This window comes from Diorhabda carinulata, chromosome 2, assembly GCF_026250575.1.
Source record: "Diorhabda carinulata isolate Delta chromosome 2, icDioCari1.1, whole genome shotgun sequence".
NCBI classification, from domain to species: Eukaryota; Metazoa; Arthropoda; class Insecta; order Coleoptera; family Chrysomelidae; genus Diorhabda; species Diorhabda carinulata.
The window spans coordinates 33772367-33840705 of NC_079461.1; the positions used below are offsets into that span (position 1 = coordinate 33772367).

Consider the following 68339-nt stretch of genomic DNA (forward strand, 5'->3'; position numbering starts at 1 on the left):
GTTCAGCCTTTGAGTTTTTAGATCATGCCAGATCAGAGCTCCATGGTGAGTGTTCAAATTCTGTGAAGCCACATTCGTGTTCAGTGGTCTTGGAAAGTGAAGCAGTGTGGAAAAGAGTATTGTCAAGAATCAAGTACACCCCTCGGTTGATTTTATCGCTTTTTTTCGATAATTTTTTGTCGCAATTACCTCACTTCGTGTTTGTGATTGTATTTGGTCCATTAATCAAAAGTACACCTTTGAATTTCCAATATATTGTACTTCATACTTTTTTAGGGCTTTTGTGATCTTTTTGGAGCTCTAAAAATCGTTAACAACACTTTTCTCTTTCATTCAATCGAAACATCCATCTTGCATTAAGTTTTGTTATATTTAAATGCTCATTCAGGACCTTAGAACACTTGTTTTGGAAATGCCGGTTTGTGCTGAAAATCTTTTTGTTCTTTTTGTGTGAAATGACTATTTATGGGCACGACATGGCAAAAAACTAAGTGAGATCAATATTGAAGAGGTCAATAAAAACTTTGTTTATTGTTAAACTTTTTCTGTGTGTACGAACTTTCCTATATTTTTCCTTTGTATCTGCACAACATCCAAGTGGTTTTTTATAGTGCAAAGATCTAGCGATGCCTCTCCATCGGCCCTGAAAATAATTTCCTTCGAGTTATATATCTAAAGCACCGTAGGACGCTGTTGAGGGCTCTAAAATACATAATGTATGAGTGGGTGTGGGGTGCAAAAAGAGTGAGTTCGTAATAACTGAGATGTCCAGATCGTTTGGTCATGGCATAAAGTATAATTTTTAGCTGGAATCCGGTAGGGTGGAAAAGAGAAAATATGTAACAATCTTTAGATGACAGCCTCGACAATCTGTAATATATCCTAGAAATATTTCCGGGATAGACAGCAGCGAAAATTTCTTAAATTGGGTTTGCCTCAAATAATTTTCAATAGATTTGAAAATATGTATATATAATAATACTAATAATAATCATACATCGTGGATACGAGGATAAAATTCAGTATCAACAAGTGCAAAATGCTCCACATCCAAATTCCTGATAATAGAAAACACCAAAACGCTCAACTACGAATTATTAGAAAACCTAACACCTGAACAAGCATACAAATACCTGGGTTATCATTAAAACTCAATAAACAGAAGTATACAAAGCTTAGAACTAAAACTTTTTAATCCTTTTCCTCGGGACGTGACATAAAACGTGATATAACAAAACGCAACAAACAGAAACACGAAAAATTTATCTGTCGAAACATCAATCTAGCCCATAGAAACAGTAATTCTCGACTGTCAATTTTAAAAAGATCTAAGTTAAGCTGATTTAAGGTAAAGTTCCATCGTTACTTTCTTCATATCTCATTCTAATATTGGAACACGAATTTTATTGAAAACTCAGTCTAATATTACGTTCTCTATGGCCTAGGCGTTCATTTGATAAAAATGATACAACAAAACGCTACTAACACGGAATAACAACAAGTAAATGACAGCTGAACGCAATATTAACCACGGTTTCGAAATCACGAGTTACTGATTTAAATCGAATAAAAAATTGGATTTAATAAAACTGAAAATCTGCTTATTCACTGCTTCTAAGGCGGAAAGATTTAAGGTAAAGCTCTCCACCTTTACTTTCTTTGTATCTTATGCTAATATTGGGAAACGTATGTTATTAAAAGCGCAGTCTAGTATTACTTTCTCTATGGTCTAGGCGTTCATTTGATAAAAATGATACAGCAGGACGCTACTGACACGGAATAACAAAAAGCAAATGACAGCTGAACGCAATATTATCCACGGTTAAATATTAAATATATTAAATAACTTCGCCTTATCAATCCTTACATACTCATTTGGAGTTTGAAGTGATAGCTCGAACACAGATTTGGACCAAATTCTTTGCTAACTTAAATACTGGTACAAGATCAACCATTTTTCGAAGAAAACATACATGGGGCGCGTTCCTACTAGTTGTGAAAAAATAAGCTAATTTTGGAATATATGGTAGGAATGTAAAGACATTTTCCAGAAAGCTTTTGTATTAAAATTTCAAATAGAACTAGTTCTAACTCCGAATGTCAGTTTAAACTCAAATATTTAGAGATATTGTGTATTAAAAAAATATATTTATTCCCCCTAATGAGCCTCTTATCAAATTAATAATAACTACGGAAGAATCCCCGCGAGACTAACGCGTTTTCTTTAGATTTCAATGATATTTTCCATCATAGTTTTATTTTCGAACCACTTCAAAATGAAAATTCTGATATAACGCAATAAATTCAGAACAAGGCTCCTAGTAAGTTAATAATATTTTTATGGGGTTCGTATGGGGCTACTTCCCATTTTATTTGTATATAAAAAAGCTTGCTTGTAACTACTTCTCCGCGATAGTGGTCATTCGAAAAGAGCCCTTTCAATAAAAAATTGTACCTTGGAGAAATTCTAACCAAATATGAATTTAATAAAATTTCTCTATAGGGATGGACGCCAGTCTGGATCCTTTATATTCACAAAGAATACACTTTTACGCAAACATGTCTTAGACCCCAAAAAAACGGTTAAAGCTTTAATAACACGAAACTATTCCAGTGACAGATCATACAGAAAAATGATAAATCGGAAATATACGGTTTTTAAAATGATAAATAAATTTTTACATATCGATTTTAATAGAAACAAAAAGAATCATATTAAAACATTAAAAGCAGCAAGTACAGGTGCAATTTGAATCATTACTACCCATTTTATATTCAATAGTAGGGTCTTAAACTATAATTATCCATTTTTTTTATCGCGAGCTTGGAAAAAAAGTTTAATTAATAATCAAATTTCTTAAAGACAAAACTGTTTTAAACAATATTTAAAACAATCAACCCTAGCATCCTCAAACACAGATTATATTACAATTATTTAAAATAAGATCGTTCATTAAAAATAGAAGTATTTAGTTACTGCTGTTATCACCTTGGCGCTGATAGCTGGAATATACCCAGTTAGAAATATAACCTAAAAGAATTATTGATGGAAAACGTGCATCCAAAAAGATTTTATTTCGTATTTTTTCACTAATTGTTGTGACTGTCATGGTGAAAGCAGTGTCATCGTGAAATTAGAACAGTAATATGATGATACCGCGCCTGCGTAGCTTGTAGTGACTTTTTCATTACTTCAAGTTATCTAACCTTGCGCCAGATGTAAAAAACTACTGTCAATAGAATCAGTGTTCATCCAATTTTACTGTTGTGTTCGTCTATATCTTAATACTAATAATATTTGTCGACGAACACTTCTATTTACCATAAGTTGGTCTATTTAACCAATTCTGTCAAACTGTCTTCTAACGTCAAAAATGTCACAAGATTATTTCACTTTACAGTGAAATGTAAACAAAGTTTGAAAAGTAATTATAAGCACAAAATGAGAAACGGACTTAAAAAATTAGAGCACAGCAATATATCATCTCAAAAGATTGAATAAATATAAAATGGACTCAACAATAAAATACTGAAGATATCAAAAGCGAAGCAGTAGCGCTTAGTTGACACTTGTCAAAATATAGAAGGGTGACATATGACATGACATTTCGAAGATCTCATTCTATCCCAGCTTATCTAGCAGTAAAACACGGTAGCCTTCAATCCTACTAATTCATATTTTTTGCTTTTGTTTGTAAATTATAAATTGACATATATGTAACCAAAATTTGATCATGTATCAATTTTTTTATTGAAATATGTCATAAATAGACATTTCTCAACTGAATTATACGATCGAAAAGAATAGCTTTCAAGTAGGTTTTCTTGTTTGTCACTGAAACCGACAAGTTGACGTTTCTGAGTACCGTCACATTGTCCGTACGTATGTACATGCAAATTAGAATATCTAAACTGACAAATTTGGAAGTAACTGTTATTCTCAAAATAATTATTTTGCTGCGAATGACAAATTCGTTTGGAAGTGTTGCTGTATAACGTGTTGCCTAATTGATCCAATATAACCTCTAAAAATACGTGACTGAACGCGACTAAACTGATGTGTGATAATTGTTTCTGTCTGGTGTGGTGAGATGTTATTTCAACTGGTATTTTAGAAGTACATCAAAGTATTTAAATGCGGAAAAAGGCTTTTTCAATCAACAAAATTCGACTCAATTGATATTATTTTAATGTTTTTGCACATCAGATTTTATAATTTCTATGGTGGTATTATAGTGAAATTACTCATTGAATCATGGTTTAAATTTTGATTTTATATTTTGTTTGTTTAAAAAAGTACGCCACTGGAATAGATGCGCGAATAGCCGGTATCGTTGAGGAGCGGTCAGTGTTATAACACTAATAAAATTGAATTTTTATATAGTATTTTTGCATTTTATAGCACCTGCTATTGAGAAAACTCTTGAGAATTGAAAACTTAGGTATACACTACGAATACAATTATTCAAATTTTTCAACAATCGAAAAATGGGAATGCGTTATAACGTATGAATATATACGAAACTTGGGTATACAACGTGAAGATTATGTTTTGTTTTCAAAAATTCCATTATATAAATGAAGCTTAACAGTCTGCCATTCGTATACAGGGTCAATTTGAACTGATTATTTATGGAAGTTACGACATTTAGGAAATAAAAACAGCTGCGTGTAGAAATATCTTACTCCATGGCTTTAATGTTGGTGTGAAACACATTATGGAAGTTTTAGGACATCTCTACCATTTTAGATAACGTTCATTAATCTCTGGTAACGAATTTAGAGTTTCATTGGTTAAAGTATTGTCGAATATGGCCAAAAAAGTGGCAAAACATTTTCAAGGACTAAGGTCAAAACGATCTTTCACGACTATGCACGATTCCTTGACTACTTTTAACGATTACATAAGAAACAAAAACCGTTTTCAATTTTGGTTGTTCGTAAATGATTGTCCATCGAAAACAATTCTCATTGTTTGAGGAGAATTTGTCTATCGTAAAGAACTGGCGCTACCATATTATATTATCTTAACCCGACTTTTTCCTTCCATCGTCAAACGACTATATTTTGCATGTTTCCAAAACAAGAACTTGTCAAACATGGGTATACGAAAGTATATAAAGGGTATATGATATATGACATTCTGATATAAAAATGTCAACTTTAAGCTATGAGCGCCATCTATACAAATATTAGATAGAAAGCGGTTTTTTCTAATAAAACGTTTTAACATCGCCCGTAACGAATGTTTATGTAAAATAAAGCCGAAATAATTTTCATTGCAGATTCCCTTCCACATCCTTCTTGCTACACTATCTTCACATCTAATTTAAACGGGCAGTTTTCAAGCAATAAAAATGCACGCCTTCTGGCCTCGTGAAAAACCGTCTTTTTATTTATGGCCACTTCCAGTTCGTTTCCATATTTTTATCAAGCGGCACATCAAAGCGTTTTTATATCAAAATTTTTATTCAATATACATAAGAAAAAACAACTTCAAATGATCCAATAGTTTTGTTTTGCGTTTTAATCATTAATTCAAAAACAAATTTTCCTTCAATAATCATTTGGTTAGGCTAGGCTACGTTGATAACACTACCAAATCAATAAAAAAGAAGATCTATAGATTAAAACCATCGAATTAGATAAATAGAATTACGGATGGCAAAAAACCGTCTACCGTAGATTCAAATAGAACTGCATCCACTGTTACGGATTTGCAACACACGCGACGAAACAGACTATTGAATTGATCACAAGGCAGATTTTGTTAATGGATTATTAAGTAGCAGAATTTAAACATTGGGCAATATAATCAAATGATTATACATAATTCAGCAAACAGAAGATGGAACTTTTTCTTAGCCGCTATACTGATATAATGAATCGTATAAACCGGAAAGATAAGTTTTTCTTCCTACCGAGAAATTTGTTACAATTCGTATAGCATTTATACACATTAACATTGGGGGTTATTTATTTCGTCTAGCCCTTTTTAAGTCTGACCCGTTCTTTATGACCCCATTCACTCTACTCTATTGAAACAATTCAAGAAAAGGCATATATTTAGATATTGTGTAATTAAGTGTTCTATTTTGAATTTAGGATTTAATTCCTATGATCTAGAAAGATCAAGGGAGTATCTTTATTACTAATTGTGATGAATCTTCTTGACGGTTTGATTTTGATCTTCGAAAGATTTACACTTTTTTGACGTCTGTGAAAAATAACTAAATTTGTAACAATGACAACTGACAACTGACAATGACACTGCCAGAAATAACAAGAACCACAGGCACCACGTTAGCCCAAATACAGAACAAAGAAGGTTAATTGAACTCATTTCCTACTGGTTTCCCTTTCACCCTTTATATTTGAAGTTAGTGTCTTCAGTTTAACCATGAATATCAAAACTGAAAAGAATGCCGATGGGGCAATAATTTATTATAATTTTTTCGTTTACCTAACCTAACTACATCCTGATACTATTATGAAGGAAGTAGTATTAGTTGGGTATCCGCAAGGAAATGCTTCTGGTTCTGAGGTTGTCTTAAAACTGCCAGGTATTAGAGCTCAAAACTACAATGTTATGAAATCCAAACTGGTTTAGGAATGCTTGGACGAAATGAAACATTACGGAACTTTAAAGTACTACACCTAGAAGACGATGTTTGGCAGCTAGAGTCATCCCACATCCCCCTAAACTCGACTAATCTGTCAAACTCTCTAATAAAAGAGATTTGTAACGAAGAGAATTTTGGGGGGATAGTACACAACTATTCCACGTCCCTTCCAAGTTTCCCGCAGTTGTTTAATCCTGCGATTGTCGATAAGTACTTCTTCTTCTCCTATATCCTTATAGTTTCACCGTTATCCTCGCTGTTGATTCCAACAGAAAGTGATCACTACCAATTTCAGCTCTGCTTTTGACTCTACCGTCAATTATGCCTATTCTGTTTATTTTCTCCACTGTAACGTAGTCAATGGATGGATTTTTGGAATTGATGTTAGGGAAAGGAAGGGCAAGACAAGGCACTTAAAGTTTGAAGTTCAATGAAACTAAAAAAATCGCGTTTATATTTTTTATTTTAATAATCATCTTTGGTTATCAGTATTTCAAAATTCAGTCTAATTAGGAACACACTTGTAAAGTAGAAAAAGTCTTACCCCCTTGCTCGGCTTAGATGGGGTACTCTTAAGTGCAAGATGGGGTAGTCTAAAAGGTAAGATGGGGTTTTGCAAAAGCATTCAATTATTTTTGCTGACAAAATTCACACGTTAACGTCACATCTTCATCTTCGAAATCTATCCCAGCACAGCTACGGGAGCCCCCATTTGCCGAATGCGGAACATGCAGCCCTTCATTTGACTCCAAATAACAACTTTCACAATACAAACACGGAGTATTTTCAACTTCATTATCGCTACTCTCATTTGACGAGTTAACCTTCGATAGTGTTTTCTTTTTGGTCACTTTTCTTCGTTAACCGTTGATTTTTTTCAATTTTCTAAAGTTCTTCTTTCTTTATCGTATCTTCCTCTGATAGTTTCTTTCTTTTAATCGTCTCTTCTTTATATAGCGATGAAGTAATGATTGCGGTTCTAACAACGTCGGAAGCTTTGCGTGTTACTGGAAAGAGCATCATTTGCAAGGAACTGGCTACAAGAAATATGTTATCAGACCAACTGGAACAACCAGGTTTAGTTATAAGTGACTTATTAACAACAAAGTGGTCAGCTGAAGTCTTGAAATCGGCTCTTCTTCCACCTCAGCAAGTGGTAAGTTATAGGCAAATACAGTATGTTACCCAGCTGTACTCTAGACCGAGTAGGTGAGGTTATTGTAGAATGGGTTTCAGATATTGTTTCAGTGGAGATCGCAAGAGGAACATCTCTCGTAAACGAAGCAACAGTCACTTCTTGATCTATTATATAGTACCTCCTCTCGAATAGTATCATAAGTCAAAAAAACAAACCATCGAATAATCGAAATTAATCCTAGCTTTATTTGGAATAATGGAAACTATTTACATGACTTAATTATAGCACCAATAGTACAATAAAAGAGTTTTCGAGTTATGACATTATTTGTATTATGTATCTGAGATTACAACTGACCAAGGGTACCTCATCTTGCCCTCTAATGCCCGATTGAATTAAAAACTTGACCTCTAAAAATAATATTCTTGCACAAAAATAAACAAGTGCTTACCTGCAAGCGTAATCCTTGATCAATATGAATAAATTTAGTTATAATTCAAAATGTTGTTATTTCCAGAGCTAACACGTTCCAAATAAAGAAAAAAATACCAATAATACCGCCAAATATACTTTATTTCACTTTACAACTAATAAAACGTGGTGGTATCGTGACTTTGCTTACTAATAACTGTCATGGTGGCTCTGTGTGAGGTACAAAAACGATTGTGATTGGTCAACTGGTTTTTTAGTTAAAACAAGTCCACCGTCTAATCCCCCCGCCCCATCCCCCTATTATATTATCAGGTTGTGAAACGGTAAAAGTCAAGCAGCCGTTTCCCATTATCGTTTCCGTTTCCTCTCCATATTTACCAATCATTCATCCTTTATATATTTGATCTTGCTTTCCTAATGTTCCGTTTGCATTTTCTACTGTTTCTGTCAGGTTATTCCAGAATTTATCCTTGTTTTTATCATCTTCCCCATACAAAATTCCAAATGGCCACTTGTTCGTTTTCCTTTCAACAGTTGTTAAAACACTGTGTTATAATGATCTTATTTTGAATTTAATAAAACCTCCAAATAACTTTAGAAGAGTATATTTCAAATAAAATATATAATACTAGCTTTAACACAATAAATAAAAAAAAAACAAATGAAAAAGTTAGTGCCGCAAAGAACATCCGAACTAAACTCGGAGGAACTACTTGAAATAGGCTCACACAGCACCTCGCCTATGCGGATAATGTTCACATTATGGCACGAACCATTTCGGCTCTTTCGGGAACGGTTGGGAAGTTCGAGCGAGCACCTGAAGCAAGAGGACTCAAAACCATGTACACGAGAACCTCAAGGAGAACCCCGACCTCCCAAACCAAATTCCAAGTCAGAGAACATCGCTTCCCTGTGTACCACCGATTCAAATATCTTGCGGCCTTGATAACTGAAGATAATGAAGTATCAACAAGAGTTGCTGTGGGAATAGATGCTTCTGGGCAGTCCAGAGAGCGCTGAAGTTTAGACGACTCTCGCGAAGGTCAAAGCTCACAAATTACAAGACAATAATCCGTCCTGTAGTCACATACGGACATGGACTATGACGACAAGTGAGCGGATTTTGAACTGCCGGGAGCGTAAAATCCTACAAAATATTTTTGGCCCTGTTTGCGAGAACGGCGCGTGGAGGATCCAAAGGAATGCTGAGCTAAGACAGCTCCTTCGTTAGAGACGGACCTAATTCAACTATGAATTCAACGTTGGAAACACCATGCTCAGGATTGTTCAGAAGGCCCTAGTTCTCAAAGGACCGTAGCGCCGGTTAAAGAAGAAAGAAAAAGTTAGTTATTTGGCATTTCTGTGTGATTCTTACAAACTATGACTAAAAAAAAAACAAATAGCACCCGTAGTTACTGCTAATATCACGGTTACACACCCAAATTATTACTATTCATACATCCTAACGTTAAAGTCTGAAAATTGCCGCAACCTGAAGCGATTGTAAGCATCTGCTTCAATTGATCGATAGTCTTTAGACAAACAACCACGCAACATTGATCCCCTTTTTCGGCGCAATTGTGATTCGAATTTTGTTTCGACTTACAACCGGCCAATTGACGTTGGGTTTGACTCAAAATATTATCGACGGGATTTGTTACTGATTGCTGACCACAATTACCTCCGTTTCCGCAACAAGTATAATTGACAACGTTATTACAACAATTCGTTCTAGTGGGAGGTAAATAAGTCATTATAGGAGTACTAGACACGTGATCACTTTGATTACAGTCGTTGTTAGAATTTGTAGGGTATTCGGAGAAATTATTCGTTTGGGAATTGCAACATTTTGAAGTTGTATTATTGTTAATCCAATTTGTATCTGTATTCTGGAGATTATCTTTTTGTAATACTGCAGTTGCAGTAGTTTGTGGCAAACTGATGTCATCTAGCATATAATAGGAATCTAAATCATTAGTGCTGGTAGTGGTGGTTTGTTTATCGAGTACAAGTTGTGAAGCGCCAGTTACTAAATCGATCCAATCTGTTTGGTCAAGTAAATCTACGTTGTTGTTAGTTGTTGTACTAATTTGTTTATCAGATATCTTCGTCGAATCCGCTTCTTTGTCGGTATTTAAATCAAAAGTGAAATTTTTCTCCACATTTGCTGTTAAATCGTCTAAATTCTGGAATTCCGATATAATTGAATTATTTTCTAATTCGTCTCTAGTGTTAATTAGTGCCTCGTTTTCTTTAACGTTTTCTATATTTTCAGTTCCGATGTTGAATAATAATTGAAGCGGTATATTTTCTGTGGTGACTGTAGCGTAATCTTTAAGTCTGTTGGCCATTTCGAATTCCTCTTCTATGACAGCTGCGTGCTTTTCTGGTATCGCTTCGTTCAATATGTAATTGTCATTTATTAAACTATCCGATGGCACTGTTGTTACATTGTAATAAATATTTTCAAAGTTAATATTTGGACAGTTTGTAGTATCTATTATGGTCGGTTGTGTGATTGGTTCCAAATTTTGTTGTTGAATTTCCACATAATCTACAAAATTAAAGAAAAAATAATTATATATATATAATATACAATCAATAAATAATTTCACGAACATCATTTTCTAAAATTCGTTTATTTATAATTATCGAAAACATTTTTTTAATTATTTTACTTGATTTTAACTCCCAAAACCAGCCCATTTCACATTGTTTTTCCCTAAATTTGGGGGGGAAACCCCTAGTTGAGAGACCTGATGATATATATCCAAAAACTATTACAACCTTCTAAATAATGGTTAAAAAAATTTTTACCATTTTGGTTATTTTCCCCTTCCACTGGTGTGGATATGTGTATCTTGGCAGCCACTTCTTTTCCTTCATCAGATTTAACGGCAGTTTCAGGATTAAAGTACTTTTCATGTCGTTGATGCGTTTTTATATGACTTTTTAAACTATGTTGGGTCGAAAAGGCTCTTGTACATTCTACATTTTCTTTACAGGCATAAGGTTTCTCGCCGGTGTGTATCCGAATGTGTGTTTTTAGATGATGACTAGCAGCAAAGGCTTTACCGCAATCAGTAACGTTACATCTGAAAAGAAAAACTCAAAACCTGTTTAACAATAATTTTTAAATAGGATATAAATATTTAGGTAAGCCATTCATACAGTCCATCTGCATCTTTAAACTCAACTCTAGTTCTACAGGAAATTGCTAACTTTGAAAGGCTTCATCTCGGAAATTATTCGGTCTACAGAGACATTAATGATAAATATTTAAACGTCAATGCTCAAAAAGACTATCTACCAATGCTGGATACCACCAAATGCTAAATATAAACTGATTAGATTAGATTTTCAACGTCTTCAAAAAAGTTGCAGGTTAGGTTAGGTAATCTTAAAACTAGTCATTCAATTCCGAAGATTTCGTTGATCATTGATTCTTTTACATTGTCTATTTTATAATCTATTCTAATAAGCAAGCCAAAGTTAAAGCAAACCAAATGATGAAGCGATTGAAAGCCCAACATGTAAGCAAAATAAAAAGAAAATTTGGAAAAATGTCTAATCCAGCAAATATAAATTGCTTCGCAAAGTTTTGTTCCTATTGAATAATAATAAATTTCAATATCAAATATTCATGCGATAATTTACAATATATAAACTTTCGAAAGACCCTCTACCAATGATAGTGCAAGAGGGAGGAGAGTAGTTGAGGTGGTTTTGCACCAAAACTTCTTTTTGTCTTCCTGGATGAGTTTTTCATTTGTGGAATCAAGACTTAATCTTAAGTTATAACTTAAAATACATCTCTCCACCCTCAATCATCAATCAATTATAACAATAACAATAAAGACCAGCCGGGAAGAAGAATATTTAAATAAAAAATTGTAGCAAACAAAAAGTGAAGGAATCGTAAGAAAATCTAATATTTAACTTCCAATATGTAACTATGTACAAACAATTCCATTTACCTGTATCGGAATTCCAAATTGTTCTAGAAGTTGTATAATAATTTCAAATTTGTTCACATGTTTTTAAATTTTCCTTAAATATAATTTAATAACGTTGCAAAAAAATAAAAATGAGCCTAAAAAAGAGGTAATGTTCTTTTTATAACAACATGCAAACCTCCCTACATATCATTATTTCAAACAGTTTTTTTGACAAGGATGTAAAAAATATTTTCTTACTTTGCAAAGACATTTTTCTTTCATCTCCTTAAACACACCTTAAAATTAAAGTTAAATTTATGACAAGTATTTCAATGTTATGACTCAACACAATATTAACTTTCACTATATTAACACTTAAAACTTCATTGTCTGGTCCTTCTATCGGTCCGTATCCAGCTCAAAGGACCTAACAATGAAAATGTGAGTGTTGGTGTAGTGATATCAGTATAAATATCTCCATCAGTTCCAGAAATTAAAACTCAGTTCTTGTTATGAAACGATTAGGTTAGTGAAACTTTATACAGTACAGACAGAAAAATATGTCATTAGACATCTTCGACAAAAATTATTTGATTACACAAAGAAGATAAAAAGAAAATACTGAAATTATAAGTGAGTTGTGTCTGCAAAAGTGAAAAACAGAATGAAAAAAATATCATTGAAAGAAATAATTTTTTGTTCTCTATTTCTGTGCATTTCATTTTCTGTTTGAATGTACACAGAGAGAATTCAACAACAAAGCACCAAAAATAAACCTGAAAGATCTATTGTGCCCTCTACTCAACTCAGTTTTAGAGTTTTAGAGGTGTCTATGAAACTAGAGACTTTTTTTATTCCTGATCATTTAATAATTTTTTAAGCATTCTTGGTTTTCAGTTTAAATAAATCTAATCAGTATCCCAGAGACTCCATAGTACCTTACAATCAGCAAGAAATGGATGGATGTTTCCTCTTGTAATCTATATAATTGGTAGTCTCCCTTTTTGACAATATCTTCCAATCTCTTCTGGTCATAGTGATAATAGTATCTGTCTTAGATCTACTAAATTGTCCTAGTAGTTTAATTCCTCATTTGTTCATTTTTTTCCTAGTCATAATTATATTTTTGGGGCACTTTTGGGGTATTTATATAGGATGATGATTCACTAAAATGCCCTATCCTTTACTACCTTTCCAAAAACTGTCTCTGAAACTAGTAACTGTAATTCCTGATTTTTCAATAAATTTTTAGAGACTCTTCAGTTTCAGTTTAAGTCTAATCAGTATCCCAAAGAGTCTGTGGTGCCACACAATCAGCAATTAAATAGATGGATGTTTCAGTCATCTCTTACCACCAATTTGAGTTTCTTTAGAATGTCTTCAAATCTTTTCTGGTCATAGTAGTAGCAGTATCTTCGTTTCTCTTTGAATTCAATCTCTCCTTAATTTATATTTTCCTATTTCTTTCAATAGTATCAGTGTTGATTCCATAAAAGGGTGCTGATCCCCAGAAAGATTTTGAGCCTTTTAGTTAGCTATTTATACCCTTTCAACAGTGCTAATCTTATCTAAACATTCCTAAAACATTTTTGAACTGAATACAAAGAAGTTCAATGCTTTAAGGGATGCTGATTCTCAAATAAATCAGCAAAGTTTCAATTGAAATTAGCAGATTATTCCCCCTTTATAATTAATAGATAATTTGTTCAAAGTTTCACTAACGAATTAGATTAATGAATAAGCGCTTTTCGAATTATTAGTAAAAATGACATCAACTGTTTTTTTTAATAGGAAAAGCACTTACTTATATGGTTTTTCTCGTGTATGGATTCTAATGTGTTTTTTGAGATCACTGAGAGTTGTAAAAAATTTATTACATCCATTTGATTCACAATTGAAAGTTTTACCATTATGTAGGCGTTCGTGAGCCCTCAATCTGTATCTTGTGTTGAAAGCTTTTTCGCATCCTGTTTCTCTACACTGAAACGGTTTCACTTTTGTATGCACTCTTATGTGGATCTTTAGACTGTAAGAAGTTAAAAAGGCCTTCCCGCAATCTGGTTCGGAGCATTTGAATCTGTATTCACCTGAAAATAATATTAATAATTAATATCTATTTATTGAAATATAAATTTCACACAGACAATTACCAGTTATACCACATGTTTCCAAATAATCATTATAAACTCATATTATGGTATGAAACTATATTTTCTTTTTTTAAATGATTCTCTGATCAGGATTTTGGACATGTTCTAACCTTTGTGTGTTTTCATATGTGTCCTCAAGTTTCCAACAGTACTATAAGTCCTTTGACAGCCCTCATAGTCGCAATGAAACCTATTGACTATTGTTTCTTTGGTATCTGGATTAGTTGAAGTTATTGTCAATGTGGCATGCGAAGGTTCATGTGGCATTTTATTTGATGATCCAGGATTGATCTGCATACATATCTCATCGAGTGATACTGTATGTTGAACAAAACTGAAAAGTAATCTTCAGTTAAGGTTTTAATTTCAAAGCGAAAAAGTTGTTTGTGTCATTTTTATGAAGTGTTTCATTTTTTATACCATGACTGTTCTATTAATAAGAAAATTAACATTTATTAGAATTTAAACAAACATTAGGTGTAACATAAAGTTTATATAAACATTAGTAACGTTCTTTACACAATTGGATTCAGGACCAGAGACTGTAGAGAAAAAATATACATAAAATCTATCAACATTAATGGAATGTACATTGCTAGCCAAACTTGTGGTTTCTGCTGTGGAAACATCTTAAAATGGGAAAAGCAGGTGAAATTAGCAGTGTAGTGAAATGGAAATCGATCATTTTCCAATAGGACAATGATGATCCCAAGCAAAGTTCCAAATTATGAAGGGGACATTTGAAAGAAAAAGGGTCATAAGGGGTGTTAGTAAACATGGTTTGGCCTCCTCAGAGCACGCATCTCAATCCCATTGAATTTTTGTGGGAAGAGCTTCATAGAAATGTCTGTAATTGTGATCCATCCTCACAAAAATTTGGAGCAATATATTACAAGACAATATCAACAAATTGATTGTCCATATGCTTAGACTAGTGACAAATGTCATAGAATGTAAAGGAGGATTTTTTTGGTGAAAAATCAGTTAAGCTAACTATAGCCTTTTCTAGCATGATCTCTTTACACTTTTATATATATATATATATATAAACAAAAAGTGTTTTATTGGATAATTTAACAGTTTAACTAAACACTTAATATTTTATTGCAGTTTTATCTAATTTTCCTGCATTGTATAATAATAATTTATAAAACTGTTTACAACATCAAAATAATCTAAATAATTTGTTATCTATAGCTACAACCTTATCATACTATTATAATAAATGAAAATGTCCTATTTTTCAACTTAATTAATATTATAAAGTCACCAAACATCAATGTCTTTAAAAGTCTGATAATTCTAAATATTTTATTACTGTTAACTACAACATTATCATGTTGATTACCAGAAAATAAAAACATTTACACTGCATTGTAATTATTTCATAGTTATATAAAAATATTTAATACCATGAAACTTTTGCAAATGTAGCATAATTTGAAGCTACTTATCTTCAATAAATGTTTTAAGAAGAATCATTTACTTACAGTTATTATAATATTAGTTTTTTTTATTTGTATATCTTGATTTAATTTCTATCTCATAAAAAAATATCACAATGTTTTCAAGAGTTTCAAAAGTTATCAGATACAATCGGAATCCCTGACTAATTTAAACCTTTGATACTTTCGGCTCTTTATTGATATTTATAAATCAATGTGTTTAATGACATTTGGAAAAACGTTATGGAAACTTACCCATTTTGATTATTATTGCTTTCTTTGTCTTGAGTAATATCAGAAATATTTTCGGTATTTGAATAGAGATCATTAAATTTGATATCTACACTATCGTCGAGACAATCCTGTAAGTCATGTGTAAGTACAATATTATTAATTTGTTCATTTTTAAATTGGTTTTGCACTTTCCCTATCCAAGATGCCATTATGTATGGAGGAACAGTTATTTACCGAACAATCTATCTTCATTTCGATGTCACAAAAATCTTTAAAAAGAAATATGAACTAAGAAAATTAAGGTAAACAACAAAAGCCCATTTTTAGACATTCTAAATATAAAATATGAGGTTTGTTCGTGGTAGCCAGCTCGGTAATACAACAGAACTCAACGAGTACAAAGTGCAAAGAAGAAATAAATTATACAAAGTAGCTTTCGTTGATTTTATTGTATCTAATCTAACTAAGTAAATCCGTAATTTGGAACTGAAATGTATTTTAAAAACAAACTTATATTTAAAAAATGAAATTCCGTTAGATACGTTTATTTTTCTACTAAAAAGTAGTTTCTTCTTTGTCTACCTTATAAGACCATAAATTTATTGAGTTCTATGATTACAACGTCATTTCCGTTATCGTTGATTCATTTGTTATCCTGTGACGTTTCTCTTTGTTAGTTTATTTGTGAATTGAAGTGGAGACGCTTGCATTTAAAGGTGAATATATTTTTATTCTATTCAATTTAATGTTACAATTTAATCAAGAAAATAGAGAATTTTCTAGATATCAACATGAGCGACACAGAAGATAATAAAGAACACCTCAGAGATCGTACACGCCGTGATAGAAGTAACCGAAGCGGCGGCGGCGGTGTTGGTTTTAGAGATCGAAGTCGAGACCGTGGTAGCAACCGAGACCCCAGAAGCTTGAAACCATCACAAACTAGAGTGTACGTATCAAACATTCCTTATGAGTTTCGTTGGCAAGACGTGAAAGATCTATTTCGAGAGCAAGTAGGCGACGTTCAATTTGTAGAATTATTCTTCGACGATTTTGATAAGCCTAAGGGGTCTGGTATTGTCGAATTTCCTGATAAAGCTTCTGTTGACAAATGCATGGAAATAATGCAACGCTATGAGGTTAAAGGACGCAAACTGGTGATCAAAGAGGATTTTGGTGTCACTAGAGATAGACACGGGGCTATTGTGTCGGGCAATTCAAGAAGAGGTGATAGGTCTTTTGATCGTGGAGGCAGTAGCAATATGTCGATGAGAAATGACGAGGGAAGATGGGGTAATACTTACGGTTTGAGTCCTCAATTCCTCGAATCTCTAAAAATTGATCCTCCACTTGGTAATAAAATTTTTGTTGCTAATGTAAGTATAATTTTGTTTTGTTCCAACTACTGGTGGTGCTTGTTAGGTTCTACTTTCATCAGATACAATTTTTTGTTAATCTTTAAACTTGGGTTGTGCGTCATTTACAACTGAATACGTATTGGAAACATTGATTTGTGGAAGTTGAAACAGAACTGTGTTATATATCGTCTCATCCTTAAGAGTAGAACTTAATAAACATTCCTATTGTAGCCAGTTTTATATATAAACATATTTTTGGTGAAAATGTCTTGGTTTTTAAAGCAGGGGCATCATTAGGTATCCAAAAAAGTGTTGAAATACTTGGGAAGATTGATTCAGAATTGGTTAGAATATTTAGTTTGTTGTGTTTAAAAATGGGTATTTGAAATGTTTGTTTATGAATTTGTAGAGATATGAATGCAGTGTTTTCAATTATAGGTAGTCAAAAATTAACATCAACAAATTCAATGACTCCTGTATAACATTGCATAACTACAAAAAATGTTGATATATTTATGATTTCTATTTAATTCAATGTTTATTGAGAATAAATTAATAGTTTTGAAGTTTCTTTGATTTCATCTGATAAAAATTCATCTAATCAACAATAGAACAATTTTATACTGATGAAAATGATACTTTTTATGAACCATCCACATTGTTTTGTAAATGTCAGTATTGTCTTACACCTCGTAATTACAATATTTAAGTGCTTTTAATCAATAGATACAACATGTGTGGAAATTTATGTGAACCAAACTTTTAATTCAGGAAATTGTCAGGGTATGATGAATATGATATTTGTAGTACCAGAATTTTATGCATGGAACTCTTAATCAGCGTGGATTGCTTCAAAATTGGTCTAGTTAACTTTGGGTTGAAGATATTGGAATATATAAGCTTCAGCGGATACTATTTTTTTTTATTACGAAATTTAGAGGCTTTTGGTTCCACTTACGGGTCTTTTTTGTTATACGAAGAGTAGTCTATGTCATTTTTTTGTAATAAAGAAAGCCAATCATATTATAATCCATTGATGGGACTGGGGAAATTTTCTAATATTGTTTTAAAAGGTTGTTGTAAATAACATCATCACTTCAAATTCAAAAAATCTGATTTAATGGCAATTATATTGTGCAATGAATAAAATCAAGGTGTTTTCGTTAGTTGAGTTTATCCATTAAAAAATACATCTTTACACAGAGAATGCTGAATTCTTAAGGTTTTTGCAAAGATATTGAGATGGTCGCATGCTGCGTTTTGATAATAATAAGCTGCGGTAGGTTTTTTGGAATTATTTTCTGTTCTGAGCCAAGTTAATATACTTTTATACCATTTTCATTATTTTTTTAATATACTTATTAAAATCCATTTTTGTCCATAAAATGTGCTACTTCACTCATCGGAGTTTGCATTCGGAATATTACACAAATTACTGGAAACTTGTTTTCTTTATTGAAATACAAAATTGCAAAACCATTACTTCATTTAATGAGGTTCACATAATAAATTGATTCAATTCAAAGTTATCCCAGAACAAAATTTGGTCTACAAATGATGGACTTGTTTCTTTGTATGGATTGTATAATGCAGCATGCTCGGTGTATACAATTATATTTTTTAAAGGTTAAATCAATGGTAGCTTTTGAAATACCAAAAAATATATCTTTTTAAATATTTTGAGATACTCGTGGTAGCAGTATACTAATTATATTGTGTTGAATGGAGGAGCCTAGACATTCTCGTAAGCCCATTATTTTTTCCAGAAAAATACCTTCTATCTGAAAGTGACGAAAAATCTAAGGTGTGTAATAATTTATCTCAAAAAATTTGTAAAGATATATAGAAATGTTTGATATATATTTAAATACAATACTCCCCTTTGCTTCCGCAGCTTGATTATGGTGTTGATAAGAAAAAGGTAAAAGAGGCGTTTAGATTGGCTGGTAAACTCACATCTGTCGATCTACCTCTTGACAAAGATGGTCGTATCAAAGGTTATGCTATTATTGAATATGATCACCCTGTAGAGGCTGTTCAGGCGATTTCAATGTTCAACGGTCAATCATTTTATGATCGTACAATAACTGTGAGAATGGATAGGGCCAGCGATATGCTCAAGTTACCTGAAGGGTTAAAATCAATTGGAATGGGCTTGGGGCCAAATGGAGAGCCTTTGAAATGTGTTGCTCATAATTTACCTTCATTATCTAGTAATGCTCAGTGTGGTGGTGCAAACAATGGCATTTTGGGAACTCCTAGTAACCTGCCATTGGGTGTTCTTTCAGGTATGTTAAACATTTTTGTGTTATGTAGGGTCGATAAGATTAGGTTTATAAGGGAAGCTGTTAAAAACTTTCTATGAGGATTGAGCAAGTTTGACACATATCAATATCTGTGTAATCTTATTTATTGATAAATTTGAGCTGCCAGGTAGTGAGGAAAATATTTGAAGAAGCATCAAAAACATGTTAATGAATAATAGTTTTGTGTTTGCTGGCTTGGAGAAATGGATTTCATATATTCAATTGAACAATTGTAAATTTTCGATGTAGTCTTATTAGATTGAAGTGATTTTTCCAATTTGCAGTTTACGGATGAAAAATTTTATTATAATGAGTTTTTATAAACAAGAATACGTTAAATTTATTTTCATGCAGGCTTAGGTAACATTGGTACACTTGGAGCTTTAACTCAGGCAGCCAATTTTTTGGGAAATAATGACCTGTCTTCATTAGCTGCCCAGCAACAATTTGGCTCATTGTCTGGTACCGGAAATACCACCCAAAATTTTAACCGTGGTGGAGGAGGTGAGACTTTATTATTTCAATTATTTTTGCTGGATATAACTAATTGTATGTAATTGCAGGTGATTATGGAAATGGAAACAACTACGACAATTCTGGAAAGTATGGACAAGCTGGTGGTACTCTGGGATACAATGCCCCAAGTGGAGGTTCTAATAGAGGTTATACCAACTCTGATTATGGCAATGACCGATTGTCTTTTTCAGATAACAGCATGAATACACACTTTTCCAAAAAAGTTCTCGTCTCGAATGTAAGTATATGAAAAAATTATTAATATTTGTAAATACTTTTCGCTCAATTTTCTGGATTCACTAATTCAATATTATATAGGTTGTCTTAAATATTGATAGGTAAATGATGTATAGATGGATGAAACGAGAGTAAAACTATCAAGATGTCAAATTTCTGATCACATTAAACCAAGGAAGGAAACTCAAATTTGGAAATTTGATGATATTAATTTCAAAAAATTCATTTCAGGCAAAATTTAATTCAAAGTACTTTTTGATCAAATTATACTACTAATAGGTCGTTTTTGACTAAACTAAAAATAGAAAAGCCACTTTCTGAACAAGTTAAAGTCAAATAAGCAAAATTTTGGCCAGATTGAACTTAGAAAATTCATTATTGACCAAACTAGATTAAAAACAGCCAAATTTAACTTGAAAAAATAAACTTTGACAGAACTAAAGTTGGAGAAAGGAAATGTCCATTATTGATAAATTACTTATACAAAAGTCATTATTGGCCAAAATAAATTGGAAAATGTTGAGGTTATATTGTGTTTTCCGATAAAATAATGAGTAACAACTAGATGAAAGAAACAATTTTTTTCTATAAAATTGAAAAAAGCTACAAAATGGATTACATTGTTTATCAAAAACATTATAATTGAGTAAAATAAATTGGCATAGAGCGTAATTATATTCTTTTATTTAATGTATGTAATAATGAAATTTTCATTCTATAAAAGATTTAAAATAGAATTGTTTCTTTTTAGTTGCCCTCCTCGGTAAGTTACAAGCTTTTGAATGAAAAATGTTCGGAATTTGGCGAAGTTCAAGGTTTTGAAGCAAAAGGACCTGGCTCAGTTCTTTTAACATACGCTTCAGATTGGCAAGCTGAAAAGGCAATTAGTATCCTTTTGAATAAATCAAATTTTTCATTCATTTTTATTTGTAACGAATATTAAGAATGCAGACGTGTGCTATTAGAATGCCTGTATCCTCTGGCGTATGATAGTTCTGAGTTAGGTTTATGGCTATTTTTTCATGGGGATTGGGGTCACTTAGGTTATTTTCCTTAAAGCCAATGGTTTTTTAATTCTGAGTAACAAGAATACAAAAAGCTTGATTCTTCTATCAAAAAATCACTTTTTGGGCATACTAATTTCTAATGCAAAGCAAAATATATTTAGTCGTATTATAGTAGAAAAGGCATGAACTTTTTTGATTATTTTCAAAATGTGATACTAAATCTGAAATTTTTTCATATAAATGTGGACTTTATTCTTTTCTTTTATATATTTTCTTTAACAGAATTTCAGAAAACCTGGATAGAGCAAGAATTGACGGGAGGATGATTGAAGCCAGACTCTATTTGTGAATTGAAGTTTTGTACCTATTTAATATTTAAGCATTACATTTTATCAAGACATTTCCATATTCCCCAATTACCATACAGTGTTTGTAGTAAAATTACTCTGAAAACAAATTGTGTTTTAATCTAGTTCTACCTTTTCCCAGTTACGGCTAATAGGGTTTTATCATATTCAAAATGTCTAGCACACTTGAAATTAATTTATTAAGTTTTGATTCCGAATGAAATTACGGACTGAGCGGAAACTCACTACCAGCTCTAAATTTTTAATGACCGCTACGTGTTCGCAGGTCACATCGAACAAAGCTAATGTTGATGGTATCATAGATTAAATATGTAAACGGCACGCGACAATATATGTTTTGGCGAAATTAGTGACATTATTTTGACTACTAATATATAATGTAATTACGTATTACTAAACAATTGATAAATTTTATCTTATTTGCTTTGAATATGTCTCATAATTAATGAATTTAAGATATATTATTAAAAAACTAAATGAAATCGGATTTTAATTTTGTAACAAGGCTAAAATACTAATATTTGAGAAGAAGAAAAAATTGGTTATATTAAATGTCAAAATTGTTTTGTACTATTTTTGAGAATGAAATACACTAAATATCAAATTCTCAGGTTTCCTGTAATTTTTGGTAGTTTATTGGGTGTATTAATAGTCGGTTTTTATAACAGGTAAGTTTAGTCGTATAATACGTTTATCTACTTGTTAATTTAATCATTCTAGAGGAGCTTGGATGGGCGATATTGATTCTGCAAAATCAGAATTGTTTAAAGAAAATGAAGAAACTAGTAATATGTTGGAAGATTTAAAAAAAGCACATAAAAAGAAAATTGAACTTTCAAAATAAAATATTTGAAGACTTTTTTCGTCGTGGGAAAGTTTGCAGAACATGTGATATATGGTTCTCCTACACTTTTTTTATAGATATTTGAGATATTTTGTAAAACAATGAATAAGCAATAAAATTGATAGATAATTTTTATTTAATCGATTTTTATGTTGGTGAACCTATATTTGGCTCAAATTTGCTAAATACTAAATCAATTTTGCTGTTATACTGGTTGTCTAGTGTGCTCTCACTACTACAAATACGTAGTTTCATAGGTATAGAAATAAAATTCCATGGATCTATATTCGCGTTTGATTTAATATGGATATAATATATAAAATAAACGATGAATTTTTTTCTCCAGAAACACTATTCAGATTTTTTAAATCAAAATGTGAAATATGACAATTCGACCTAGTGCGCATGTGTTTTGCACGACACGAAATGTAAAATCTTGAAGCTTGCAACATCTGTCAGCACGGTGATCCTATTAAAGTGGATGTATCAACATTTTTATTCTATGTTCTGGACTGTTCAACTACGTTGTTAAATATAAAACTGAAATTTTAAATAAATACTTAATAAATCACTTACGACTATATTAAGTTAAAATTTATTTCTTAAATAAATAGTATTTGATATAAAATATGACTGAATTGAAATTTAGAACTAACGGTCAGAACTCTCAATCCTTTGTTCATAAATTAAAAAAAATGTCCAAATCGATTTTTTACGACGTATATTGAAATTGATATCATACGAATTATATTTCTTAATAATAAATTTAATGCTCAGATTCCTTTAATGTCGAATAGAAGTTATTGTTTGTTTTAACCTACATATAAAAAAAGGGAAACAATATTGGCCTTCACTTAATGAAAAATCAGCACTTCTTTCAGTGGTGTGGTGAAAAAGCTACATCCCAGAAACAATATGAATAAATGCTGGAAAACGTATTTATTATGGTTTGCACAAGAGCATACAGAATTTAGATCTGCGGTAAGTGTAACATTACAACTATAGCCTTTTTAAAATATTTTTTTTCATAGGAAATCAATTCTCTACTTTCACTTTTGAATATAGAAATGAGATATGTTGAAAAACCAAAAGATATTGTAAGTATAAATATTATAAACGTTTTATGACATTATTTAATGTATTTTTCAATTAGGAACCTTACTGGATAGTGGAATTTAGTTCAGAAGATGACGTTAAACTACTTGCAAGTAGGTCTGTATCTTTAAGAAATTGTATAGAACTTTGGGCCCATGCTAAATCCATTCCTGCTATCCACGATAAACTGAAAAATTATCCTTTGCAACTATATAAATCTCATTTTGATGCTAATAAATCATTCAAAATTGAGGTGGAAACATTTTGTCGACATTTTACACAAAAAGAAAAGGTCGATAAATTAGAAGTAAGATTAATAGATTTAAATTAAATGTACATTTTTTTATAGAAATCTACAACTTTAACTATTTGTAATTATATTTTTCAGGCTTTTAGCTACTTACCTGTTTCAGGCCCTGTGAATTTAAAGAATCCTGATGTTACACTGCAATATATCGAATATTATGGCACTATATCAAATGATCCACCAGAATTACCATACTTTGTATTTTTTGGTAGATGGGTTAGGTTTCGTTAAAAAAAATACCGTTTTTTTTTAAATTTTAAAGTACAATTTTTAGGTAGCTAACGGTTTACGTCAATTAATAAAAAAACTATCTCTAAAAACAAGAAAATTCATTGGTAATACAAGCATGGATCCTCAGCTATCTCTACTTATGGCTAATCAAGCTAAAGTCAAAGATGGAGACATTGTACTAGATCCATTCGTTGGGACAGGTTCCCTTCTTGTAGCAGCTGCTCAATTTGGTGGTTATGTTATAGGAACAGATATAGATTATCTTATGCTTCATGCCAGAACTCGACCATCAAGAATTAAACAGAAGGTGCATGAGATTTATGTATTTCTACACTATTAGTATAGTATAATGCAATTATAGTAAAATTGTTCTCTCAAAGCAACAATTAACATTTCTCCAATCTTGTTTTCCCTTATCCAGTTTTTTCAAATTTTATTTATAGCAAATGTACAGTAGCTAACCAAAGTTCTAAACTAACTAAAAACTAATAAATAATAGACATGGAAAATTTAGGACTGAAACGATCGAGGGGTCTTGGTACTAGTCTATTACCAAAATACCCTAAAGATTTAATTACTACATATTAAAGTTCCTTGTAACAAACCCCAACCCCAAGAAGCTTTATTTGACAAAGCATATGTGAAATCAAGCTGTCAAATATTACCCCTAAGTTATTAATCTTTGTTAACTATTCAGAGAAAAACTGAAATAATAATTAGGACTCTAGTGTCCACATGTGAGCCCTGTAGGACACCTGGTGATGCTAAAACCAGATTTTATAACGTTTAATTACTTTGTTTTTTAGATATCTAAGTCAAGAGAACAACCACTCTTTAAACCTATTTTGATCAAACTTTGTCATCAAAATAATCCAATTATGCAAATTAGTTTCCTCTTTTATAACTCGATTTATATATGTTTTAGATGAGAGAAAAAGACGAGAGTATTAAAGCTAATATGAAACAATACAATTTGGAACATAAATATTTGGATGTGATGGTAAATGATTTTTCAGTATCGTTTTGGAAAGATACTGTTCAATTTGATGCAATTATTACAGATCGTAAGATATTTTTTTGCTTATAAATGTTTTTATTATAGAAATAATTCTGATTGGACAGTATTTTAGCACCATATGGAATAAGAGAATCAACTGAAAGAATAGGAACCACAAAAACTGATTGTAAAGTAAAAGAAGAGCATTTACATACACACATTCCAGCTAAAATTGATTACGGCATTTCACATATTTATAGGGATCTTCTTTTATTTTCTGCAAAACATTTAAAAGTTGGAGGATGTGTGGTGTGTTGGTTTCCAGTTTTTAGGTAGGAGAAATTAATAATTTACTTTATTTGACACTTTTATTTTTTCCTTGTTACAGAGAAGACTATGATGAGAAATCTCTTCCATCGCATCCGTGTTTTAATCTTACTGCAAATTGTGAACAAGTTTTGACAAAAGTAACATCAAGACGGTTACTAACATTTGAAAAAATTCGAGACCCAACTCCCCATGAAATGGAGACATATGATCACGAAATAATAGATTTTAGAAAAAAGTACTACACAGCTAGGGAAGAATCGAGGAAAGAAAGGCGAACAAGGGAAGCACAAATAAGGGAAGAGAATAGAAAAAAATATGAAAAATCATAAATTATTATTTGTATTTTGCTTATTAAATTTGTTCATTCGCCTATTTCCTTTATTCATAGAATTTTGATTAGTTCTATTTTTCTGATTGATGGAATCAGATTTCTTCTTATTTTTATAACGTAGCGGTTCATGTTTTCTTTTCACGCCAGTGGAACCCGAAAACAAATCTAAAAATAACAAAATATAAAAATAAATCTTTATAGTCATAAAATAAAAATTACCCTTGTCTGGTTCTTCTCCAACATCTTCTTTATAATATTGAGCATCATCATCTTTCTCTAACTCTGTATTTGATTCATTTTGTGTATCCTTTCGCATTCCCTTTAGGGACTGATCTTTTAATTTCTGTTTTAGTTCATCTTTAGCTTTCTTATTTGCTTCTTGTACTTTTTTTCTCTTTTCTTTCAGTTTCCTAAAATACAAAAATCAAATATTTTTTTTTTTTATATTTGACTATTTATTGCATCTATAGACCAATTATTAAAAGTGGATAACTTATTACTTATCTGATAATTTCTTCCCTTCATTATGAAATTTAGATTTTTACCTTTTTTGTTCTCGTTTTCTTTGAATTTCTTCCTTTTCTTCTTCAGTTTTATGAATAAGTTCATGGTATAAAACTTCTCCATCTAATAGACCATCCTCTATTTTTATAAGCTGTAAAGTCAATCTTGGACCAAGTTCACTTAATCTTATAGCAGATTTTCCAGATTCCACATTTCCTCTAGAAGCTATTTTTTGGGCTAAAACCACATGGTTATTGGGATCATCTTCGGCTTCACTCTCAGACATCATACCAGCCCTAAAATTAAATAGAATAAATCCCTTGGTGTAATTTTAAAAATAAATCAACCTACTTTGTAAAGAATTCTGTTATATCATTACATCTTGACAAATTAGGTACTTTACCCTGTACAACTTTCTTAACACCTCTAGAAATTCCAACAGGTGTAATTTTTATACAATAATGTCTAAAATCTATTAATTTAGTAGCCGGATTGTAATTCATTAAAACACAACGTTTCACTGTGTTCAAATCAATATTTGTAAGATTCAAAGTCGGAAACATGTTTTGAAACATAGAAGCCATTAGTTTGAACTGTAATCCTTCACCACTGAAACTATTTAGAACTATTAATGGGGAATGTTTGAAAGCTGCATCAACAACTCTTTGTTTTTTAAGTGATGAAATAACATCTCTTGCTAATGAGTAATTATGTATCTTAAAAGTTAATGTAGGTCCTCTAGGAAGCCTCATTATTTTCAAATACATTCCTAATTCGGTTTTGGAAAATATGGATAAATGAGATACATGTAATGGACCTGCGATAGCTACAAAATCTTTTATGGTATTTTTCTTCCTTTCCTAAAATAATATATTTATAGAATGTTAATCACATTGTTTAATCAGATACTCACTTTAAGTGATGATGCAGTAAACGGTTCCATAACTTTCCTAAAATCCTTAGTTAACTCTAATGTATCGCCACCAGAAATTCCTCTGTGGATTACAAACGAATGAGGTGCCTGAACAAGTTCATTAGACTCAATATTCTGGTTCAGATTTTTTTTAACAGAGCGTCCGCGTTTCCTTTTACCCATTTTTATTAAAAGTTCCCGTATAAGCTATTTTATACAACACATGTATGTATATCACTTTATAAAAAGGTTATAATCTTATTCTTTTCCTATACATTTCACATTCTTGAAGAATTATCATAGAGTCTCCTGACTATTGATAAACCTTACTATATTCTCACTTTAGAAAAGACCACTTGAATCAAAAAGTAGATTTATATTCTGACACTAGTAGTTGAAAGTGCTAGTCATTTTGTTATAACTAGTTAATTTTCATCTTTTTGTATGAACTTGGTTTTATAAATAATCAAAAATGGTGCTGGAAAGTACGATGATATGTGTCGATAATAGCGACTACATGAGAAATGGAGATTTTCTTCCTAGCAGATTACAAGCTCAACAAGATGCAGTAAATTTAGTATGTCATTCTAAAACAAGATCCAATCCAGAAAATAACGTTGGTTTGTTAACTTTAGCAAAAGTAGAAGTATTAGCTACACTAACTAGTGATGTTGGTCGTATTTTATCTAAATTACATCAAGTTCAACCGAATGGAGAGATTAATTTGCACACTGGAATTCGTATTGCCCATTTAGCTCTCAAACATCGCCAGGGAAAGAATCACAAAATGCGTATAGTTGCTTTTGTTGGCAGCCCAGTGGCAAGCGAGGAAAAAGAACTAGTTAAATTAGCTAAAAAGCTTAAAAAAGAGAAAGTGAATGTTGATGTTATTAGTTTCGGAGAAGATGGATCCAATTCAAATGTATGTAGTCACATTTAATCAATTTATTGTATTTATTTTATTGACATCTTTCAGGTTTTGACTATTTTCATAAACACCTTGAATGGTAAAGATGGCACTAGCAGCCATTTGGTAACTGTACCACCAGGTCCCCATCTTTCTGATGCTCTCATTTCTTCACCCATTATTCAAGGAGAAGATGGCACAGGTGCAACTGGTTTAGGAGGCTCTGGTTTTGAATTTGGAGTTGACCCTAACGAAGATCCAGAGCTGGCTTTAGCCCTTCGTGTTTCTATGGAAGAACAACGTCAAAGACAAGAAGATGAAGCACGCAGAGCTAAAGATGCATCTAGTACTGAAACTGGTATCAAATCTGAAGTAAAACAAGTTCATATATCTATTATTTACAATTATTAAATTGATATTTTTGTAGGGTAATGCAGTTCTGAAGGAAGAACCAAGTGAGGAAGCTTTATTAGAAAGAGCTTTGGCTATGTCAATGGAAACTGGTGATGACCAAAATGTTACTGTAACTAGAGCTCCAGTTGATTTTGCTAATATGACCGAGGAGGAACAAATAGCATTTGCAATGCAAATGTCTATGCAGGATGCTCAAGAAAGCTCTTCAGGAGCTTCAGCTTCAAAGGTTATATAAAAATTTCATTTTTATTTTTTTTTAACTGAATATCTATTTAGGTGGAACCCATGGAAGTTGAGGGAGATGAAGATTATTCTGAAGTAATGAATGACCCTGCATTTTTACAAAGTGTTTTAGAAAACTTACCTGGAGTTGATCCACAATCAGAAGCCGTTCGTCAAGCTGTTGGAAGTCTTAAAGATAAGAAAAAAGATGATAAATCTGATGATAAACAAAACAAATAATATAATGGATATTTATTTTTTCAATTTCATTATTACTTACATTTATAGATTCGATTTCAATCAATAAAATATTCATATGCTTTGAATAATTATTTTTTATTGAAATTGTCATTAAATGATTTCAGTAGGACTAAAATATACTTCCTAAAATTGAATATTTGTTTAAAATAAGGATGAAATTTACTTAATGTCGCTTTCTTGTTATAAATTTTCAATGTACAGTAGAATGTAAAAATATTTTTTCATTTTTGTTAAAAACCTAACAGATGTGTCTTTAATGGTCAACTAAATGTGTAAATGACTTTGCTATTGAAAAACTGGAGTAAAACGCGGAAAAATCGGGAAATATGGTATCATCTCACTTTAATCATTCAGGTCTTACTATATATATTTGTAAAAATCTTGTTTTTTCAATATCATTGAAAAAAAACTCAAATGTTAGGGATTAAACCCTTTGACAGTTGATTTAATATCTGTAATTGACTTTGCTATTGCTATTTAAGAACTAGAAAACTGAAACTAAACTAAGGCAAATTTGAAAATATGGTTTCATTGCACTTCAAACATTTTGGTTTTTCGACTCCTTACTTACTTTTTTTTCATTTCCATTGAAAAATATATTCACATGTCACAGATGTATCTATGTAATTAGCAATTTAATATCTATAATTGACTTTGATATTAAAGAAATAGAAAAAATGAACCGAAACTCAAAAATTTGAAAATGTGGTATCGCTGCTCTTCAATCATTCTGTTTTTCGTCTTCTTACTATATATATTAGTAACTCGCAAATATTTTGTTAAATGTAAGTAAATGATTATAAATATTTAGATCGATTTGAAATTTGAGCATCTTAAATTATTTATTTTGTCAGTTTATTCTCATAATTAATAGCAATGATTTTTTGACATAATCACACTTGATTGTCATTATTATTACATTCTACACCTATAAATTTCTGACAATCCAGTTATCTTTTGAGTACTAGTGATAAAAAAATTGAATTTTGTTTACTTTGACTTATTCCTTTTCTCTTAAGTCTAAAATGGAAAGTCAAGCAAATGAAATATCTACTGCTGCAAGTGAACAAGAAATATACTCTACAAAATGCACAAAGTGTGAGTCCAATTTTCTTTATTTATTTTTTTAAATAAATCAAAAAGTGGTATATAAAAATTATGATCAATAACTTTTTAAACAATTTTTTTTATCATAATTATTGAATAACTGAACACCATTATACACAAATGTATGCCATTTTACCATCTCCATTGATGAAAAATATTGATTGAAAATTAGAAAATCACTTATCTTTAATACAAATTTCCTTTCACCGGTTTAAGGTGTGTATAAAGGAATTTTCAGTATATACATACAAAGGTATACATTTATAAAGCGTTTTTATTTTTCAGTTGACCCGTTGTGGGTTCAAGTTTTGATAAACTTGAGGATGAAACACTCGAAAATGTTTACTAGACGAAGAAACTCAGCATCTGAGGGTTGGAAGTAATACCCGATATTATAAAAGTAACTATTTACGGTTCTATATCAAAAACTTTGTTACAGATTCGTTTTTGAGGAACTTAAACAATCAGGTGCTCCTGAATATATAACTATAATGAAAATAAAAAAGAAGTGGATGAATTTGATGACACGATATAGGGTGAGAACATAATTATTGTGGAAATATGATTTAGTTTAATCGTGTTTCACTGCATTTAATATATTTTTTTAAATTGTCTAATTCGAGTGTTTTGTATATCACAAACGGTTCTAGAAGTTCCAACTTAGTGGTGTTTTATTGCAGCAAATAAAAAATACTACTTTGAACCCTGAAACCATAACTTGGCCATACTACGAACAAATGGATAGAGCTTTTAGTAGGGAAATAGAAACAGATTCCGAAGGAAAAGCTATGGATACATCCTTAAATCCATCTTTAAGCAACGGTGAATAAACGGTAAACTTATAGTGTATATATGTATAATTTATTTATATTGTAGATGAAAGGCAATGTTTTATGAAAAAATTAATAGAATTGCGATATGTACACAGGCACTTATTTACTGGTAGAAAATACACTGCCAGAGATGGTTGGATGTAAGTATAAGAATTGTCATTCATTTAGAATAATATACTACCCAACAAAATTAATGCATAATTTGTTATTTGGCTAGAAGTTTTAATCAAACAATTTGGGGTTTCTTCTAGTTGTGTAAAATAAATATTTTCATTTAAACTTGATATGAACTTATCAATGCTTCTTTTGATGCTAGGTAAAGTTGTTTAAATCAATCATTTAAAGTCCCAGCACTGTGACTTTAAAATGTACCTTAATTTTCTTCAAAAATCATAATCTTACTTCCGAAGAATGCAGATATTGTGTTGATTAGAGGCTTCTCATTAAGATAATGAACCCAATCGTCTGTTTCTTCAGTACGAAGAGGGTTTAAAGATGTTAGAGTGTTAGAGAGAATAATAACAATCAATGTAACGCAATTTCCTTTTGTTGAAGAGAGTAGAAGGGGTAGCAATCCATATAAAATGGATGGCAATATACTACGAAAACCAGCAACAAACATAACAAGACAAGTATTTTATTATAAAACAACAGGTAGAAGTAAAACAAACAGACCTGTACGAACATGGAGAAGAACTATCAAGATAGAACTGCAACAGATAAACTTGGAAAGAGGCTCTAGAAATATCCAAAAACATAAAAATATGAAGAGTTCTCATCATCAAGATTGGAAGAAATGAGAATAGCAATCACAGCTGCTGAAACACCAACAAGTGCCCTTGTTCCACTGGGAGTGAAATGCAAAATATTGTTTAGGATTAAATAATCGAAATTATGCATTAATTTTGCCGGTGAATGTTTTTTTGATAAAAAATTTGAATAATTTTTTCAGGATTATTCAATCTCTATTACAATGTCAAGGAAAGTATTCCATAGACCAACTAAGTAAATGTTGGCAAAACTTGGTGCAACGGTACAAACAGTTGGCGAAAGGAGAGTCTACAGATAACATAACTTGGCCGTATTTTGAATATATGCACAGATGGTTCAAAGATAACAAGTTTCAAGATTTAAAAATGGATACAACCGCTAGCGAAAGTATTATTGAAGGCGAAGAAAAAGACGAAGAACTCCACCAAAAAGATACTATGGTAGAAACGCCAGTAAAGAATAATCTTTCTTTGGATAGAATAAAAATACAATTGTTGACTGAAATAAAAGCACAACAAGAAAAAAACCATCTTGTGGTGATGGAAGCTTTAAAGAATATTTCCAATCAAATGGATAGTAATCAATTGAATAGTTTGAAGAATGTTGAGTATGAATGTACCCCGATAACTGTGAAATATGTAGGTGAATAGTTTTAGTGATATTATAATTATTAGCTTCGTTTAGTATAAATAAAACACTACACTTTAATTGAAGTGTGTATTTATATTTCTTTCTAGTACAGGTACTCGAAATCTCATTATTAACACTAGTATATATAAAAAACAAATATTGGTTGGAATAAAATTGAAAATACTTTGAAAAAAAAATCACTTTGTTTCTTATAAAAAGTATAAATAGTTAGATTTTAAATTTCTAAGGCAGCTAAAGATTCTGATATATCAGAAATGTTCTGCTTTTCTGCATATCTTTGTTTAATTTCTTTTAATACCCAATCCAAGACTTTTTGGGCGGCATCCTTCTTTTTACCACTAACCACTTTTTGAGCAGTCAACATCACAGAAGTAGTCTGAAATATGAATAATTATTTTTTATAGTATAATTGTTATTATTACTTCACCAGGTAAATTCCGTACAGGGACCTCATATTTTTTGGGTTCAGTTTGAAAGATTGGTAATAATAGTTTCTTGCCAGTTCCATATTTTCCAAACCACCCTGACTGTACTTAACATCTGCATATCTTTGGTGGAGTAAATGATTATGAGGACTATGTAATATCAGCTCTTCTATACAAAATGCAGCTTTACTGTAATCAAACTCTGATAAATACAATTCACTTAGTTCCTGCCAGGCCTCAATATCAGCCATGAATCTAAAAACATTAAAAATATACTGTAGAATATAATAGTATCACCCTATAATTTGGAGTCACTTCCTCATTTTTTTCGTTTATTGATAGCAGAATAAATTAAAGACATCCTAGATCACACACACATATTTTTATGTACCACTTTATCACAAATTGAACTCTCTTTCCGATTTACCGAAATAAATCTTGATACACTGAGAGAAGTTATTTTCAAATGACAAATTGGTAGAACAGAATATATTGTAATTATTCAATATTTCAACAAATATTTATAAAATGATTTTGGCAGCTTTACAAAATTTATGAGATACACACAAATTATTTATTTTGCAAACTATAATAAAATTTTAGATCTTAACAATAAATAGTTGAAGTAATTATTAAAAAACTTTGCTTAGGATCTGAAATATATACGTTAGAACCTTTTAAGTGACATACCAATAATTTATAGTTTTTACTGTCTGCTACTACTCTATTAACGCCAAAATAGGATTTTAAACTACTTAAATGAATTGAAATTTCTAAAACTGTTAATCTTCAGTATAATGGTATTATAACTATAACTCCACTTGTTCCTTTTTGTTAATCATAGTTGTTGTAAAGTTTTATTACATTGGTTACAATTAAGGAGGAATTAATCCAGTTTCTAAATAAACACATGGTAGCTTTGCTTATTATCTGCCACTCTTATAGTATCAAGACTCATCATGATCCCCTCTGGCCTGTTCTATGACCTAGTTTATGCCAAACAACTTTCTTGCTAATTAAGAGAAAAACTGATATTTGATAATAATTGTTTACTTACACTTTCAAATAGTCTGTTAACTCTCTAATGGCATCTGAGGTCCTTCCAAGGGATTTTAATATAGCAATTTGTCTTTTTCTTGCGGAACTGTTTGTGGTGTCTTGTTGAATGACATTTCTCAGAATTAAAATTGCTCTTTCAAAATTTTCGTCAGCTTCATATAACATAGACTCCAAAACCTGTACTCTGCAACTATCGGGAAATTCATTGTATAGTTCTTTTATACATATTTCTGCTACTTTCAACTGGAAAGAATCTAGGGCCGCAATGCAGACTTGTTCTAATACTACATGTTCTATAAAATTTTGATGTAAAGAATATAATAAATTAAAAGTAAGTAAGATATACTTACTTTCTTTTCCTAGTTTATCTATATTTGAATTAATTGAACGATTCCAAATTTGCACGACTTCCCGACTATTTCGATCATTGTTATCTCTAAATTGTTTCAATAAATCCAAATCTCCTGAAAAAATAAATTTGTTAAAAAATAAATGCATGATATTATTATAATATTACTTCTAAAATTGCCCATTTTAAATTTTAAAAAACTAGCAATGATTAAATGAAAAATCACTGTGAAATGATTTTTGACGTAAGTAATTCCTCTTCTTTTCTCTATTTTCTATGTTTTGGCTAAAAAGATAGATTTTTATTATAGATTTTCCTAATTATTTATTAAAAATTATATTAAATGAGTCCTACTTTTACTATAGCTTGATTAGAAGTAAATGAGAACCAATTTATTGTTATTCTGTTCAAGAACTTATAATTAATAAATAACATAAAAAAGAAGAGAAATTTTGAAATGACAGTGACATTTCTATCAACAACACCGTCACCTGTCCATTTGCAACATATTTTGAAGTTTGCATGGTAATAGACATACTAATATATTTTAATATTTTTATTGTGTTTTTGCTAATAACATTCCGAGTCGTATACTGTTGTATTATTTACATTTGCAAGTTGATATTTGAAATGGAACCCGAGGATGCTAAATTCATGAGAACGTAAGTAAATATAAATTGTAAAAAAGACCGTGTAAATACTTGAGTTTTGTAATTTTTAGAGAACGTAAACCAGGATCAGTTGATGTACATCCAAATATAGATGCTATTTGCTTAAATTATGATTTGGATATTCAAATTTTAGCATCTAAAGAGAATGTCATTTATGGTGAGAAGAAGGTAAGCTATTTTATTATTTTAAAATAATTATTCGTTTGCTTTTACTAGTTTCTTAATGTCAATCAAACAATTTTTGTATAATGTATGGGTGGAGGAAAGAATGTGAATAATATTGTGTAAATTTATAGAGTCTTAAGAAAATTATAGAATTACCTATGATAAACAGCAGAACTGACTGCCATGCATTGTCTAAAGAGGTTGTTAATCAGTGTGAACTGATTCATCATTCACGACTACCTGAAGTTGAACAAATTATTTACTATTTGAAAAAACGAAAGCTTCAAAATAGTGGTAAAGGTAAATCTCTATATTATTTTTAAAATTAAAAACAAATGTCAAAATAACAGAAAAATTACTTGAAGGTGTTCAAGAGTGTGTAGGATCCAATTCCAGAAGAAATTTTTCTCTGTATAGTGCAAATTTTCATATTTTTTTCAATTTATTTAGGACAAAACATAACTAAGTAATAATCAATATTTAGGTATTGGTAATTTGAGTGATGGAGATAAAATTGGTTTTGAAAAACTATCTGGTGGAATTCAAGAAGCAAACTATAATAGTTTATCAGAATATATTGATCTCTTGTATGAAGGAATGGCAGAGAAAATTAAGGGAGCCCAACTTATTCAATTGTTAGCCAGGGATCCAGAAAACCTAGAAGCACTAGCAACCAATGGTATTGATATCATCTTGAAATATTTTATTATATATTTTTATAATATTTTGCTTATTCTAGAAACATTGATTAGTGCTTTAGGTAGGGTATTGAGAGAAGATTGGAAACGAAGTATTGCATTAAGTACCCACTTGGTATTTACTTTTTTCTGCTTTTCTATGTACTCTTGTTTCCATGAAGTTATCTTAAAATGCAAGGTAAGTACTATTAAATCTACTAATATTGTTATTTTAATAAAACTTCATTTTTATTATGTTTTAAGGTAGGTTCAATATGTATGGATATAATTGATTATGAATTGAGACGTTATGATAGATGGAAAGCGGATTTTGAAGGATCTGAAGCTCCTTCAGATATTCCTATTGTCCGCAAACCTTGTCCAAGTAGTGCTAGTATGTCTGAAATACCTCGCAGTCGAATTCCAGAACCAGTTCGTCCAAAATCAGGAAATTTTTCTGATAGTAACATTAGTCAAATTATGGAAGGTATGTGATATATACTAGTACCAAAATTTGACAATTTAGAAAGCTAGATTTAGCAATTTATATTTATTTTTTCAAATACAGGTAGCATTTATGATGACTTAACAACTTCAATGGAAGGTATTGATGATAGAAAACTCACTGATGAACAGAAATTAAAAAGGTTCCGTACTTTAGTAAAAAAACAAGAACATTTACTTAGAGTAGCTTTCTATTTACTTCTGAACATTTCTGAAGACGAAATTGTGGAAGAAAAGATGTCAAAGAGAAATATTGTAGGGCTATTAGCTAAAGCTTTAGAAAGAGAAAACGACGATTTGCTTATTCTAGTCATAACGTTTCTTAAAAAGTTATCAATAATGCAATGTAATAAAGAAGTTATGGTAGGAAATTTGTGTGTGATTGATAGATTGCCTCGCATGTTAAATTCCAATAGTGCTGATCTCGTTCATTTGACATTGAAGCTTCTGTTTAATCTGTCTTTTGATAATAGAGCTAGATATAAGATTATAAAATCTGGAATGTTGCCGAAAATTATGAGTCTCTTAAGTAAGTATTAACATTATTTTTTTTCTTTAACTTTCTACTTCTTTATATATTTTTATTTCGTGATGATTTGTCTTTATTTTAGGTCCCCTTTTTATAGAAAATTAGTTTGAAATACCAGGAAAAAATTGACATTTTGACTTAATTCGGTCCTTATCTTTACCAATTATTTTAAACTGATTTTCTATGAAAAGAGACCTAAAATCAAAACAAATCATCACGAAAAACATTTTTTTTTGGTCAAACAAAAAATTTGCAATGTGACCAAATTTAATCAAACAACATATTACTATTCCAACATGAGGAGGGTAGAGGCTTCAAAATAAACAACTGATTCCCTATTACTTTATTCTCTATGTTGCATAAAAGGTACTCTCTTGGATTTGTACCACTGAAGTAAACCCCTGCTGGGTATCTGAACACTATAAAGTGGAAGGGAACTCTAAATATAGGATTGCACAAAGTTGGTTACTACAGATGGAATCGATGAAAGATTCTATTGGTACATCAAACAAGACCAAACATAGTGTAACGAAGAAGAAGAAGCAAAATTGGACCCATAAATTTTAATCTATTTTGTAACCTCTACCTCCCCATCTGACTGCACCTTCAGCATACCTTCTAATGCTTACTTATTAATAATTTTTAGGCGATGATAAGCATCAAGAAGTTGTACTTAAGATTTTGTACCATTTAAGTTACGAAGATGAAGTCAAACATCATTTTGTGGACTGTATAGGTTTGGTAAGATACTTATTTACATCATAAATGACTTCAAGTTATAAAAAAAAAAGATAATCTAGATTTGAAACGAAACAAATTCTTGTTTGAAGTAGTGTTTTGATTGCTAATAAATATTTAAAAAAATAGTATTTTAAAATTTATTCTGTTTACAGATAATCGACATGTTACTCTTAAATGTAGGAAATGAAAATGATAAAACTATGGTGGCGCTTTGTATAAATCTAGCTACCGATCAGTCTAATGCCCAGCATATTATTAAGAAGAATAGATTGCAAGCTTTAATAATGAGGTCTTTCACGTACCAAGATGCGATGCTGATGAAAATGTTGAGAAATATTTCAGACAATGCTGCTTCTGCTCCACCATTCATAGTAAGTGATGTATTTTTTTTAATATTAGACTGTATCTTTACCCAATGGAATCGAAATGTACTAGTAGATGTGTTTTAATGATTTTCAAAAAATTTTTTTATGTAGGAATTTGTTGGAGATATTGCTAAAGCTGTAGTCGAATCGAAAAATGAAGATTTTATTAGAGAATGCATTGGTATATTGAGTAACCTTCATCTACCGGATCTCGATTGGGCTGAAATATTCAAACACTTTGATATGATAAAGTGGGTCAAAAATATCATAACTAGCAATAACAGCGACGCGGAATTGGTATTACATGTAAGTTAATTTTATTTATTGTATTTGCGCAAGCCAGAATACAGGAGCTCTAATAAATTCTACTTCTCTATATGACCAAGTGTTTCGAAAAGAAGTGAAGAAAAAAAATATATTGTACAATTCACAAATGATCAAAAACGTGAGTATCAACAATAATACAAAGTAACATAGAAATAACTAGACCAAGTGGAGGTAGAACTGTTGCAGTATTTATCTATTTGAATACAGCTTTTGACTGTGTGATTTCTTTCGAATACATTGCATACATTTAACTGACCATGTTATTTGGTACATATGTTAATTTTTGACGATAGTAAACCAAATTTGTTGGTATTTTTAACTAATGTATTCAAATTTTAGGTTATAGTCTTATTGGGTACTGCGAGTACAGATGAGGGATGCTCAAATTTGTTTTGCGAAACTGATATTTTACCTTTACTTATTGATCTCCTGAAAACTCATCAGGAAGATGATGAAATTGTCCTTCAGATTGTTTATGTATTTCTAACAGCATTGTCGCATACTTCCAATATCGATTACATAGTAAACAAAACAGGTAAATTTTCTGTTATCATTAATTTATTTGTATATTAGGAGGAAAATAATTTTAATTAATAAAAAAGGTTGTTAAAGTGAGAAATTCCACGTCTGTTCTTGTCCCACAAGGATCACATTTGGAGGGCTCAGAATACAAGTCCTAATTCTTCTGCAAGTTGCTTAGTAATAAATTGAACAACAAAAACATATAAACAGGGAATCAAAAACCTGGAAACACCTTATAAAAAATCAATTTTAAAATTATATCAATTGCTGAAATAATCAATAGTAAAAGTTTAATGTATTGAAAATGATTTTTTGTAGAAGCGCCAGCATATTTAATTGATTTGTTACAAGACAACAACAAAGTGATTGGCAAATTGTGTAACACTTGTCTCAATATAATTTCTGATCACGATAAAATTTGGGCGGATCGTATAAGAATAGAAAAGTTCCGTAATCATAACCAACAGTGGTTGGCTATGGTGGATTCGCAGCAATTAGAGACCGAAGAAGAAGAGGAGGAAGACGAATTACCTCCGTATTTGAATACTGAGTATTTAAGCACTGCAGTAGTTCCGCCTTTATCAGGTAAATAACAATTCTAATATCAGATCTATCTTTAGGAGTTTTTTATTTTGTAGGATAACAAAATTTCAAATTACTAATGTAAAATATTTTTTTTAACTTATTCTTACCCTTGATGTACATATAATTATTGAAGTTTGTTAAATTATTATTTAGAGTTTTTGGATTGTTTTGTTAGTTTTCTGTCTCCCCTCGTATTTAAAACTTTTTATTCTTATAATATACATTTTTCAGAGTTGCATGATAATGCGGAAACTGAAATAATTTCAGATACAGATTTGGACATTAACTATTTCAATAATCAGGACAAAGAGTAAGTTTTTTTATAAGATACACACAAATTTATGAAGCTATTGAAAATATGCTAGAATTGGTCTATGGAACTTAATTTTCAAAATAACTGTTATACTGCTCTCATTTTTGAAATTTATGATTTACTTTGGCAAATAATCTAGATGTAATATGAAAATTATTCATTGATACATGTTTATTAACAACTACATCATTTTTATGCAGCATCCAAATTCGGCCCCCAGTGGCTCACCTGAAACTTGTCATGGATTTATGCGAATTTCCATCATAAATTCTGATGAGTTTTAACGAGTTTTGAGAATATGAGGGTCAATCGAAACTTTGAAACTATGAGAAAACAAATTTGAAAATCTTTGTATTAAATTATGCAATAACGCCAAAAGTGTCTGTTTATTCACTAAAGCAGTTTTAAAATGATTTGATGTTTTATCGAAAATCGTGTTGGTCAGTTGATGTTTGCCTTAATGGTTTTTCTTCCGAAACAAAATTAACTGATATGAAGTGAATCTAAACCATAATAAACCCTACAGACTCGGATTACATCCAAAAAAAGGAACCATTTGGTGGGGTTTATAAATTGATAGCATTATTAAAACCTTATTTCTTCAAAAATTAATCTGTAGTTCATGTTTTCATTAATTGAACTTTTAAATAAAAAAAACTTATATTATATATTAGTCTTAAAAAACATGATACTAGTGGTTGGGGGTCATAACTTCAGCTATATAACTTACAATGTTAATATATGAATGAAAGTGGTTGGAAAAAAATTGTATTTGTAATTTGCTCAATTTTTTTAGGATTCAAGATTTTGACTTCGAAGCGATGTGAGAAAGTTATTTTTAATACTGGCTATTAATAATTGCTTAATTTCAGCACAAATCTGTATTATTCTAGTCATTTTTTCCATTTATATTTAGAAATATTTATTCGAAATATACATTAATATATATTCCTTTGTTGTTTTTCTATATCCATAGTATAAAATTCCCAATTTAACTATGTGTGAGGATTCAAGGTAGGGCCCCAATCCTTGGAACATAATAAAACCATAACTTCAAAAATCAATGGTATATTTTGATTAAACGATTATTATTATCTACCATGAGTAGTAATCGCTATTAACATGTTGTCGACAGTAGTACATGCATGCATAACCATAACAACTGTATCTCTTCTACTGATTCAGTTGTATATACAAATCATGAAGTACCTTGATACCACTTAATTGCATGTTTAGTTACAAGGTTTTGTTATTTATATTACCATTGCTTTTCTAACGAAACGTGATTTTTAATTGACTAAAATTACAAATAACCTTATTAATTTTCCAACGATCTTCTGGTTCATAAAGCGTCACATATTAAAGGAAACCACTTCATGTCCCATTTATTTCAAAAGAAATAGATAAAAAAAGTGTGCAAACTTGTTCGCTTGTATCGGTGCAGTGTACTCCATACTAATTCGACAATACAACAAACTGCTTAGCACATCAATAAACGTCAAATGTCATTGCGCCATAGGATTTGGGTTAGGTAAAAGTTAGTTGTTGGAATAGTTTTGTGATACTCATTTAAATTATTAATCATATTGATGCAACATAATGTAAATGATTATTAATTTTTGGTCTTATAAATGATGATACGCAATCGTATCTATCAAGTATTTCTGTGAATTCCTCGATTAAGCCATAAGGAGAGAATTTAATAATTGATTGATTGAAATGAATTAATTGTAATTATGTCGTTTTACGATAATCAAGAAAATAATTATCCTAGGGGTAGTTTTACACCAACTGAAAGTTATTTTAATAATAGAGCTCAAAGCTCGTTATCAAATTCTCCATACTTGAGTAATTTGCCAGTTGATATATCACATTCTACACTGGAACCAACTGCCAGAGAATTTTTTCCTACCACTAGCACATCTGAAAGTCATAATGGAGCTGTTAAGAAGAGACCTCAAAATAAAATCAAGGATAAAGATCATATTAATTGGAGAAGGTATTTATTCACTTGGACAAATAAACATTTTTTTATATAATTTAAAAACTACATATGTAAAATGTGTTTTATTTTATTAGGTACGGAAGTGGAAGAACTTTTAACAGTTCTAGACAAAATACATCTAGTAGTCAGTTTTCAATTTCCAGCTATGATAAAAATGATAATTCACAAAATAATGAACAGCATAGTGATAATCATAGAAATCCTATAAAATCTAATGAGAGATATCAAAGTAGTTCATCTTATGAAGATCGATATAATTTTGGATATGAAGACAATAATTCTTCAACCAGCTCTTCAAGAAATTTCAGAAATACTAAAAGATACGAAAATCATGAAGGAAAGTTACGGAGCAACTATAATGAGAGGAATTCAAGAAATTATGATGATAAAAAAAATAACAAAAAGCAAAATAATTTTTCTTATGGTAGTGGGGAATCTGGCATGAGAAAAACTTACCAAAATCAAAGAAAAAGCTATAAATCTTATGACCATAGAAATAACCAAAAATTACGGGATGATCATGGGTATAATAACTGGAGAAAACAAAATGAGAAACCATCTGATTCTAATTTGGTTAAAAATAGCAAAAAATGTAAGTATTAATAGTTCAGAATCTCTCTTTTTACTCAGAAAAAAAGCTGTTAAGCAAAATTTCCTCTTCCAACCTTGTATTTACAGTAAAACCTTTTTTAATTGAAATACATGGGAGCTTAGATGTATAAATACCTTTAATTCTCATATTTATTGTTAACTATTTTTTCTTAGTAAATGCTGCTTCTCAAAGGGAAAGGTTGGTAGAAATGCTCAATCGTCGTACCCTAGAGTGTCTCGTATGTTGTGAAAAAATAAAACATACTGATAAAGTTTGGTCATGTTTATTATGTTGTCATATATTCCATCTTCACTGTGTGGTTGCTTGGGCAAAATCATCGAAAATCGAAAATGGTTGGAGGTGTCCTGCCTGCCAGAATGTCTGCAGTGAAGTTCCCAAACAATATAAATGTTTTTGTGGAAAAACAATTGAACCTAGGTGAGTAAACAAATCTGGAAAAATCAATAATGTATAGAGCTGTTTAAAATATTTGTAAATCCATAGTTATTAATAACATTTTTTCCTAATTACAATAAGAGAAAAAGGGAATATTTTTTTCTAAATTTGACTTTAGTGAAAACCAATTTTTGTTAATTCTACTGGACTTTAGAACAAGCTAACACATACACTACCAGTCAATTTTTTTATTTTGATTTAATTTTGATATTTATATATTAATCAATATATATATATATATATATATATATATATATATATATATATATATATATATATATATATAAATAAGTATATAGTAAAAATCAAACAATAGACTATAATTGTTACATATTTAAATTTTTGATTCATTGTTGTAACTCCCTTTTGTTTTTATCATTTCGGTGCCCAATTATGGCATTTCTGTACATATTGTACTAATCAATAATTTATTGCCTAATTAATTGATAGGTTTGAACCAGGAGTAATTCCCCATGGTTGTGGAGATATGTGTTTACGTAAGGGTCGGCATTGTGAGCACAAATGTTCCATTTTATGCCATCCAGGACCTTGCCCTGATTGCACTGTAATGATATCTAAATCATGCGGATGTGGTGCCACTCAGCAAATGGTAAAATGTAGCACAGACATAGAAATAACTTGCAACGCCATCTGCAATAAATTTTTAGAATGCGGCTTACACCGGTGCACACAATCTTGTCATACGGGTAATTGTGAATCTTGTAATAAAACGATTATACAGGAATGTTATTGTGCCAAAGAAGGAAGAAAGGTATGAAATCTCCTACATAAATATATTTTGATTTTCAACTAATGGAAGTTTTATTTGGATAGGTACCTTGTTGTGGTGAATACAAAGGTCAAACTCAATATTCCTGTGGAGAATTATGTGATAAGATTCTATCTTGTGGAAATCACAGATGTGAGAAAATTTGTCATGAAGGTTCATGTGAGATGTGTACAACTGATGTTAATAATATTAGAACATGTCCTTGTGGAAGGACACGTCTCACTAAAGAAAGATTATCCTGTTTGGATCCTATTCCATGTTGCGATAAGGTATTTAAATATAATTAGTCAAGATAACATTTAGTTCTCACCACATATTTCACTAAATAATTAACTTTTAACGTTTGTTTTAGGTTTGTGGTAAAGTCTTTAAATGCGGACAACCAAATATGCCACACAGATGTGAAAATAATTGTCATGAAGGATCATGTCCTACTTGTCCTTTAACCACTGTTATCAAATGTCGTTGTGGTCATATGGATAAAGAAATACCTTGTTCAGAATTAACAACGAAAGCTGATGATGCCAGGTGTCAGAAAAAATGCACAAAAGTGAGTCATATTGTATGTATAATGAATGTGTTTTATTTTTTAACTAAAAAATATCTACTCTGGAGTATTTGGTATGTAAAAAGGATCAAACTACACAAACAAAAACAAATAAAATCACAGAAATATAGGATATTGGTAATAAAGATTTCAAATCTCCCTACTAATCATTCCATGATTAAATGGTTAAAGGTGGATACTTTTAAAATCAAATAGAATCATCAAAAAGCACTAGACATGAAAAAATTGGATTACTAATTGAATGAAAATAAGACTTTCTATCCACTGGATCTGTGACTGTGATCTAAAAGAAATAAAAAACGTAAAAATGTAAATTTAGAAACACTGCAACTAAAGCAACAATAAAATAGAGTATAGATTATCGGATCAAGATTAAATGTTCGAAATACTTTTTAAATCAAAACTACAGAATCTACTAAAGATGTGACAATCTGAAAAAAGTACTAAAAAATAAAAATTGTAATCTACACTTGATTGAAAGTAATTTTAACTTTCTATCTGCTAGATCTATGATCTGAACAAAATTAAGGACTAAACAGTTTTAATATCCTTTCATATATATACCTGATATTGATATCAATAACAAAATTGTAAAGTCATTCCATGATTATAATTTTGTTATCATATGATTTGGGTTAATTTAAATATTATATTTTTTCTAGAAACGTTTGTGTGGTAAACACAAATGCAATCAACTATGTTGTATAGAAGTAGAACACGTATGTCCTCTTCCATGTAATCGTCTTCTATCTTGTGGTCAGCACAGATGCGAACGTACATGTCATTCCGGCCGTTGTCCGCCGTGCGAAGAAACTAGCTTTGAAGAACTCTTCTGCGAATGCGGTGCAAGCGTATTATATCCTCCGATACCGTGCGGCACCAAACCGCCCAATTGTACCAAACCTTGTTCAAAACCGCGTCCTTGCGGCCACGAAGTAAATCATTCCTGTCATACCGGAATGTGTCCGCCTTGCACCGTTTTATGTAAACGTTGGTGTTACGGACATCACGAACAGAGATCAGCCATTCCCTGTCATCAAGAATATTTCAGTTGCGGTTTGCCGTGTGGTAAGGATCTGTCGTGTGGGAGACACAAATGCATTAAACCTTGCCACGACGGACCGTGTCCTACGCCTTGTAAACAGCCGTGTACGGTACCGAGGGATTTGTGTGGACATACTTGTAGCAGGTTAGTGACAAAAATTATTTTAGCAAATACGACTTGTTGTAACTTTTGTATTTACTCTAGTTGGATAAATTTGAATTAAAGTGGTGACTCTATAAATTAATTTTTTTTAGTTTCAGAAGTGACTACTACACCATAATAATTAATTCTTCTTTGCATGATGGTGGAAATTTCCATCATAACATTGAATGCCAAAAAATTATATAATAGAACAAGTTCATTTTAAGTTGATCGTATCTGGATAAATTTTTAATGTATATCACTCAACTATAAACCCCATATCAGTGTTTCACTCATTTTATTACAAAGGATTTTGCCAGTAGATTAGTGGAACAAACAAATCTATATATATTATATGGTAACCCCATCTCATCTACATCTTATACTGAATAAACATAAACAAGTTCTTTGGCATCCTTTTATTCATGTCAGTAGATCACTAGATCATATTGGTCCCCACAGTTTGGATATGATTCAATTGCTTTAATAATACCATTGAATAAATTTGAAAAAATTAAATTATCCTTACATTTCAATAAACTTTATAAACCGTAGGATACCCAGAACACGATAGACTCCATAAAATCCGACCGAATATTCTAAATGTAAAGGGTATTGAATGAATTTATACTATAAATATATACTAAGATTTAACCATTTTTCCTTTAATTTTGAACATGAATTATATCACCTTGATGTATTTCACTAATAAATAAAAAATTATGCAAAGAAGGGTTAATTATAAAAATATTTTTATCGATTTATTTATACTTGATTCTATTTGAACTGTTTCAGACCATGCCATGAACCACCGTGCCCTGAAAGTAGTTGTAAACAACTTGTTCCAGTGACTTGTTTATGTGGATTGCAAAAATCTACTAGACCTTGTATAGATGTAGTTGATGAGTTCAAAAATATCCAAATGGCTCAATTGAAAGAAAAAATGGGCAGCTTGTCGACTAATTCTACAATAGATTTATCTGATATTTTGAATGCGCCTAAAAAACCAACTGTTCTTAAAATGTAAGTTTTTTCCGATATCTAAAAGTTTTTTGCTATATAATAATGATCGTTTTTTCCATATTATTCATTATAAGCACCAAAATAAATGAATCCGAAATAAATATTAAGATACTATAATTACTTGAAAAACAAAATAGAAAATTAGCTTCAAAATGTAAAATCTAAACCACCCAAAAACAAAAGAAGTAATATTATATATCGAGTACCTTGTAATTATTGTGTAAGCATAGGGCAGACATTTCAGTATTTGGAAAATAGATTAGAAGGTCATCAATGTGATAAAACTGCATTAACAAACTTACAAAAAAATATATATTTAATTATAAAAATTCAATAATCAAATATAAGAAAAAGAGAATTTTTAGAAATAGTTTAATTCAGGAACGAGTAAGCTGTCGATGATAAAAAGAACTAAAAACCGCAGCAACTTTTTACCTATTTTCAAATCTTACTTTAAATCAGAAGAGACCTAAAATCAAGATAAAATGTTATAAACTTTTACTCTTGACTTTTGTTTCTGATTAGTTAACAAAACCCTAGTTTTGATGTTTAAAAATTTGGCTTGAATTTAAAAATGTTACAGTTTTGCGAATCGAGAGATATTTTTTACTTATTCCCAATTTTTTCATTTCTAGTTTAGAATGTACTGAAGAATGTCGAGTTTTGGAAAGGAACAGAAGACTAGCTATCGGTTTACAAATACGCAATCCAGATTTGAGTCAAAAACTTACACCGCGTTATTCTGATTTCCTTCGCCAATGGGCCAAAAAGGATCACCATTTTTGTCAAAAAGTTCACGACAAGTTAACCGAATTAGTTCAATTAGCTAAAAATAGTAAACAGAAGAGCCGCTCCTATTCCTTCGAGTCGATGAATAGAGATAAACGTCACTTTATACACGAATACTGCGAACATTTCGGTGTCGAAAGTGCGGCTTACGATATGGAACCAAACAGGAATATTGTAGCAACTGCTATTAAAGATAAATCTTGGTTACCGAGTATGAGTTTGTTAGAATTTATTCAAAGAGAAAATGGACAGAGGAAAGTGCCTGGGCCCGTGTTGGGTCGCGGTTCTAGCGGTAAAACTGAAACGGTCTCTTTGAAATTGCCTAGTAGAGTTCTAAGGCCCAGTACACCATCTCATGAAATCGTTGATCCCTTTAGATCATCGTAGTTACGAGTATTTTTACATTTATTTGCAAGTTTATAAAAGTGTTATATTATGAAATCCAATAAAGTTTTTTTGGTTAATCTCTTTGTTTTTATAACGTATAGTTTACCTTCCATCTCTGAAGACGTTATCGAAACGCGCGCCATTGCAGTGGTAGTCTAAACATTCTGTTCAGTATATGTGCGTATATCTTACTCTAACTTCATCTATGAACGTGATATAAATCTATGATTATGATGAAATCCATAGACATCGATCCTGAGGTCATTTCGAGATAACATCACAATCAGCAGCTGTATTAACGTTCGGAAAGAACATTACGTTGTTTAGTCCAAAATATTTATTAGTAGTAGTTTTTTATATTCACTTTTTTCACTGAAGATATTAATTTCAAAAAAAGGGTTCGAAATAAGAAATTTTCTATACAAAAATGAATCAGTTTTTGTTTGTCTAACACGGCCTACATTTTAATTTATGTTACTCTAAATGTTCTATTAAGCCCTCTTTGTGGTTATTCTTGGTCATTCTGTTCATTACTATATTGATTGTACCTGTAGATGAGCACGACAATACATATCTATGAACCTAACCATAGATATCTATAAATTAGGCGAATCTGTACTTGTCATTTATGTTTTTCATTCGGAATGGCGATAAACGAACGTGCCTATACATATCTATGAACCTGATCATAAATATCTGTACATAAGTAGAATCTATATACTTTTTTAGTTAATCTTGTCATTTATGCTCCATAGTAAAAGTAGCGCTAAATGAACATGGTTATACATAAATATGAACCTGTATTGTTTACTAACATGTATATGATATTTCTATTAATAAGACTCTTTTTTTTTTAAACTTATTATATCCACTCCATTCCTATACTATAATCTCTAATCATCAATGATATATATATATATATATATATATATATATATATATATATATATATATATATATATATAATATATATATAAAAACTTGTTTTATGTAGGGGCCTTTGCTTATGTTGTTTGCGACACTGATCTATTTAAAACAGAAGAAAATTTTGGCCATCAAACATTGTGTTTAAAAAGGTTATTTTTTGTTGAGCATTTAATTTTTAAATAATGAAAATATGACTAATTGTATAGATGAAGATTTATTTGGAGATCCAAAATTCTATAAAAAACCGATTAAAGATATCGAAGTATGTGAATTTTTAATATGTTTTTAAATTGTCTATGAGATATATTATTTTCTATCTCGATTATGATGTTCTTATAATAAGTATATTCAATAATTCGCATTATTATTTCAGGAAAAATGGAAACTAGTACCTGCTTTTCTAAAAATTAGAGGTTTGGTAAAACAACATATAGATTCTTTTAATTACTTTATTGCAGTTGAAATTAAAAAAATAGTTGAAGCTAACAATAAGGTAGTTTGTGATGCCGATCCTCTGTTTTATATAAAGTAAGTTCAGTGAAATATGTAATTGTTCTATTTTTATTACATTTATTTTGATAAACAGGTATACCAATGTTCAAGTAGGGTCACCTGATGTGGATGAAGGTTTTAATATAAGTAAACCTACTACCCCACATGAATGTAGACTGAGAGACATGACTTACTCGGCTCCTATAACAGTAGATATAGAGTATACTAGAGGTACTCAACGAGTATCAAAGACTGGACTGTTAATAGGAAGGTAAATAATAAATACAACTTACAAATTGGTATGTAATACTATTATAAATTGTTTTAGAATGCCTATAATGTTGAAATCCTCAAATTGTGTTCTTAGTGGTAAATCCGAATATGAATTAGCTAAAATGAATGAATGTCCACTGGATCCCGGTGGTTATTTTGTAGTTAAAGGTCAAGAAAAAGTTATTCTCATTCAAGAACAGTTAACTAAAAATAGAATGCTTGTTGAAGAAGGAAAATATGGTGTACAATGTCAAGTTACTAGTTCTACTCACGAAAAAAAGTCAAGAACTAATGTTTTCGTCAAAGGAAATAAATATTTTATGGGTCATAATACTTTTTCTGATGTAAGAGTATAGATGATTTGAATATTATTAAAGATAAATGTTTTATTGTGATGAATCATCTTCATAAATTTGTGAAAAACTACTAAAAAGTTATCAATGGCATACCAAATATATGATAATAATTTTTTTTCTAGCCTATTCTGATTTCTGTGGTATTTAAAGCTCTAAATATAATAAATGATGAGGAGATATGTAATTTAATAGGAATAAAAGATGTTCATAAGTTGATTCCAACTTTAGAAGAATGCCACAATTTAAAAATTTATTCTCAAGATTCTGCATTAGCTTATTTAGGAACAAAATTAGTTGTTAAACGATATGTTACTGCAGCTTCTAAGTTGAAGACACCAGCAGATGAAGCCCGAGATTTATTAGCAACTACAGTTCTTGCTCATGTGCCTGTTAAGGAATATAACTTTAGATTAAAAGCCATTTATTTAGGAATTATGGTAAGAAGTTTATAGTTTACCGAAAATATGTATTTATGTAAATAACTATTATTTTTGTACTTTTTTTTCAATTGTGTACATATTTCTAGGTCAAAAAGGTAATTGATGCTCAAAGTGATAATCTACTTTTAGACGATAGGGACTACTATGGAAATAAGAGGTTAGAATTAGCTGGTTCTCTTATTTCTCTAATGTTTGAAGATGTTTTCAAAAGATTCAACTGGGAATTGAAAGCAATTGCAGAAAAAACTATTCCAAAAATTAGAGCCACTCAGTTTGATGTTGTAAAATATATGAGATCTGATTTGATAACAAGCTGTTTGGTATTTGCTATCTCAACAGTAAGTACAGCATTTATATTAGTGATCAAATTGCACTATTATCCAAATACTCCAAAAATCTAAAATGTAAAACACCCAAAAACAAAAGAAGTAATGCTGCTAACGTAGGACAGACATCTCAGTATTTAGAAAGTAGATTAAAAGGGCATCAATACGATTAAAAACTAAACCTAATAATAAAATAAAATAACAAACCATGAAATATTGAAGTCGAAGGAAAATACTAGAAACATTGATAAAATAAAAGTGAAACAAATAAGCTGTCTAATAACAAAATACATAGCAAGACATGGGGACTAATGCCTAAGATGGTATACTAGGTATACCAAACCATCAAACCCATTATCACATACATAGCACTTGTTTGCTGGTCAAAACAAAAGGACAGTAAAAACTGAACAAGATGGCTAATATATCTGGGTATTACAGGAGCAATGTCAATCTGTCTCACCACAGCCTTAGAGGTGTTACTAAATCTACCTCCTCTTCATCTTATGCTAAAAAAAGTCATTTAGCGACGTCCACAGGCTAATCCAGATAGTAAAATTGAAGCTCGGCAATTTGACTTAGGATTGATTCTATAAGTAATAAAGCTTGAAAGCAGTGACAAACCAATAGACCAAATGCACAGTATGGTGAACATAGGCGTCCCATTCAAAGTGGTAATGCATGGTTCAAAAAAAACTTCCACAAGTTCGAAATATATCTCTAGAATACAAATGGTTCGATGCCAGTGCAAGGAACTGAATTGGGCACTTTTGAACCAAAATGCAAACTTTCACTATTGTTCTGATATAGTTGCCGGCAATAAACAAATGTGTTTGGATAGAAACCTCTCTAAAAAGCTTATTTTACTATAGAAGTTTATAGAGAGATAATTTATTTTGTTTCTAGGGTAATTGGACTATAAAACGATTTAGAATGGAAAGATTGGGCGTTACACAAGTTTTATCAAGGCTTAGTTATATTTCAGCGTTAGGAATGATGACTAGGGTCAATTCTCAATTTGAAAAAACTAGGAAAGTATCAGGACCGAGATCTCTCCAACCAAGTCAGTGGGGAATGTTATGTCCTAGTGACACTCCTGAAGGAGAAGTAAATTTTTTTTATGCTAGATGGTTTAGATTTGTACTTATCTATTAAATTTTACTAGGCTTGTGGTCTTGTCAAGAATCTGGCCCTTATGACACACATAACTACTGAAATCAATGAACATCCCCTTATTAAATTGGCAAAAAGTGCAGGAGTAAGATGTATTAACATGGTAGCTAGCTCTGGAATTCACGCCCCTTCATCGTACATGGTTTTTCTCAATGGTGAGCTTAAATTTTAATATCATAAACATAGGTGGGATCAATAACATTAAGCTATTATATTCGAATTTGAAAGATTTGTAATAGGTGATTTTAGGTAGTTATAGAAATTTTTTTATGAAAGTTTAAGGATACGTAATTTTCAATATAGATATTCCATCATTGTAGAAGAAAAAGACGAGGTACAAGAAGAACTTATAAAAGAGAACAGCCCAGTAGAACAGTAAACAAAAATTATTAAGAGGTTGAAACAGCAAACCTCAAGACCTACTGAAGCACTTATTAAGGCGTGCCAAGATCTTTGAATTTATTGATTAAATGATTGAAAATATATTTTTAAACTAAAGTTTTTTATTGCTAATAAAAATAATGTTTTAAATATTAAAATAGTGTGATTTTTCAGGTAATATATTGGGAATTACGACAAATTATAAAAGATTAATCAAAGTCTTTAGAAAGAGTCGTCGGTATGGTTATATATCTGGTTATGTTTCCATTTACCCTAGTCATTTACATAAATGTGTTTATATTAGTTCAGATAGCGGAAGATTATGTAGACCTTACATAATAGTAAACGAAGGTCGTCCTCTAGTTAATGATAAACACATCATTGAATTGGAAAAAGGCATAAGAGGTTTCGAAGATTTTTTGCAAAATGGTAAATTAACTGCAATCAGTAGTCATCATTTTTTTTTCATATATATTTATATAGGACTCATCGAGTTTTTGGACGTTAACGAAGAAAATGACAGCTATGTAGCTTGTTATGAAAAAGATATTACAATGCAAACCACGCATTTAGAAATAGCAGCTTTTACTTTACTTGGAGTTTGCGCCGGTTTAGTTCCGTATCCACATCATAATCAATCTCCAAGAAACACCTACCAATGTGCTATGGGTAAACAAGCCATGGGTAAGTAACCGATTTCCATTAAAACGTTTTGGTTTAGATAAGATCGCGATTAAGTTGGAATTTTCTCCCATAGCCATGCGACCTTGAAAGCCTTTAAGGCTATTAAGTGCACGTTTGAGCTAACTTGGGAGTGTATACAAACTCTAAAGGCAGTGGCTAACAGAAACAAAGTAACTGTAAGCAGGTAACCAAGGTACACCAGGCAATGAAGAAGCAGTAAGTCTTATTAAAACGGGGTAAAGACTCCATATTTTGGATTAAAGTCCTACTGTCGTCTCATAAGATGCCATGTCAACAATAAACTGAATAGGTGGCTAAAGATTAAAAGATTCATAGTTAGAAGTCCGAGGAACTTCTTCAGATGACAGGGAATATTTCTAACACACTTGAGGTTGGTTTTTTGATAGGTAGTTCCTCTGTCAAATACCACTTGGCAGACGACAATTGTATGTGAACAAGCCGTAGAGCAACATATCATCCATTCTGTGAACGTCCGGCTCATTTCGGCAAAAGCCTCCCAGAAAAATAGCATCCTTTGGAAGGAGTTTGGGTATTTTGCAGGCAGAACAATGAGATGCAGAGTTATTACTACAGATAAAATTCAGAAGGTGATGTGCTCATATGAAATTGAAATAAAATAAATTTTTATTCTAAAATTTTTTCCCAAAACCAATGCACAAAAAAAATAAGCACCATAATTTATAATTTTTTTAATAAATTGAGTGAAAAACAGTAAAAATGTAAAACGATTCATCATAAATGGTGATAAATGGTCATAAAAAGCCAATATGAACTTAGTTGAACCGACGTGAGGACAAGGTTAATAGAAACCAAAATAAGGTTCATAATATTGTTAAACATTTCAAAATTGATTATTGGAAAGCGTAAATTGTTTACTACTATTCTCAGATAATAGAAGTAATGTGGATAGAAATGGTATTAATTGTGATTATAATCCAGTGATCCAGAAAATGTAGTTAATTTTGTACCCTGTATTCCCGATGGGGGTAAGTCTTTATTTACATAAATCTCCGGATTCTTATCTTTCAATGTAACCATACACCACTCACTGTAAATAAGTTATAAAAAAAATTTTAATATAACTGGCTTCACGGTTCATGTCCTGGATGAGTTCGGAACAATATCGTAGGCAGTAGACCTTCCTTTTCAATTATTTTATCGAATATTTTAGGTACGATTGGTTACAATCAAAAAAACCGTATGGATACTCTTCTGTATAATCTCGTTTATCCGCAAGCACCGATGGTTACAACTAAAACTATAGAACTAACAAACTTCGATAAACTACCAGCAGGTCAAAACGCTACTATAGCTGTAATGAGTTACAGCGGTTATGATATAGAAGACGCTTTAATATTAAATAAAGCCTCTATTGATAGAGGTTTCGGTCGATGTTTGGTTTATAAAAATGCAAAGTGTATATTGAAGAGGTATCCCAATCAAACTTTCGATAGAATTCAAGGACCCATGTTGGATTCTGTGACCGGACAGCCCATGTGGAAACACACTGCTTTGGATAATGATGGCATTGTCGCTCCTGGGGAATTGGTTAAAAATAGACAGGTAAAGTAATATAACCTAAAAAAAAAAAAATTATATTTCTCTATAAATATTATCATTTTTAAGGTTCTTATTAACAAATCAGTTCCTACAATATCGACTGTACCAGGTAGTACCAATACATCTGTTGAATATAAAGAAAATACTATTACTTATAGGAACGAGGAACCTAGTTATATAGAAAAAGTGGTGATCACCACAAATGAAGATGATGCTACGCTTTTAAAGGTACTTTTAAGGCAAACTAGGAGGCCTGAGATTGGTGATAAATTTAGTTCAAGACATGGTCAAAAAGGCGTTGTTGGTATGTTCAATTCATTGAATAGAATGTTCCCTTGAGAATGATTGATTTAAAAAACCCTTTAAAGGTTATGTAACCTAACAAAAAAAACGTTATTAGTACGGTGACGATATTACGTCTAGATTAGCAGATTGGAACAGATCTCATATGAATTTCAAGTATTACAACTGTTATACATCCAGGTGTAATTTCGGTTGGTAATACAGGAAAAGTGGTAAAAAATCAAACTACGTATTAAAAAATAAAAAATTACAAAAATTCTGAATCTCTTATGTAGAGTTGGCGAAAATGAAACAAGTTATGATATGATACCAAGCTGAGCACCACTAGTTCTTTATTAAAAAGACATTTGAAAAGCAAGAAAATGAAGTGAAAGTAAAATAAGAAATTTTGTTTTTATTATAGGTTTAGTAGTTGAACAAGAAGATATGCCATTCAATGAATACGGTATATGTCCTGATATTATTATGAATCCACACGGTTTTCCATCTAGAATGACTGTTGGAAAACTGATAGAATTGTTGGCTGGAAAAGCGGGATTAGTTGAAGGTAATCGTCAAATTTTTCAAAGTTTCAAGTATTAGACCACATTGGAAAAATTTTTTCAGGTAAATTTCATTACGGTACAGCTTTCGGTGGATCAAAAGTATCAGATGTAAGTGAAGAATTAGCCAAACACGGTTTTAACTATCAAGGAAAAGATATTTTTTATTCAGGTATAACAGGTGAACCTCTCGAAGCATATATATACTCAGGTCCAGTTTATTATCAAAAATTGAAGCATATGGTGCAAGATAAAATACACGGCAGGTAATAAAATCGTCGATAATTTCGGAAATGAATGTGAATTTGATGTTATTTTTGGGTTATAGAGGCAGAGGTCCGAGAGCTGTGTTAACAAGACAACCAACTGAAGGAAGGAGTAGAGACGGAGGATTAAGATTGGGAGAAATGGAACGAGATTGTCTTATTGGTTATGGTGCTAGGTAATTATTATTTCTTCCATTGAATTAATTAAAAAAATAATCGATTAAATCATGTTTAATTTCAGAATAAACTACAACAAACTTTTAGGTACTCAAATACACTTTATTGTCTTGTTTTATTTGATTCAAATTCAAATATTTTGTATAAATCGATGTAACACCGAGTTTCTATTTTTTTTTAGTATGATGTTGATAGAACGTTTGATGGTATCCAGTGATCAGTGCGAAGTTGATGTGTGCAACAAATGCGGTTTACTAGGATATTGCGGTTGGTGTAATAGTTGCAAAAGCTCAGGACAAGTATCCAGTATAACAATGCCTTATGCTTGTAAATTACTGTTGACAGAATTACAATCTATGAACATTACTGCCAGATTGACTCTAACTCACTACTGCGAATGATGAAACCAAAACTTTGTCGGATAAAAATGAAATATTTTGTAAAATCTAGTAAGACGCTGGAATACCTTTATTTAAGAAGTGATATTCATTTTATTCTATTTATATTAGTTGAAGTTTTTGTACCTATTTAATAAAAGTTTAAAATTTTTGTTTTTCGATGATTTATTTCAAGTAAATGTCAATTTTAAATAAAAACACAATAAAGTTATAGAAAATTTATTTAATTCTTTTATTTCTACCCAAATTTTTTCCAACGATCGTCCCTATTCTAATAAATAAAATATTTGATAAAAAGAACCATTATTAATAAAAAATACATCATTCATTCAAAATAAATTGATATTTATTCAACTTTTGGAGGAATAGAACGAAAGTAAAGGTTGGCATTTTTATTACGATCTTAAAGGGCAATTCTCATGAAATCTCGAATTTATCTATCAATAAATTAATGAAAATAAAATTAATTCATCTTTGCTCTGAAATTTGGGCTATTTATCTTACTATTAGTGAAAAACATCCCCAGATTAAAGAGTTTTGACGATATAAATGTGAAGGAATGATGAGTAAGGTAAGGAAATGATTATATTTATTTTTTATTAAATCGTATTATTTATTCAAATACATATATTTGAAATTCGACTATGTTATATCAACTTACAAATTGTGGAATAAAGCAAAAGGGTAATTAAAAAGTTTTAATAAGTAAAAATGTACGGCATTACCTCATAACTCTTGATCCACTCACTCTTATTCAAAATGAGGAAATGACTGTGAAGGAATTATAACTTGAAGAAATCTCGAAACATAACCTTTCGTTACCTGCTAACTTTTCGCTATGTTTTCTACTCCTAAAAACATACTTAACAACGCCAACAAAATTGAAATATTATAATTACCTTTTTAATTCTTCACTGAGATGGAATGATTGAATAAATTGTAATATTTAAAAAATTACAACTGTTACTCTAACAAACTTGAAGTCAATTCGCCATTCCGAACAAGTTCCACCAACTGTGAAAAACTAATGCGAGTATTACCAAAGTCGTAAAAATATATCTACTTATCGACCGTTGGTAATATTGTGAGAATTATTTTTCAATGAATAAATATTGAGACAAGTATTAAATGACTTATGATCCTAAAATCAGAGAAATTATGAAAGTTTGTTGTATTTATAATAGACAAGTTATATTTCCAAACAGTATTATATATTTTTTATTCCTCACAAATACCCGTACAATCCCAAAGTTATTACCAACATTTTTAATGATGTTCTTTAAAAAAAATATCTTGAGTCGGTTTAAAAACTGCTAGGACAGGAGTTTGAATATTTCACGAGAATTGACCATATTATACGAAAATATTTTAATTTAGAGCCATCAAATTATGCAAAACATTATACAGTGACGATTTCTACAAATTTTACTGCGAACAAATATCAATTTGAAGGATATTGAATTCTTCGAAATTAAGCATATCTAAACCCTTATTCTTACATATCGTTCAGATAAAATCATTTGAAATAATCTTATTATGGTTTCCTAAAGAAACTATGATTTGGTCATGATTTGAATGTTCGGAAACTGATCGAGTTAATCGGATCGTAATCATATGTTATGATCCTGGTAGACCGGCGGGTAAATGCGATCAGGATTGTTTCATTTGTCTGTGGTTTTTATGAACTTTGAAAGTTATTCATTTTCCTTAAATGACAGTTTACTATTAATTATCATGAGCTTATTAATTTAAAACTTTAGTTCAAAATCCGCGAGAGAGTGGGTAAATCTTTGACTTTAACTGCTCAATAACAAATATTAAACATCTTAATGCAGTGGGGATGGAATCTGCTGACTAAGCAACTAACTTAACAATGGTTTTACTAATAACGTCAAAATTGTAAAATTAACATAAAAGTCTTTACAAAAATGTGTTTTTGTATTCTGCAATTTACCCTGTTCCCTTTTCGTTAATAATGAAGTCGTGAATTCACGTCACACGCATGAAATATAATGACAAGTACGTTGACGTCATGTATCGGCGCCATATTTAAAATAGTGTTGGTTTATCACGTTTATGTTACCAAGATAGTAATATATACAGAGTGTTTAGGTAAGTTGGTGGCGAAGAAAATAATTAATATTTATAAAAAGTTACGCACGGTCCAGAACCTAAAATGCAACTATCAGATATCAAAATTTAGCAGTCCTAAAAACTATTATAAAGCAAAGCTGTTAAAAAATATTTTTTCGACATTTTCCCTGTAGAAACTTGAATACAATTTTTCCCGTAAATCACTTGTAACGCATTGTCATTATTTTCTGCCATATTTACGTGATTTTACAAAATATCTTGTGTACATTTTCAAATTAATTCAAATCAGTAAAAATAGCTCCAACTTTTGGTGGAATTTCACTGAAATGTTATTTTCAGTGGCCGCCAATGTTTATGCGTGGCTCATTCTCTGGATTGTGCAAATAACTACTAAATATATTCTATAAAATAAACCTTTCTGTTAATCTAGAGAATCTGTGTTCCTTTAAACATCCATCGTAGCTGAAATTGTAAACTTAGTGAAACAATAATAATGCCCTCCAAGGGTAGTAATGGAGAAACGACAATAAATCTGTAGACGAGCGTCTGAGAGTGTGTATAGCTTGAAGACCGGATGCTCCTAAAACCCAAGGAAAGGGACCAGCTGCCTCGTTCACACCATTATAACGACTCAACCTCGGCACAAAGATTTCTCAATTTTTCTTCGGATTTTTGTCTAATGTTTTTCTTTGTACCGAGGCTCATTTTAACAAACGACGTGTTCGTTAGAGTTGAGATAAATCAGTTCTCATTCTTTTATCTTATTCTTATTTTAATCACGTACAGACTCGTTTTCCGATTAATTTAATTTGACATTAAATAAAATACAAAAGATTTTTATCTACAATAATAACGCAATCTAAAGATTTCCAAGAAAATATTGATGACAGTTCTTATTCGGGAAAAAATATACTTTTTTTCAACGTAATCTCCTTTTAGCTTTTTATACACCCCACAAAAATTATCGCATCAATCATTATTTTTTAAATATTTTAAATGTGTCGCATGTTTTTCGAATTTTATTATTATTACGAATTAAAACACCAATAGATACGCCTTTTGCAACATTTATTTTATATCAGTTTAATCTACAGAAGACAAAAATTTTGATTTAGCAAAACATGGAAAATATCGAAAAAATTGTACAAAACATTTATAGAAAAAAATGAACGGTGCTTAAACTAAAACCAGCCAATGAATTTCTAATAGCGTGTGTTGCCGCCCCTCGTTCTAATTACAGGCTCTATTCGTCTTGGAAGGCTTCTAAATAGGTTCTGGGCGTATCCTTGTGGTATGTTTTAAAAAGAACATTTTGAAGGTCATCTAGTGTTATTATTGGTGCCGGATGTTGCTGAATTTGCCATCCTAGATGGTCCCAGACATGCTCTATTGGGTTAAGCTCCGGGCCAATTCAGGGTGGGTATCTCGACCTCTTTTTGCCAAAAACCTACAAAAATCCATAACTCTACATTGAATGTCCGCGCCTAGCTCCTCTCCAACTCAACCGATTTAAGTGTTCAAAAACTCAAAAGAAAGAAGGTATTTCAGCGAGTGTTCTTAAACCAAAACGAAATCTGTAGCTATATTAGAACCTGAGATATAGATCTTTGAATGTAGAAAAATTGCCAAAAACTTACAAAAATCCATAACTCCACATTGAATGTCCGCGCCTAGCTCCTCTCCAACTCAACCGATTTAAGTGTTCAAAAACTCAAAAGAAAGAAGGTGTTTCAGCGAGTGTTCTTAAACCAAAACGAAATCTGTAGCTATATTAGAACCTGAGATATAGATCTTTGAATGTAGAAAAATTGCCAAAAACCTACAAAAATCCATAACTCCACATTGAATGTCCGCGCCTAGCTCCTCTCCAACTCAACCGATTTAAGTGTTCAAAAACTCAAAAGAAAGAAGGTGTTTCAGCGAGTGTTCTTAAACCAAAACGAAATCTGTAGCTATATTAGAACCAGAGATATAGATCTTTGAATGTAAAAAAATTGCCAAAAACCTACAAAAATCCATAACTCCACATTGAATTTGAGCGCCTAGCTCCTCTCCAACTCAACCGATTTAAGTGTTCGAAAACTCAAAAGAAAGAAGGTGTTTCAGCGAGTGTTCTTAAACCAAAACGAAATCTGTAGCTATATTAGAACCTGAGATATAGATCTTTGAATGTAAAAAAATTGCCAAAAAGCTACAAAAATCCATAACTCCACATTGAATGTCCGCGTCTAGCTCCTCTCCAACTCAACCGCTTTAAGTGTTCAAAAACTCAAAAGAAAGAAGGTATTTCAGCGAGTGTTCTTAAACCAAAACGAAATCTGTAGCTATATTAGAACCTGAGATATAGATCTTTGAATGTAAAAAAATTGCCAAAAAGCTACAAAAATCCATAACTCCACATTGAATTTGAGCGCCTAGCTCCTCTCCAACTCAACCGATTTAAGTGTTCGAAAACTCAAAAGAAAGAAGGTGTTTCAGCGAGTGTTCTTAAACCAAAACGAAGTCTCTATCTTGAATAGAACCTGAGATATTGAGGATAGAACGAGTGTATGTGAAAAACTCCCATAAGTAACGTACAGTGGGAAATCGCATTTGAGTATAACTTGAGAATGGTGAAAATTAGATGAAATCCGATGGTTGATGGCTGATTTGTGCATCAATATCTTTCATTGAAAAAAAAATTGAGCAAATCGGTTGGGTAGAACGCCTGAACGGATTCGGAATGGAAATCATCAATTTTTTTAATACATATATAAGATAATTGACGAAAAAAAGCGTGCAGTCAATTAAATCTTTTTCTGTTCTTAATCAAAACTTTAAAACGGTACATAAATCACCAATAACCATAAATTCACATATCCAAAATCAAACTAATATACAAACAAAAGCTCCCAGGAAATCTAAATGCCAAGTTTAGTTAGTTTGAAACAAAATATTTCGAATTATAATTTAAATAATTGTTTCTGATTGTTTTTACCCCCCTCTTCGAACAAAGCTATTATTAAATCGTCATTTTAGGTACATTTTACAAAATTTGTTATTTTCTTTCAGTCTCCGAAGTCGATAACTTGGTTAGCAAAACGCGCATCAAACAGTGTAATTGTTAGTTTTGGAGTAGAGGTAGTTCAAACAGTGTGTTCAGTATGAACATACCTCAATGATTATTACCGTGTTTGGATTGGTCGGAGATTGTTTGGAGAACATACTACCGTCTTCTAAGACGAAATATTCGCTGAAATGGACGTGCAATACTCAATCGACGACATAGAAACATAATAATCTCAATCTGTTTAGACAGCAAGTTATAACGACTGAAACGGTGTTTTCTAGACTTGTGCTGGAGTGTGAGAAAGTCTTAGACAAACTGGTGAGCGATGGCTGCAAGGTCTAGCTAGTTTGAGTGCTCATTTAGACAACAAGGGCAACGACAAGGAAGATTTGTTCTTCCGATTGGAACTAGCAAATTTACTAACAAGTCCAGAGCTAATTCTTGGTGTAGCTAAAAGTGCTGCTGTCACATCAGCTGCGGACAAAGACACCTAGAAAGAGACAACCTGAGGCATCATAGATGAACATTCTGTATAGTTACTAATATCATTCGGGCGCAAAGTCGTTAAATTTATTATAGTTTTTAATCGCGAAATATGCTTTTGAAGTATATACGATTTATGTGTTTTTTTTTCATTATAGGAAAAATAGTAAAATATTTAAGTACGTATAAATAATAGATAAATATAACGTGGAGCTCTTTTTCAATTCCCCTGAAATCTCTAAACCGAGCTGAGCAGAACAAAGTTTGATACACATTTTGTGGTAACGAGAATAGAAACGTAATCTCGTGTCAGACCGGGCGATAGATGACTCCGCCATATGTTTTTACCGAGGAATTTTCGCACGAAGTTAGGTGAAGTGTAGTTATGGGACAAACTACCCTCGCCTCGTTGCGAAATGTTCAACAATATTACGCGTTTTATTTTACACTCGAATGATTGAAAGTTTCGATCAAACTGAAATTAAAATATTTGAAAAGTTTACGTATTCATACGAACGCAAACAAAAAAAGTCTACCACAATTTCAGAGAGTTTCACATTAACAGTCGCGGGTTTAAAGGAAAATGAAACTGAAAGTCTTGCAACTAAGTTGGAATTTCTGGAACCGTTGGCGATATTCACACTGAATACATCCACAATTACAATGTCAGACGCGCGTTTCTTTAACCAAGTTATCGTCTTCAAAGACTGAAACTTCAGTTTCTGAAGACTAAAGGTTTCTTAAATCATGCCGTTGACGTGTGTAAAAGCGAAGTTTCAGACAGAGTTCGTGAGTTTTTAAGAAGAAATTGCTGAAAACTGGTGTGAGTTTCAAAGAAACATGTTCAAGTTCATTGATATCGACGAATCGATTGGATATATTGAAAGTTCCATTCAGTATCTTCTTCAAAACGCTAGGAACTTCGTCCATCGAGCGTGCAGAAGTCAAATATTGAAAAATATATCTACTGAGAATAAAAAGTTATCAGTTAATAAAAGAGATCTGAATACTGTCAGGAGTTTGAGGAGTAGAGGTTGTTTCTACTTGAAAACAGATAAAGAAAACAAGGTTGTTATAACGGACAAGAAGGACTATTTCGAGTGGACAATTTAATACACCAAAATCTCAAGAAATGAATAAAATGATCACAAATGCGAAAGAAACACTTAAAAATTGTAAGAACTTTGTATCAAAAATTTGTACGAGTTATAATATTTCCAGGTGTTTAACGAAGGAATTTGAAATCCCATCCATCAAACTTGAGAGTTTTTCAGTGAAGGATTCGTTAGAGTCTATCAAGAAGACTGCAGAAATTGAAGATGTGGAAATTTCAATCTCCTTTGATGTAAATTCATTATTTCTCAGCGTGCTAATCCCGCAGACCTTCGTGTACTTTGAGGACTTACTGAGATCTAATAATTTGGGAGCTGCATTAGAAGAATATTTGCAGTTAACAAAAATATGTATGGAACAAAACTATTTCCAGTACAACAACGAAGTCTAGAAGCAAAACCAAGGAACAGCAATGGGAAATTGTCTAACACCTTTCATGGCTGAACTGTTCATAAGTCATTTTGAAAAGCAAATAAGTCAAGAGTTTCAGTATTTCCCCAGGGTATATGGATGATATTTTCGGCTGCCCTATGTCCTCGATAGCCTCACGAATTCCATCTTTGAGGTCTTGAATCGATGCTGGACTGTTGGCGTAGACTTTATCTTTCACGTGGCCCCAAAGAAAAAAGTCGCAAGGTGTTAAATCACATGATCTCGGTGGCCAATTGTGATCACCTCTTCGAGAGATAACACGGTCGGGAAATTTTTCCCGTAAAAGATCGATGGTTTCGTTGCTTGTGTGGCACGTAGCGCCGTCTTGTTGAAAGTAAACGTTGTCCAAATCAATACCAGCCAATTTCGGCCATAAAAATCATTAATCATCTCTCGATAGCGCAATCCATTCACCGTAACTGTTGCTCCAGCCTCATTTTCGAAAAAGTAAGGTCCAATGACACTGCCAGACCATAAACAGCAGCAAACAGTCACGCGTTGAGGATGGAGAAGATTTTCAACAATAACTCTTGGGTTTTCCGAGCCCCAGATTCGACAATTTTGTTTATTGACGTAACCACCAAGGTGGAAATGGGCCTCATCAGTTAAGATGATTTTTCGATGAAATTCCGGATCATTTTCATGCATTTCAAGGACCCAATCAGCAAAGACACGACGTTGTTGATGATCGGCCGGCTTTAGCTCTTGTGTTAACTGAACTTTATAGGCCTTAAGACCCAAGTCTTTATGCAAAATACGGTGTAATGACGTTTGTGGAATGGCTAATTCCAAAGAACGACGAGGAATGGACAAACCTGGGTTTTCTTCAACACTTTAGGCTACAGCAGCAATATTCTCAGTTGATCTTGAGCGACGTGCACGGGTTTTATTCTTCACATCACTAACATGTCCCAACAGCTCAAATTTTTCCACCAATTTCTGTATTGCGGTCCGAGAAGGTGCTTCACGTCGACCCAAAAATGTTTTAGTTTTACGAACCGTCTCTGCCAAACTTTCACTATTTTTATAGTGAATTTTAATAAATTCAATGCTTTATTGAAGCGTGTATCGTTCCATTTTCATTAATGGCGTAGTTTCCACTTGTCAAATGTCAAAAAATGACAGCTTCAAAAGTGACATTTACCGAAATAGCGGGCTGTTCAAAATAACACCTCTTATTGGAAAACCCTTTATATATCGGAGGCGAGTTACCGAACCAGGTGTTCTGTAGAACATTCCAGGCGAGTTGCATAACCACAATACTCGACGAGTCGTTCGGTAACTCGCCAGGACCAATAATAACAATACTGCATTGAACTCACCCATTCACCCACGAATTCACGTACAAGCTAATCGCAGGTAGAAAGTACGAAAGTAGCCTGTCATAGTTAACCCATACTGTGCTGATTCAACATTTGTTCTTTCCATAATAAAGCTTATAAAATCGTAATTTATATTCTCAAATACTAAACCAAACTATTATCAATGACTCAATAGTATTTTTAACTAAAAAAATAATTTATTTTTTGTCGTAGTATGGATTAAACATTTACGTGTAGCTAACTGTCTCCGTCAAGTCACTGTAGTAAAGAAAGTATCCCGTCGCCATCTATTATCGATTTTTGTAACATTCAATATTTGTATTACTTGTTTTACATTAAAAATTTTGAGGTTAGGTACAAATGCAACTGAATAAAGTTCGTTACTATGAAAAAGCTGATGGTTCAAGGACGATATTAAATTCAATTCCACCTAAAGCTCACTATATACGGACAGATGTTCCAAAGACTGTGTTTTTTTTATTATTAAAACCTATTATACACGATGATTTGTTTCATTACGACACCAATAATTACAGAGTCATTTTCGAGACCCGTATATTTCGTGATAATTTTAATTAAAAGCAATGTGAGTGATTAAACAAAATAAGAGATTTGACGTATCAAAGTAACTACAAATGAAACGTAATTAATTAATGTACAAATCAAGAGAAAACAGTAAATTAAAAAAAAAAACGTTCGTTTGGTGGCTCTTCGGTAAAATCATGAGGGTATTGTCTGTCTGAGTATCATGAGTTTTATGGCAGATATAAAAAAATCTCATTCGGTTACTTGAGATAAATGTGGGTTGACGATTTAAATTTGGAAGATCGTTCATTAAAAAAATTGAATTTGACTGCGTCTTATTATTTTATCTATTAGTATTATCATTATAATTATTATCATTTCTTTATATTGTTTCCTTATTTGTTTGTTTTTAATTCTTCTAAAAGTTCTTGGTTTTAGTAGTACAGTAAATAAAGGACTGCAAATTATTTACCAGAAAAAACATGTGGAAGGCACCGGGAAAATGGCCAAAAGTTAAAAAAAAACGGTTTTTCGCCGATAACTGGCGAAATATGGCACTTAGAGAGTTATTTTTGGGCTTAAAATGAAGATCAATTCTTTATCTACAAAAATAGTCCTGATAACTTTTTTCGTAACGTTAATATTTTTCGCGAAAACGGGGGTTCGAAAATTCCCAATTTTAACAATGTGAAAATATGTCAGTTTCTTCTCGAATTCGATGCCGAGGAGTTTAAAAATACACTGATCTCGATGTTTTGAAGTGTAAAGACCAATTGTATGTAGATGGCGCCACCACGTTCCTCCTATTCGCCAAATTATAACGGCCTTCAGCGATGGCCCCAGGATCTATTTCTTAACAATTCTCGGGGTGCAAATGTGATTATTTCCTTCGGGAATACTCACTAGCTGGATCACCAAATCCTAACAGTGATAACATGAGAATGGGGCCGGAAAATTGGTCAAAAAAATTGCAAAAATTTGCTTTTTGCTAATAACTGCCGAAATATGGCACTTAGAGGGTTCTTTTTGGGCTTAAAATGAAGATCAGTTCATTGTCTACAAAAATGGCTCTAATGATTTTTTTATTAACATATTTTTCGTGAAAATGAGCTTTCGAAAATTTCCAATTTGAACACTGTGAGAATATGGCAGTTTCTGCTCGAATTTGAGGCAAAAAATCGAGAAAATGCTCGAAAAAAAATACAGTTTTCCCTCGAGTCCATGGTTTTTCAATTTTTTTAAAAACTACGGAACTTGAGGAATAAAAGGAAAGAGGTACTGAAAAGGAGACATTCTCAAATTTTCAATGATTAGCATTTGATGACGCCAGGATTTTTAAAAACTCCAAAAATCCAAAACAAAGACCTTAAAAAAAGTACCTTGTTTGTTAATATACCCGGATGATATGAAATGATTTTTTCTAAACATGTTTGACATCCTTCAAAGCCCCCAGAATCCAAAAAGTTTCAACTGAATAACTATTATTAACAAAAACATGGATGAATTCGAAAATAGTCGCAAAATATCGGGGAAAGAAAACTTTGGGCAGGATTTTCAATATTAAAAAGAAATTTTTCGGAAAAATAGTCAGCATGTCGTGATAGTTATGGATTTCCCCTTTCAAATGAATTTTAAATCATGAAAAAATATTAATTTTTACACTAGTTATTGAACAATTTGTCTACGAGAACGCGTGGAGCGGCAGCGCGGTGCGTTTGGGGTTTGTTATCTCGAAAATGATCAAATTTTCGAGAAAAGTTGTCAGGACAGTTTTTGTAGTTAATGAATTGACCTTGATTTTAAGCCCAAAAAGAACTCCCCAGCTGCCATATATCGGCAGTTATTTGTGAAAAACGGGTTTTTGGTACTTTGGGCCATTTTCCCGGTGCCTTCCACATGTTTTTTCTGGTAAATAATTCGAGGGTTGGAAGTACCCATACCTGCCAATTAAAAAAAATCAATCCCCAGCAAAATTGACATTTATTTACTGTACTATTAGGTCTCTTCTGTTTTAAAATTAGAAGTTATCAATCAAAACAGAAATTTAAAAATTTTGAAACCATAAAACCAATTTACTCGCTTTTCGGCGTTTTGCGAGAGTGGTCCGTACATCGTGCGTGCATTAATTTTCACAAAAACGGAAATTCGACTGGAGCCCTTAAAAAATTCAGGAATATTCGTCATTTAAATGATGCACCGGGTGCTCGACTGGTTGGAAAATGGGTCAAAAAATTTGAAGAGACCGGATTAGCATCGGATAAACCAAAATTCGGGTCCTCAGGGTCTTCTAAAACGGTCGAAAATCTAACAGTATTGTATATTGTTGTATAGATCATCATTATTCTGCATTTTACACAAAGATGTGTGGCTGAACAGTTATCAAATTCAATAGTTGTAGGAATTGAAACATCAAGATGCTGGTCAGAGTTCTGACACACCTGCATCTCTAAAAATTCACTGAAAACATTTAATTTGCCTTTATTTTTTACCCTTGAATGCATTATAATAAAAAAACCGGGTGGTTCTATTTAAAAAATTAAGAAATTTGATATTTAAGTTAAGTTAAATTTTGAACAGTTTTTATACACACCCTGTATAAAATAAAATTTTTTTCAAAATAGACTCAAATGCGTCTGATCTTGATAAAAACAACCAAATAGAAACGTTTTTAATATTTTCAAGGGTATTCTCGTAAAAAAAGGATAAGCAACGGTCAAATTTTTTACAAAAAAAATTAATAACTCAAAAAGTATGCTTTTTTCGAAAAAAAGTTTTTAGACAAAAGTATACTAAAATTTTACGTAGTTTTCAAAAATGTATTAATATATAGGGTGTTCTATATAAAATAACAAAGTTACCGTCGACTTCCGGTAGAACCGGAAGTCGACCATCTTTAAAAATATTTTAGTTAAAAAGATCGTATCCGAAAACCCAAACGTAGAAGTTTTCATGATTTTACTATAAGTATTTTGCCATATACAGATAGTTTTAACTCGTCGTGGGACACCCTGTATATGACTGCACAATATCTGCATTTAAACCTTAAATAGACTCCTCGTCTTGATAAATTTGTATTATATAACGTAATCGAATAACACCGAATGACATATTGTCGCGCAGAACTCACTATGATTCTATAATAATAATTATGAAGTAATTACAGACTTTGTTGTATGGGGTTACTCGTATAAACAACACTCGGGGTGAAATATTGGGGAGAAAGATCAACGCTTTGAAATGATTGTCGATTAGAGTCCATAGTCACGCATCTGTTGGTTCTCTCGTATAAATATATATATTTTTCCATTTAATTTTAGGTATCCAGAATCGGGGAGTAGAATATACTGAAAATAGTAATCAATGTTTTAAATTTGATTAGATTCATTCCATCGATGTAGTCCGTTTGACGGAATAAAAAATTCTACACTACTATCTAAAGGCCAGGGGCGGCTCACGCCAGGGAAATTTGTTAATTCCTTAAAGACCCCAGGATTTTTAAAAACT

At 31.4% G+C, this 68339-nt stretch overlaps 10 protein-coding genes and 3 long non-coding RNA genes across 23 annotated transcripts; 9 read left to right on the top strand and 4 right to left on the bottom strand.

The window, feature by feature from the left end:
• The first annotated feature begins 6286 nt into the window (after positions 1-6286).
• On the top strand, positions 6287-8079 carry LOC130903405 (uncharacterized). The gene is made up of 2 exons (XR_009060737.1): positions 6287-7779; positions 7860-8079. It is a non-coding gene; the product is annotated as an uncharacterized LOC130903405 (long non-coding RNA).
• Positions 8080-8782: 703 nt separating this feature from the next.
• Positions 8783-16359, bottom strand: LOC130903402 (protein cubitus interruptus-like). Its single transcript, XM_057815472.1, has 5 exons — positions 15982-16359; positions 14392-14615; positions 13936-14218; positions 11011-11288; positions 8783-10747 (listed from the first exon to the last, which is right to left on the bottom strand). The coding sequence occupies exons 1-5, from the start codon at positions 16167-16169 to the stop codon at positions 9624-9626; spliced, it is 2097 nt and encodes a 698-aa protein (XP_057671455.1). The 5' UTR covers positions 16170-16359; the 3' UTR covers positions 8783-9623.
• Positions 16360-16573: 214 nt separating this feature from the next.
• LOC130903403 (myelin expression factor 2-like) lies at positions 16574-21841 on the top strand. Of its 10 annotated transcripts, none has more exons than XM_057815476.1 (8): positions 16574-16676; positions 16732-17336; positions 19213-19606; positions 19979-20128; positions 20188-20274; positions 20332-20378; positions 21129-21264; positions 21675-21841. In XM_057815476.1, the coding sequence occupies exons 2-8, from the start codon at positions 16752-16754 to the stop codon at positions 21731-21733; spliced, it is 1458 nt and encodes a 485-aa protein (XP_057671459.1). In that variant the 5' UTR covers positions 16574-16676; positions 16732-16751; the 3' UTR covers positions 21734-21841. The 10 variants fall into 10 exon arrangements, with proteins under 10 accessions (XP_057671459.1, XP_057671456.1, XP_057671461.1 ...); XM_057815477.1 differs by having other exon boundaries at positions 16592-16676; positions 16744-17336; XM_057815473.1 differs by having other exon boundaries at positions 20188-20378.
• Positions 21842-22290: 449 nt separating this feature from the next.
• LOC130903887 (uncharacterized) lies at positions 22291-22714 on the top strand. Its single transcript, XR_009060788.1, has 2 exons — positions 22291-22420; positions 22473-22714. It is a non-coding gene; the product is annotated as an uncharacterized LOC130903887 (long non-coding RNA).
• Positions 22715-23402: 688 nt separating this feature from the next.
• On the top strand, positions 23403-25928 carry LOC130890790 (tRNA (guanine(10)-N2)-methyltransferase homolog). The gene is made up of 8 exons (XM_057795111.1): positions 23403-23577; positions 23628-23693; positions 23750-23998; positions 24080-24214; positions 24273-24536; positions 25155-25293; positions 25360-25558; positions 25615-25928. Exons 1-8 carry the CDS (start codon positions 23512-23514, stop codon positions 25883-25885), a joined length of 1389 nt encoding a protein of 462 aa, XP_057651094.1. The 5' UTR covers positions 23403-23511; the 3' UTR covers positions 25886-25928.
• LOC130890791 (protein Peter pan) lies at positions 25613-27536 on the bottom strand. Its single transcript, XM_057795112.1, has 5 exons — positions 27305-27536; positions 26743-27251; positions 26433-26687; positions 26107-26297; positions 25613-26052 (listed from the first exon to the last, which is right to left on the bottom strand). The coding sequence occupies exons 1-5, from the start codon at positions 27485-27487 to the stop codon at positions 25880-25882; spliced, it is 1311 nt and encodes a 436-aa protein (XP_057651095.1). The 5' UTR covers positions 27488-27536; the 3' UTR covers positions 25613-25879.
• Positions 27537-27676: 140 nt separating this feature from the next.
• LOC130890792 (26S proteasome non-ATPase regulatory subunit 4) lies at positions 27677-29173 on the top strand. Its single transcript, XM_057795113.1, has 4 exons — positions 27677-28226; positions 28281-28583; positions 28639-28851; positions 28902-29173. The coding sequence occupies exons 1-4, from the start codon at positions 27777-27779 to the stop codon at positions 29085-29087; spliced, it is 1152 nt and encodes a 383-aa protein (XP_057651096.1). The 5' UTR covers positions 27677-27776; the 3' UTR covers positions 29088-29173.
• An 842-nt stretch (positions 29174-30015) lies between these two features.
• On the top strand, positions 30016-32527 carry LOC130890793 (uncharacterized). The gene is made up of 6 exons (XM_057795115.1): positions 30016-30206; positions 30501-30594; positions 30655-30751; positions 30896-31037; positions 31092-31188; positions 32001-32527. Exons 1-6 carry the CDS (start codon positions 30134-30136, stop codon positions 32467-32469), a joined length of 972 nt encoding a protein of 323 aa, XP_057651098.1. The 5' UTR covers positions 30016-30133; the 3' UTR covers positions 32470-32527.
• On the bottom strand, positions 32523-34763 carry LOC130890794 (ER membrane protein complex subunit 2-A-like). The gene is made up of 6 exons (XM_057795116.1): positions 34658-34763; positions 34472-34588; positions 34305-34418; positions 33953-34247; positions 32898-33150; positions 32523-32846 (listed from the first exon to the last, which is right to left on the bottom strand). Exons 2-6 carry the CDS (start codon positions 34485-34487, stop codon positions 32685-32687), a joined length of 840 nt encoding a protein of 279 aa, XP_057651099.1. The 5' UTR covers positions 34488-34588; positions 34658-34763; the 3' UTR covers positions 32523-32684.
• Positions 34764-40650, top strand: LOC130890788 (kinesin-associated protein 3). 2 transcript variants are annotated; one of them, XM_057795110.1, is made up of 14 exons: positions 34764-34965; positions 35025-35142; positions 35271-35439; positions 35624-35818; positions 35879-36019; positions 36085-36303; positions 36385-36849; positions 37496-37590; positions 37743-37961; positions 38067-38261; positions 38622-38817; positions 39123-39389; positions 39621-39699; positions 40499-40650. In XM_057795110.1, exons 1-14 carry the CDS (start codon positions 34826-34828, stop codon positions 40527-40529), a joined length of 2529 nt encoding a protein of 842 aa, XP_057651093.1. In that variant the 5' UTR covers positions 34764-34825; the 3' UTR covers positions 40530-40650. The 2 variants fall into 2 exon arrangements, with proteins under 2 accessions (XP_057651093.1, XP_057651092.1); XM_057795109.1 differs by having other exon boundaries at positions 34798-34965; positions 35879-36015; positions 36081-36303.
• A 556-nt stretch (positions 40651-41206) lies between these two features.
• LOC130890787 (protein shuttle craft) lies at positions 41207-47575 on the top strand. The gene is made up of 9 exons (XM_057795108.1): positions 41207-41701; positions 41782-42299; positions 42473-42737; positions 43206-43527; positions 43590-43814; positions 43898-44095; positions 44776-45302; positions 46095-46322; positions 46958-47575. The coding sequence occupies exons 1-9, from the start codon at positions 41439-41441 to the stop codon at positions 47496-47498; spliced, it is 3087 nt and encodes a 1028-aa protein (XP_057651091.1). The 5' UTR covers positions 41207-41438; the 3' UTR covers positions 47499-47575.
• Positions 47576-48481: 906 nt separating this feature from the next.
• Positions 48482-56039, top strand: LOC130903704 (DNA-directed RNA polymerase III subunit RPC2). The gene is made up of 16 exons (XM_057815942.1): positions 48482-48687; positions 48799-48953; positions 49012-49188; positions 49246-49534; positions 49669-49983; positions 50073-50324; positions 51219-51419; positions 51478-51640; positions 52041-52295; positions 52350-52550; positions 53743-54134; positions 54198-54435; positions 54838-54981; positions 55041-55242; positions 55305-55418; positions 55601-56039. The coding sequence occupies exons 1-16, from the start codon at positions 48616-48618 to the stop codon at positions 55818-55820; spliced, it is 3390 nt and encodes a 1129-aa protein (XP_057671925.1). The 5' UTR covers positions 48482-48615; the 3' UTR covers positions 55821-56039.
• On the bottom strand, positions 49207-56835 carry LOC130903705 (uncharacterized). The gene is made up of 3 exons (XR_009060765.1): positions 56717-56835; positions 56543-56668; positions 49207-54149 (listed from the first exon to the last, which is right to left on the bottom strand). It is a non-coding gene; the product is annotated as an uncharacterized LOC130903705 (long non-coding RNA).
• Between the last annotated feature and the right edge of the window lie 11504 nt (positions 56836-68339).

What these genes read in the sequence shown, in the direction of transcription:
- LOC130890791 (XM_057795112.1), bottom strand. Translation starts at nt 27,487, where the DNA reads ATGGGTAAAAGGAAACGCGGACGCTCTGTTAAAAAAAATCTGAACCAG. An exon ending in AGAAAACGAGAACAAAAAAG is followed by an intron (nt 26,298 to 26,432) that starts GTAAAAATCTAA and finishes TTTGTATTTTAG; the next exon opens with GAAACTGAAAGAAAAGAGAA. An exon ending in TGGAGAAGAACCAGACAAGG is followed by an intron (nt 26,053 to 26,106) that starts GTAATTTTTATT and finishes TGTTATTTTTAG; the next exon opens with ATTTGTTTTCGGGTTCCACT.
- LOC130903704 (XM_057815942.1), top strand. Translation starts at nt 48,616, where the DNA reads ATGACTAATTGTATAGATGAAGATTTATTTGGAGATCCAAAATTCTAT. An exon ending in ACTGGACTGTTAATAGGAAG is followed by an intron (nt 49,189 to 49,245) that starts GTAAATAATAAA and finishes AAATTGTTTTAG; the next exon opens with AATGCCTATAATGTTGAAAT. An exon ending in CAAGATAAAATACACGGCAG is followed by an intron (nt 55,243 to 55,304) that starts GTAATAAAATCG and finishes TTTGGGTTATAG; the next exon opens with AGGCAGAGGTCCGAGAGCTG.
- LOC130903403 (XM_057815473.1), top strand. Translation starts at nt 16,752, where the DNA reads ATGAGCGACACAGAAGATAATAAAGAACACCTCAGAGATCGTACACGC. An exon ending in TTTTAACCGTGGTGGAGGAG is followed by an intron (nt 20,129 to 20,187) that starts GTGAGACTTTAT and finishes ATGTAATTGCAG; the next exon opens with GTGATTATGGAAATGGAAAC. An exon ending in GCAAGCTGAAAAGGCAATTA is followed by an intron (nt 21,265 to 21,674) that starts GTATCCTTTTGA and finishes ACAGAATTTCAG; the next exon opens with AAAACCTGGATAGAGCAAGA.
- LOC130890794 (XM_057795116.1), bottom strand. An exon ending in AGATAAACTAGGAAAAGAAA is followed by an intron (nt 34,248 to 34,304) that starts GTAAGTATATCT and finishes AAAATTTTATAG; the next exon opens with AACATGTAGTATTAGAACAA. An exon ending in TTAACAGACTATTTGAAAGT is followed by an intron (nt 33,151 to 33,952) that starts GTAAGTAAACAA and finishes TAATGTTTTTAG; the next exon opens with ATTCATGGCTGATATTGAGG.
- LOC130890790 (XM_057795111.1), top strand. Translation starts at nt 23,512, where the DNA reads ATGAATAAATGCTGGAAAACGTATTTATTATGGTTTGCACAAGAGCAT. An exon ending in TTGAAAAACCAAAAGATATT is followed by an intron (nt 23,694 to 23,749) that starts GTAAGTATAAAT and finishes TTTTTCAATTAG; the next exon opens with GAACCTTACTGGATAGTGGA. An exon ending in CATCAAGAATTAAACAGAAG is followed by an intron (nt 24,537 to 25,154) that starts GTGCATGAGATT and finishes TATATGTTTTAG; the next exon opens with ATGAGAGAAAAAGACGAGAG.
- LOC130903402 (XM_057815472.1), bottom strand. Translation starts at nt 16,169, where the DNA reads ATGGCATCTTGGATAGGGAAAGTGCAAAACCAATTTAAAAATGAACAA. An exon ending in AGCAATAATAATCAAAATGG is followed by an intron (nt 14,616 to 15,981) that starts GTAAGTTTCCAT and finishes ATTACTTTTCAG; the next exon opens with TTTTGTTCAACATACAGTAT. An exon ending in ACATATGAAAACACACAAAG is followed by an intron (nt 14,219 to 14,391) that starts GTTAGAACATGT and finishes TATTATTTTCAG; the next exon opens with GTGAATACAGATTCAAATGC.
- LOC130890788 (XM_057795110.1), top strand. Translation starts at nt 34,826, where the DNA reads ATGGTAATAGACATACTAATATATTTTAATATTTTTATTGTGTTTTTG. An exon ending in TATCTTAAAATGCAAGGTAA is followed by an intron (nt 36,020 to 36,084) that starts GTACTATTAAAT and finishes GTTTTAAGGTAG; the next exon opens with GTTCAATATGTATGGATATA. An exon ending in TTGTGGACTGTATAGGTTTG is followed by an intron (nt 37,591 to 37,742) that starts GTAAGATACTTA and finishes TTCTGTTTACAG; the next exon opens with ATAATCGACATGTTACTCTT.
- LOC130890792 (XM_057795113.1), top strand. Translation starts at nt 27,777, where the DNA reads ATGGTGCTGGAAAGTACGATGATATGTGTCGATAATAGCGACTACATG. An exon ending in AAGATGGATCCAATTCAAAT is followed by an intron (nt 28,227 to 28,280) that starts GTATGTAGTCAC and finishes GACATCTTTCAG; the next exon opens with GTTTTGACTATTTTCATAAA. An exon ending in CAGGAGCTTCAGCTTCAAAG is followed by an intron (nt 28,852 to 28,901) that starts GTTATATAAAAA and finishes ATATCTATTTAG; the next exon opens with GTGGAACCCATGGAAGTTGA.
- LOC130890787 (XM_057795108.1), top strand. Translation starts at nt 41,439, where the DNA reads ATGTCGTTTTACGATAATCAAGAAAATAATTATCCTAGGGGTAGTTTT. An exon ending in GATCATATTAATTGGAGAAG is followed by an intron (nt 41,702 to 41,781) that starts GTATTTATTCAC and finishes TTATTTTATTAG; the next exon opens with GTACGGAAGTGGAAGAACTT. An exon ending in GTCAGAAAAAATGCACAAAA is followed by an intron (nt 44,096 to 44,775) that starts GTGAGTCATATT and finishes TATTTTTTCTAG; the next exon opens with AAACGTTTGTGTGGTAAACA.
- LOC130890793 (XM_057795115.1), top strand. Translation starts at nt 30,134, where the DNA reads ATGGAAAGTCAAGCAAATGAAATATCTACTGCTGCAAGTGAACAAGAA. An exon ending in ATTTGATGACACGATATAGG is followed by an intron (nt 30,752 to 30,895) that starts GTGAGAACATAA and finishes GTTTTATTGCAG; the next exon opens with CAAATAAAAAATACTACTTT. An exon ending in ACTGCCAGAGATGGTTGGAT is followed by an intron (nt 31,189 to 32,000) that starts GTAAGTATAAGA and finishes TAATTTTTTCAG; the next exon opens with GATTATTCAATCTCTATTAC.